This window comes from Citrus sinensis, chromosome 9 (assembly GCF_022201045.2).
Source record: "Citrus sinensis cultivar Valencia sweet orange chromosome 9, DVS_A1.0, whole genome shotgun sequence".
Lineage (NCBI taxonomy): Eukaryota > Viridiplantae > Streptophyta > Magnoliopsida > Sapindales > Rutaceae > Citrus > Citrus sinensis.
Window position 1 is genome coordinate 2724007 of NC_068564.1, and position 60948 is coordinate 2784954.

At 32.0% G+C, this 60948-nt stretch overlaps 7 protein-coding genes across 13 annotated transcripts; 2 read left to right on the top strand and 5 right to left on the bottom strand.

Annotated features, from left to right (window-relative positions):
- Positions 1 to 9490: 9490 nt before the first annotated feature.
- LOC102619944 (protein DETOXIFICATION 49) lies at positions 9491 to 11541 on the bottom strand. The gene has a single exon (XM_006490265.4). The coding sequence runs from the start codon at positions 11260 to 11262 to the stop codon at positions 9685 to 9687; it is 1578 nt and encodes a 525-aa protein (XP_006490328.1). The 5' UTR covers positions 11263 to 11541; the 3' UTR covers positions 9491 to 9684.
- A 7764-nt stretch (positions 11542 to 19305) lies between these two features.
- Positions 19306 to 23454, bottom strand: LOC102619264 (serine/arginine-rich splicing factor RS40). 6 transcript variants are annotated; one of them, XM_006490262.4, is made up of 6 exons: positions 23310 to 23454; positions 22547 to 22657; positions 20829 to 20941; positions 20484 to 20728; positions 19741 to 20370; positions 19306 to 19647 (listed from the first exon to the last, which is right to left on the bottom strand). In XM_006490262.4, the coding sequence occupies exons 2-6, from the start codon at positions 22653 to 22655 to the stop codon at positions 19623 to 19625; spliced, it is 1122 nt and encodes a 373-aa protein (XP_006490325.1). In that variant the 5' UTR covers positions 22656 to 22657; positions 23310 to 23454; the 3' UTR covers positions 19306 to 19622. The 6 variants fall into 6 exon arrangements, with proteins under 6 accessions (XP_006490325.1, XP_006490326.1, XP_052289380.1 ...); XM_006490263.4 differs by having other exon boundaries at positions 22547 to 22660; XM_052433420.1 differs by lacking the exon at positions 23310 to 23454 and adding an exon at positions 21181 to 21505 and having other exon boundaries at positions 22547 to 22660.
- A 2634-nt stretch (positions 23455 to 26088) lies between these two features.
- Positions 26089 to 26674, bottom strand: LOC102608193 (LOB domain-containing protein 23-like). Its single transcript, XM_006490406.2, has 2 exons — positions 26519 to 26674; positions 26089 to 26313 (listed from the first exon to the last, which is right to left on the bottom strand). Exons 1-2 carry the CDS (start codon positions 26672 to 26674, stop codon positions 26098 to 26100), a joined length of 372 nt encoding a protein of 123 aa, XP_006490469.1. The 3' UTR covers positions 26089 to 26097.
- Positions 26675 to 29701: 3027 nt separating this feature from the next.
- Positions 29702 to 34519, top strand: LOC102607904 (putative two-component response regulator ARR21). The gene is made up of 10 exons (XM_025092367.1): positions 29702 to 29705; positions 29927 to 30049; positions 31541 to 31693; positions 31820 to 32215; positions 32308 to 32384; positions 32632 to 33666; positions 33796 to 33963; positions 34086 to 34181; positions 34278 to 34358; positions 34469 to 34519. Exons 1-10 carry the CDS (start codon positions 29702 to 29704, stop codon positions 34517 to 34519), a joined length of 2184 nt encoding a protein of 727 aa, XP_024948135.1.
- Positions 34520 to 36704: 2185 nt separating this feature from the next.
- On the bottom strand, positions 36705 to 41268 carry LOC102607605 (uncharacterized). Its single transcript, XM_015533999.1, has 9 exons — positions 41151 to 41268; positions 39265 to 39417; positions 38783 to 39178; positions 38593 to 38669; positions 37557 to 38501; positions 37266 to 37430; positions 37034 to 37135; positions 36867 to 36944; positions 36705 to 36755 (listed from the first exon to the last, which is right to left on the bottom strand). The coding sequence occupies exons 1-9, from the start codon at positions 41266 to 41268 to the stop codon at positions 36705 to 36707; spliced, it is 2085 nt and encodes a 694-aa protein (XP_015389485.1).
- An 8211-nt stretch (positions 41269 to 49479) lies between these two features.
- Positions 49480 to 52178, bottom strand: LOC102618755 (uncharacterized). 2 transcript variants are annotated; one of them, XM_006490260.4, is made up of 7 exons: positions 51585 to 52178; positions 51342 to 51457; positions 51156 to 51244; positions 50986 to 51060; positions 50687 to 50794; positions 50187 to 50282; positions 49480 to 49948 (listed from the first exon to the last, which is right to left on the bottom strand). In XM_006490260.4, exons 1-7 carry the CDS (start codon positions 51965 to 51967, stop codon positions 49679 to 49681), a joined length of 1137 nt encoding a protein of 378 aa, XP_006490323.1. In that variant the 5' UTR covers positions 51968 to 52178; the 3' UTR covers positions 49480 to 49678. The 2 variants fall into 2 exon arrangements, with proteins under 2 accessions (XP_006490323.1, XP_006490324.1); XM_006490261.4 differs by having other exon boundaries at positions 51342 to 51468; positions 51585 to 51733.
- Positions 52179 to 59733: 7555 nt separating this feature from the next.
- On the top strand, positions 59734 to 60736 carry LOC102618475 (ethylene-responsive transcription factor ERF027). The gene has a single exon (XM_006490259.4). It carries the CDS (start codon positions 59842 to 59844, stop codon positions 60487 to 60489), a length of 648 nt encoding a protein of 215 aa, XP_006490322.1. The 5' UTR covers positions 59734 to 59841; the 3' UTR covers positions 60490 to 60736.
- The last annotated feature ends 212 nt before the right edge of the window (positions 60737 to 60948 follow it).

Sequence of the window (60948 nt, forward strand, 5' to 3'; positions counted from 1 at the left end):
GCCATTAAATAGTTGTTAGAGGTTAAATCGATGTTAACCATAAAGAATGTAACCAACGCAAGAAAAAATGATACCGAAAAGAGCTTGCTTCCTATTGCCTATGCTAAAGTAGCTATAACATCATAATATATGTAAAATTAGGGAGGTAAATGGCGGAACCATAATGAAGAAAATCTTAAATTCTCGTAGGTTGTAGCAAAAATATGTGTAATTTACAAGACCAAAAATATTTAGGTGCGGATGCTTAAATTTCAATCTCATGCGAATTCACATTAATGTCATATGGTGTTTATAGTTAATTGAACAAAATCATGTTAACACCATATGGTGTGAATGTAAATTTGCATGAAATCTGTATTTAGCTTATGTGCACCTGAGAAGTTATGTTTGTAGGACCAATAACAAATTATCTTTAGGGACCCAATATCAAAATACACATAGACATGAGTAAAATTTCATTTAAGGCCTTTATTTTTTCTATAATTTTTCTAAGGCCTTGTACCTAAGTGCCCTTGGAGGTACCTTTCAAGAAAACCAAAAACTTAGAAGTTTTGGATAATTTGTAATTACTTTTGTACAACAATTTAATAAAATTTTGTCATATGTATATATTTAATATATTTTTAAAATTACCAGGGAAATCAATTGTTAGTCGTAATAAAAAAACAAAATTACATGTTGACATATTATTATTGAACATGTATATCGAACAGAAATGTTTAAAGAAGTTTGACAGAAGAAACAAAGATTTCTAAATAATGATAAGCTTTTTTGAAAAGTCTAAATGAATAAAACTAGGGTTTTGAGCCCCTTTTATCACAAGGTAGAATATCGCAAATTTACTAAAATAGGCAAATCCGAAATCTAATATGATAATTAAATTCTCCTAATCAAAATAAGAAAAAAAATAGCACTCAAATCTGAGTTCTAGAAAAAAAAAGATAAAAATCCTAGAATAATTAGGAAAAATAGGAAAGAATCTTAAAACTGAAAAATGACCAGGAAATAAATGGATTTTTTGGTTTGAGCACGGCCCAAAATGGCTTAGACTTGTTATAGGCTTTGTTTGTCTTGTCGCAAGTTTCAAAACGGTATATTATACGCTGAAAATGGACACTTGTAGCCCAAGTTACAGCCTTCGGAAAATACACTACTCGTGACACACCATCCTACATCAATGTAGTTGTATTTACCTTCAATGTACTCTGGACTTTTTTTATTTCATTAATAAGATTATGTCCATCTTTGTTTGAGGAAGTAAAACTAAGGTTTGATATATGTGTCATGTGTACACATATTTTGAAAATTATGTTAGATATGTGAGTTAGTATTTCAAAATACCAATATCTAAGTTAGTATTTCAAAATACCAATATCTCACATTGCTAAGAAAAGAGAGCACACGTTAGTTAATGTACAGAAACCAAATATATTATGGGGACGAGTACATTAAGTGGAGGCGTACGCACACGAATCTAAGCCCAAATGAAAAGTCCATCCCGAAGACCTCTAAACTAATAAATCATTCGTTAGTGGGGGGACCTCCTCAATAGTGTCGTGTACGGGCACATGCGTAGCCTAATTTTATCAAATCTTTATTATAATTTGGATTAAAAAGAAAATAAGACTATAACTTATATCTGTAAAGGGAGATGCTTATACCACACAATTGATACTTGGAAATTACTTAAAGTTCTCCATAGTCTTCAATTTTTATTTTATTATTAAAGTCCATTGTGCTAGGAGTGCAGCCTCACAATAATAGTCACTATGTCTTGGAGATCATACTACTTTGTTTTCCCTTCTTATACTGGGTTATCAAATTTTGAGGCGCGAAATTTAGTCTTAAGGACAATGTTATCACACGCTTTGATTGTTTTGTTTTTTGCTACCATTCGCTGCTTGGTTTGCTGTTTCAATCTCCTCTTTGGTGGAATAATCATATTTCCAATTAGAAAAAAATTGATAGTGAAATAAGTACATTAAAAACTCAACTCAAAAATTCACAATTAACGTCCAATCTAAAAAATATGTTCCCGCAACACATGAAGAAACTCAGACCCTCGACCTTAAGAATGAGATAATGAGGAGTCCACCATTTAACTAAATACCTACTTTCCAAACACTATTAAGATTGTGTCTGAATTTCGTCCCTACTTCATAAATTTTCTTAGAAATCTTGAACACCTATGTTGTTACCATGAATGAAAAGTACTCGTAATTGCTGGACCTATGATAAATGGAAATTTAGAAGAACAAAATGAAATGGCATAATAGTCAAAGCTTGTAACATCAGTCCAGTGCTCACAATTAATCAGCTCTCAACTCTGCAAAGTGCATGCATGGTAAATTTATCTCAATATTTGGCTTCCTACTGGGTTTGTGAAATTGTTCTTTGACCTGGAAATTATTTATAAAGCCATTGACATTTAATTAACAATTGGGATTTATTTTTTAATTGTCCACATGGTTTAAATAAACTAATAAAGAGTAAACGCTTATTTTGCAAATTAATGTAATGCTTTTAAATGTTCCCTTTTTTAAAAAAATTTAGCTTCATGCGTTCTTTTGTTGTTTCTAAAACAATTGAATTTGTGCCTTTTGAATTAAATTAAGAGGTTAATTAAGTGCCCTAACTATCATGTCCTTTAGCCTTCTGCTTCTTCAATTTGAAGTATGGTGTGACCCTCAAATACCCACTTGCAGTGCAATGTAATTTGATATAAATGGGTGCTCCCCTGAGCAAATTTCTTGGATATTTTCAAGTTACATGCACACATTTCTCTTCTTCAACTTTATATGATTGCCGTTTTGTATTACATAATTTGTAAGCACGCATGATCCTTGCCGTGCCATAATTCTAAGTAAAGCTACGATGTTTGGAATGAAGAATGCCAAATTATGACATTACCAATTCGGGCAGCATGAATCAAGGAAACTATTTCTAAAGAACGTCAAGTATTTGCTAATTAAAATTAATTATCATCCAACCCCGTCCTGTTTCACTCTTAACCGGATAAGTTTTCCCCCTCATATGCATTTTTATTCCCATTTGTTGAATCATCAAAGATATTAATTAAGAGAGTTGACAACATATGCATACATTTATATTTGGAATGGCTTAGGACAGGTAGTCTTCATAAGTTTATTTTTTAATATATACACTTAAGAAGTAAATTAGCATTATTAAGGCATGTTACGTACTGTCATTGTACGCATTCATGTGCATAAGATCTTTATCACAGAGAGCCCAGCAGCTTCCATGCTTAATTAGCTTGATTATTGGAATATTAATTATAACAAATTATACATGTTGCATGCGTGGTGCTCACAATCATAATGGCTACTGGTTTATGTGTTGGCTTTTGATTTTCTGTCCACTGTTCGATCCCATGCATGGCTTGAATTTAAGGTTGACTTCTTTATTTTTTTTCAATTTCTTTTTCCCAAAGAACTTAATGTTCTTTCGATCCCTCCTTATAAAATTAAACATTATTAGAGAGCATGTGAATATCAAGGTCAGCTATTAGGTAAGCACATGAATAGATTATTTTTAATTTATTTTTATTCGTTTCCTATAGAAAAGTTTCGGCTAAAAAGCTACAGTATAATCAGCAGGTGCTATAGTATAATGTTCTTATTATGTACTCTTGTTTATGTAGATGTAATTGAATCAATTAATTAGCTGTACACAACTGAATCAAGAAATGTTCTCAATGCATTATACGCTATTTAGATCTCTCGAAAGTCATTGTTGCAGTAAAGGCTCCGCAGATCAAGCTTTAGACCAGGCTTAATTAGATTCTTGTTTAATTGCACAAATAAAATTCAATGCCATTGCAACTATTAATTACTCTTGAAGCCTAAGACTTTAATTGATTATTCACTTTTTGAAGCTAGCTCTGTAGAGCCACATGAAACATCTCTCTTGTTTTCTTATTTTGCATATTTATTAAGTTCACATTGTCTCTTCCCTTTTCACAATAGATATAAATTCTTGCAATGGTGCTTATATTTTAAGTGTATAGTCTCTATCTTTCACTTAAATTTTAATTTGTTGCGTGCCTCCAAAACAAATCCCTAGACCCTAGTTAGTGGAATGTAGTCAAAATTATTGGACAGGCTAGCTAGAGGCAATATACATTCGAAGACGAATCAAAAGTGAATCTCATCTTTTGAACAAGCAATAGTCAAAGGAAAAGAATTTTTATATACATGCATATATATGTTTATTTTATTTTATTTCTCTAAGTTTGGATGCTTGGCTGCTCTAAAGAGGTAGGGTAACGGCCAAAGGGTCAGACTGCGAAGAAAATAATTCGTAGAATGAGTATTATTCAATCAACAACAACCAACATTTTGAGTTTATGTGATTTTTTTTTTTCAAAAGAAAATTACTCATCTCTTCAAAGTTTCGAAAGGTTTCTCTTAATAAATTAATATCTATTCATCAAATTGTGCAATTTTATTGTGGAGAACCATTGCAAGTTTCTTTTATGTATTGCTTTCACAAATTTTGGTATGCATTGCTTTCACAATTTATATCTTATCATTGCATTATTCAAATGGTTATCCCATTCATTTTCATAACCCTTTGTAATTCAATTCTATGCTTGTGCAAATGGGGATCTATGAATCTTTCTTTTCTTTTCTTTATTTGCAAATGAGTTAAAATGTTGATTCCAAGACTAAAATAATTTAACGACTTATAGTATATGCTCTTTTAGTACGAGATATACTTGTTTATTTGTTCAAAGAAATTAATATATAATTTTTTTTAAAAAAAATTAAGAGTAATAATAAAGCTCTAAACTCTAGGTATAAAATATTTAATAAAATTTAATGTGGCATAATACTATTAGTTAAATAAAAACACCACGTGACTCATATGATTTATTTTGTTATTTTGTTATTTTTATCTAATCAACAATGCTATACCAAATTTTGTTTAAAAATGATTTGTACAAATAGTCTGTGGTTCTAACAGTAATGAATTAAAAAAAGAAAAAGAAAAAGAAAAATAATGATAGTTACACAAAATTTTGTACTCATTTTATTCTTACAAACAATGGTTTGATTATGATTTCTAAGGGTATCGTACCTCTTGTCTGGACACCATTAGATGATAAAATCTGACCATCTGATGGTTTCCTACAATCATAATCTACCAACTGATATAACAATATTATATCATTGCCACGTGTCCTACATTTGCAAAAAAAAAATTAAAAAAATAGAACAAGTGACAATAATAAAATATGTCACACTAATTTATACAACAATTTATTGAATATATATATCATCCTTCTCTAATGTGACGCTTTTTTTTTTTTTTTCATGTAGAGAAATTGTTAAACCGTAAAGTATAATAATACTTATCCGCATGAAAAAAAATGAGTTTTTGCATCTAATAATGATTATACATATTTATAGAGTGAGAGAATGCCATATAAGTTCTTATTCTATTTAGTAGCAACTAATTTATTAGAATGGGATTATTGGCACCCCTCTAAATATCTCTTAACACCCATTTTCTTAATTAATCTCATTAAAATATTTTAAAAAATTATATAATTCTTTAACACCTCCATCAATAACAAAAATACCCTTAATTAAAATGTATTGTGTAAACCCCATTCTCTAATTTTTATTATTAAACCTCATTTCAACAATGGAGTCTCTTCCATTTAAAAGGAAAAACAACGGGTTTTCATTCTCTCCATTGTAGCTATCAGTGGTAAAATTTTTACCCGAAAATTAGAGGAAAAAGTAACTTTTTTAATTTCTAAAATGTTAGATTTTATAAGAGAAAAAAAATTATTTGACTTTTGAGCGGAGGTTTAATTAGAAATTGTTCTATTATATAATTTTAATAAAGATTAAAATTATAAAATAATTAAAAAAATTTTAAAAGGTATTTAGAGGAGTGGCAATAATACTACTCAATTTATTATTGTCAATGCAGGCAAGGATCGGATGGTGTAGATCAATTGCAATTGAAAAATAATAATAAAGTCAAACATCTAGATGCATAAGCGCCAGCGAGCTTCCACCATCACAAAAAATTTGGTAGAAGCTGCTCTTCTTCATTAATGGGTCCATTGCTCTAATTTATTATTCTTATTCTTTTTTTTCCCCCCCCAATCTTCAAGTCTACGCTCATGGCCAAAAAATGTAAATAAAAAAATTAAAAGCCTGTAGTCGACTACACGGTGTTAGCACTTGTGTCCTTGTCATTACCTTTAGCTAAAGGCAAGTCTAGTAATTTAATATCACTAGTTAATAAAATATTTATCGAATTTTCAATTTTTATTTACTTAATAATAATAGTTATATACCCACTTGATATTTTTTCTAATAAGAAGGGATATTTTTACTTAATTTTTTTCTAATATTAATGATGGTAAATATTAAATTCAAAGTAGTATTTAATGATGTCAATTCATCCACCATTGAATTGTATAAGATCAATGACTCAAATTTTGTGTCAAAGTCAAAAATTGAAGTTGAAATATTCCTTCCTTTTTCTAATACCCTAGATAAATTTTCTAACAGCCTAAACAATTTTGTTTCAATGTTATAATTATTTTTTTCAATTAAGAAGTGTGAACCTTATCTTTGAAAAAACTCAAAATGTGCTAATTTGGATCTCACAATCCGTTAATTGATTAATATTGGATATTTTTACATCATTATAAATTAAATTTAAGGTATTTAATTAATGTTTGAAATAACAGCAATACTAAAATATTCTTTTTTTTTTTTTTAGATATTGGACTATACTTCGAATTAATATTGACAAATAACAGAAGTATTGAGATGCACAAGACAAATTAACTTTTTTTTTCTAGCTTTTTTTTTTTTAAATAATGGTTTCATATTAATGGTTTCATACTTCGTAATTTTGGTTTTTTTTTTTTTAAATATTCCCACTTTCAACTCATAATCTTCATTTTATTTTTATAATTTCTTTCCGAAAGTTGAAGAAAGCAGCTTTAGTTCCTCATACCATCCACAAGCACTAAAATATGTTGAACCTTTTAAAATGCAAAAGGACACGTACAATTTTATCTAATCTTATTTTCGCTTTCTATTCAAATTACATTCTTCTCTTTAAAGAAAAGTTAAAAAAGTTAAAAGAGAGAGTTTTTTTTTTTATTTTTTTCCCCCCAACCCACACATGTTATATATTTAAACTATATTTTAGTTTATCCTTAAAGTTACAAGAATTAATCATTTTTTTTTTCAATTAGAAGTAAAAATATAATAATCGTAATTTAATTTTTGGAAACATAAATATTGAAAATGTTGTTCTCATACTCTTTAACATTAGCAGCAGGTTTTTTTGAATTAATGAGTAAAAACAAATAACCATCTAATAATTAGATAGCAGGGAAGAAGTTCAAATCTTCTCGGTTGAATGTTAGTAAATTTGATCATTTTCATAATAGTTGAAAGTTCGATTGATTTAGGAGGTTATGATATATATTTTATTTTATTTTTTTGTAAATGAATAGTGACCGAAGACAAAATTAGTAAAAGAAAACAAATTTTGATAAACAAGAGTTGACTAGAAATGCTTAAGATATTTAAACAAAATCAGCGTTAGTCAACCCATATTCTCACAGCAAAGAAAATGAAGGTACAATGGCATAAATTTCTTAGAATTTTGAATCGAATTGATTCTCAAATGCCAAGAAGTGGAGACTTGATTGTGACTCCAAAGTTTTAATTGACTTCATTAGTTAAAAAGGATTTTGCAACTTGCACTTCCTCTTTTTGTGGTGACCAAATGAATCTTAATGTCAGCATATGTTCTTTTTGTTATGGGCACAATGATTCTCATTTCAGGTGTGTGCTTATTAGTTTCGCTTAATGCGTTTTACTGTATTAAAAACTTTAATTAATTAATTAGTCAATTAACAGTATTGAAGTTTAATCTTGTGCGGATATTGTATAAATGAATAGCATGAGAACACAAAGGGAGATCGAGACCAGCAGACCAAGTCATTTAGGCAGTCGGCAGTCGGCAACGGCGACGCGTCATTTTGATTACAGCTAAACAACCGACATACACCCAGAAATTATAAGATTAATCCATTTAATTATCATATTTTGATTATGTCTTATCTCATTTGTGGTTTAGCTTCGTGACAAAATTTGGGCCATTTCTAAATTAATATCTTTTTTTTTTATATTTTTACTATGTTACAAATTTTGAGGTTTCATCAAAACTATACCCTTCGTGTAGGATATGGGCACTCACTTTAAGTAGGGAAATTTAAAATTTTAAATAAATAATTGTAAATGAATCCTCAATCCTGCAAAGTTGTTTGTTTGCCTTTGACATATTATATAATATTAAGGGTTATGATCATATTTTATTTGTGATTTCCTCGTACAATTCTGAATCAGGAGATTGTCTGCTTATAGTACTTCGATAAACGGTCAAACTTTCTTATGTCGGCATTAAAAATCACTAAATGATTTAGAATAATTAAGTGTTTGAATTTCAAAATTACATAATTGAATTGAATGATTAATGATACATTTGTTTCCAAACAAACCATTCAATACGTTCAATTTGATTTTTCATAATCATGGTTATTGGCCCGATTCCACCTCATTGTATTGGCCACAATGTGATGTGAATTATTCTAAAGAAACTAAAATTCAATGTAACATTGTTGGAAAAAAAAAAAAAAAAAAAGTCTACTCCAACGTGGTGGCTTTCAGCTTAACATTCCATGTTCAAATCAATAATCATGTTCGAAATAGTTTAAATGAAACCAAAAAATAAATAAATAAATAAGAAGAAGAAGCAGCCTTCGAGTTTTTTAAATGGTTTTTTTTATTAATTATGTATAATAATTTATTTTTTTAATCTTTACATATAATAACGAATAAGTTCATATAATATTCATTTGGATCAGGTTACAATGCAATTGTGGTACCGTGCCACAGTGTCACCAGCCGTTGAATCCACTTAAATGAGTGGGATCCACTTGAATGAGTGAAAATCTAACGGTTGGGTGCAACTGTGGCACGGTACCACAGTTGCACCACAGTTGTATCCTATTCATTTTGATGGCGTCAGTTGACTTAACTTATAAAATCTCATGTGATACAATAAATTTGATGTAAAAACCTTTTCATATAAGTGAAGATGTGATTTAACTTTCAGTTAAGCTATGCCTAATGAAGAGAAGAAAAAGTGATGCCCATTTTGATACATTTGATATTTATATAGGCCAATCAATGCAAATAACGTTAAGACATAATTTTATTGAGCCTGTAACTTGAAGTTATTTGGTTACGTCCATTTTATTATGGAAACAGAGAAAAGTAGCAACATGTTCCAACTGGAGCTCAAAGGTATTGAGTGGAGATGACGTTTGTACAGAGTGTGGTTTGATTTGATTGTATTTGAAACTTAATCCTCACTCTTGTGTTTGACAATTAATGGCCAAAAATTAAAAAAAAGCACTGTGTTTTAGAATACGACCAACTGTTTAATTTTTCGTTTCAATTACTTGAATTCAATCTCCAGAGGATGCAAGACAAGAAAGAATGGTTCCCAATTCCCATTCGTTTTGCCCGGTTACAAGAAATGAAAAGAAAAAATTGCCAGCTATACAATTTTAAGCACAAAAAGTAAAAATAAAAAAGAAAAAGATTTAACTAATTAAACAGGACAATCATGATGAGACGATTTATTATCAAAATTATTGCCATCTAATAAATATAAAGAATCTTCCTTGATTTCAGCTTTGGATGGTAGCTTCTGTTGCTCAACATCTTTGCTGTCATCAACAACCACCCCATCTCCAGTCAGCTCTTTGGCTCTTTGTGCCTCAAATTCCCAATCGGTTTTACCCAAAACCACCAACATGGTCACTACGCATGAGCCTTGTGCCGCCAAAAGCCCTAGCCACAGCCCTTCAAAATCAAACCCCATGTAAAATGCTAACCACACTGCCACTGGAAACCCCACTATGTAAAAACATCCCAAGTTTATGTTTGCTCCCACTTTTGGCCTTGCTGTTCCTCTTAGCACCCCACATCCTGTTGTTTGTGGGCAGTTTCCAAGCTCACACAGCCCTATTATGGGCAGTACGATTGATGTTAATGCTATGATCTCTTTGTCTTGTGTAAACATGCTAGCCCATATCTTTCTTACACTCGCTGCAAAGAATAACGCTGAAAAGCCAAGCATGAAGCTGCAAGAAAGGCCAACAATAGCCGCTAGCTTTGCTTTCTTGGGCTGGTTTGCACCAAGCTCATTACCAACCCTTGTTGACACACTGAAGCTTAGAGATGATGGGAAGATGTAGATTAATGATGTGGTTTGTATTAAAATGCCCATCGAAGCAATTGTTGCTCTCGGATTTAACAAATACCCACAGAGCAAGATCATGATCTCATACCACCACCACTCAAGGCACACTGAAATGCAACTTGGGATGGCCAAATTTAACAAAGTTTTGCATTCTTTGAAGCAATCCATTGAGAAGCCGCCCCATGTTTTTTGGTAAACTTTTGAGATGATGATGTAAATGATTAAGGAGGCTACAAGATTGAAGTTAGTCCAAACCCCACTCAGGGCAACACCTTTTATGCCTAAATTGAGCTGTGTGACAAGAAAGTAATTGATGGGGATGTGTAAAAGAATTGAGAGCGTAGCACAAAAGGTTAAAGGTAAGGTTATGGCTTGAGACCTGAGGTAGATTCTTAAAGGGTGTAAAAGAGATTGAGCTAAGAGGTCAGGGAGGGAGTAAAAGAGATATGATTGTGCCACTGTGGCTATATCTTCATTTTGGCCACAGAAGAGTAAGATATTTTTCATGTTTAGCCAAAGGAGAGATATAGGAATTGAAGTGAACATGAGGAGGAGAATTGTTTTTTGTAAAGCGAGGCCGAGGAGGTTGTGTCTTTGGGCACCAAAAGCTTGGCCACAAATGGGTTCCATTCCCATCGCAAGGCCAGAGAGGATAGAGTAGCCGGTGATGTTGGCGAAGCCAACAGCAAGTGAGCCCCCAGCTAGGGCAAGCTCGCCGAGGCGGCCGAGGAAGAGCACGGAGATCATTGAGCGGGAGTAGAGTAAGAGGCCGGTTAGTATCATGGGGAGAGCTATTTTCGCTATGGAAATGGCCTCTCTGATTGCAAGTGATGAGTCTGTTGTTGGGCTTTTTGTGATCAATGGGGCATGCATGTTGGGATGGATTGAAGAGTTGCATTTAGGGGGAGAAGGAGGCTGACACATTATTGTTACTATTATTTTTCTTCCTTTTTTTGGGAACTTTGTTTTGGATGTCAAAACCTAAAAGCGCTTTTGGAGAAAGCAGGGAAGTGATTGTGGAGAAAGAGAGAGAGTTGAAGGGGGAATTCTGAGAGGAGCGGTGAAGGGGGTTTTATAGGGGTTTTGCGGACGGCATAAATTAAAAACTTTTGGAAGGACGCTAGTGTTGTTTTGTACCGGCCTGCAAAAAATCCACTTCGCGAACTAAGATTCGAAATTGCACGACTAATACGTCTTTCTTTTTTATTTCCTCCCCATCTTTTAACTTAAAATAGCTTAATTTACAATTCGCATGGAGTTCAACTCTTCGATACGAGATTTGGTGTTTTCTGAAATAAATAAATGAGTCAAAATGGGTTTGAAGCATTTTTCGATTGGGGCCAAAGAGAACTCAATGTCATGTCCTTGAAAAGCAATAACAAGGACAAATTCTGTTTTTGGACAATTCGTGGACGTAGTTCAATAAACCAAAAAAGCCCATTTGGCCACTAGGACCGATCAAAAGTGTCCTAGGAATTCTAGATTTTATGCATAATACAAATTAGTATGGTGCCATTTTTGTCAACCTAAAATTGTCCGCTGTGTGGCTGTACAACTAAGCAATTGCAACACTTAATTTATTATTATTATTATTTTCTTTTTTTTTTAACATCATGACACTTCTATATATATGTGTGTGTGTGTGTGTGTGTGTGTGTGTGTGATCCAAAGAAGACGTCTTTGGTCCTAGCACGGTTAAAAATTTCAGCGGCGAACAACCAAAAGGAGTTCTGTTCCAACACAAATTTCATGGTCAAATTTTGTAGACCTCAAAACAAATTGCTCAACTCACTCTTAGCTAACCATTCATCTTCCTTGGATTTGACCACTGCTTTATTACTCAAGTTTTTGAACTATGCTTGCAATATCAATAGTGCCCGTTTCATATGATTTATCTACAATTTATAAGTACTTATTTAATTTCATAAGTTTCTTTTTAAAATTTTTACTATTATTTAGGTTTTTTAGTAGAACTTTTAAAGATTAAATAATATATTTTGTCTAAATTAACAAACTTAAATTTTGGATTTTGGACGTAGAGTTGAATTTTTTTACAAAATATTAAGATATTAAAAATATCATTTGTTTATTGGATAATTTTATTTTATTTTCATAACATAACTTTAAAAAACTCATTTATTAAAGTAATTTTATAATTTTTAGTAAAAGCCCTCATTGAGAGCCAAACAATTAATAATTTTTTTAGTGAAAATTTATTAAAAAAATTCTATTTAAATAAACTTTATTTAAAAAAATTATACCAAACGAAATTTTAATGAAAAATAAGTCTCGTAATTATTAGGAGAAGGACAAAATTTAAGGATCAAAGGATGCGTTGGGGATGAATGAACCCATTTTAGAGGATAGGAATCAAACTATCAAAGCTCCTAATTTTCATTCAAAGTGCATTTGGCAGTCAGCTTTTGCTGGGGAGTTTTCATTCAAAGTCCCGCTTTTACACCGGCAATGGACCTACAAAAACAGCAACAAAGACAAAGGGATGGCAGTGATTGTCTCACAACAAAATTGTGAGTGGGTTAGTCTCGAGTCTCCCAGCATTTGCATGCCCTTTATGACAAGGACAAGCAAAGGCCAAAGAGCCCGCGGACTTTGGGACCCTGAGATTTTGACTCCAACAAGGAGGACTTACTTTTTGGGTCATAACAAGAACGTCTAGAAATTGACAAAATAATAATACAACAACATCTTTATTAGTTAAAAAAAAAAGTTAAAAGAAAAACCCCATTACACTTTAATTGACCCAAAAATTTGAGTTCCCATTTCTTGATATTGGAATTTTGTTTGCTTGTAAACTGGAATTTAAGCAGATGCCATGCCACGAGCAGATGTAGACCCACCATTTTTTGGAGGTGCTTTCGGTGGATTCTTTGGATACACGAGTGGGAGATTGAAACATACTCTGATTCATAATATTTTATGACTAAGAAATGAAGGAACACAACAATCACGAATTTGGGGAAAATGAAACCAGGGGACAATTAATCAACATGTCTGCGTCAATGCCCTAATGATTTAAAATACCACATGTCTTCACTATTTTTTTTTTTTTTTTCAAATGAATGGTGAATTTGTATGCTCTCAAATTTCAAAAATATATCTTAATTAATTGTGGAAACTACTTGGAAACGAACCAAACATTTTAGTTTTTGATGCCAACAATCACTCCAAAAAAAAACTTCACCCTTAATTATATGTATATTATTACAATTTATCTTCGTTTTCAATAAAATGCGAAGTGTAGACTAATTCATGCATTTGTATTATCTTAAAGTCCCAAACTCAATGATTTGCAAATCTCTGTATCATGACATGGGATCCATTGCCGACAGAATCTCAAGCCTGAGCAGAATTTGATCTCGTGCTTGAAAACATTATTTATTGCATGCTCTGACAAGGTATCAACTAAGACTGTAAGCTCGTCTAGATCATTCAAAAGGGAGGGGAGCTCGAAGAAGGTCAAAATTATGTCCAAAAAGTCAAATAGTTTTCACTTTTTTTAAAAAAAAAATGTTTTATGACCAGGGAGAGAAGGTATTTGCATTTTTTTTTTAAAATTGGATTGAATCTAATCAACCCTAAAAGCACAAACGCAAACGATTCATATTTTCTTGCTACATCTTATACTTTGTACGACCGTTGTCCCGAAGAAGCCAATAAAATGGTGGCTCGATTTTATTCTTGGTAAAACCTTACCGCTTGTTGCGGAAAGAAAATGATGATAGCAACATTCATGAACCCATTAATGAGAGTTCAAATGATCCCTTTTGTTTAAGGTCTAAAGATACAGGATGAGTTTATATTAGGATTTATCGTAGTTGGTTTTAATAATCCTTGACATTTTGAATTTGTTTCATACATGTTGAATCGATGGCTTGGATGAATAATTATATGTAATTGCAGTTGACTTAGGGCTAGAGTTATCGGATAAAGGATTTGAGTAAGTAATAATACTGTAATAGCAGTCTGAAATTTTCGACGACAGGGTTCAAACTTATTACCCATTTGGTGATAATGTTCATGGTATTATATTTGCCAAATTCCCTAGTTTAAATGACTTAAAATTCAATTTAAAGTCTCTTCTTATACTAATTTTAGGAAATTTTGGAGATTTTTAAGTTTTTCTAAGATATAATCGGGTTTGGAATCAGCTTCATCACCTTTTTGCCTTACAAACGGATTTAGATTACTTCAAGGTTTAGTATCTAAGCAGAGTTGGCAACCTTAGCTAGTTTATTATCCAGTCTTTTCTATCAATAAGATTATAGTTTAAAAGTTTGTTTCTTCCCATCCTTTCATATTTTCGGTCATCAATTACATTCCTTCTTTTCCTCTTTTTTGGGTAAAAGCATCTAATTATTCAAATCGTCTTAACATGATAAGACCTCCCAAGAATGGACAGCTCTCACAATTTAGGCTTTGCCCGCTAACAATGGAGATTATCCCGACAGAAAAGCCAAGAAATGCTGATGCCAAATCCTAATCCCTCCTTGTCACCGAAAGAGAAGAAAAAAAAAAAAAAGGGAAAAAGAGAAAGGTAGCCTACAAAGCTTTATTTTAGCAGTTATGTTATTATTAGTCCTGTTTAAACCGCTTCTTAACTATAACTTTGATTAATTTAAGTTTTGTCTGTTGAGATAAAGCTGTGGAAAAAGTTAATTTATTAAAGAGACGATAAGCTTAATGAAAAACATGTGTCATATCAGAATCCTTTTTACTTGATCTTCACATTCTGTATGGTAATATATTCCTTTAAAGATTTTATGGGATCCAAATTCTATGAGTCAAGATTTGCACACAGACTTTATTAATAATGTGATTTATGCATGCATATATTCTAGAAAAAGTAGTCGAATCCATGTTGTTTAACAAAACTAATCAAAACCTTCATGATGTTTTAAAATGCATTTGAATTCGTAAAATTGTCAACTTTTTTTTTTTAAATACGAATCTTACTATTTTACTCTTTGGTAGTCGTTTGATGTTCGGAATATAAATAACTTTAATTGTTTAACTAATTGAATAATATAATTTTTTATCCATAATTAATTAAAAAATTACGAGAAAATTGGGAGAGTTTCTAAAATACTACGACAGTTCTGTTATTTTTTTCTTACAATTTTTCATTTGATTTTTAAAATAATCATGATTAAAAGAATTACTCATTTAGCAAATTACTTAAATATATTCATATTCCTAACATTAAACAATCACCGTTGGTAAACTGATAAGATTTGCAAAAAAAATTGACATTTAGAAGAGGTTTAAATGCGTTTTAAAATTACTAAGGAGGTTTCGATTAGTTTCATCAAACATCACAGAGGTTATGCTTTTTTTTCCCCATATTAGGTCAAGCAATAACAATGAGGATGCTATCTAGCTAATCTCCTTAAAGTTTCAGTTAAAAATATAGCTTAGATTTTGAAAAATGTGAATATCGGTTACTACTAACTATGCTTATGTGTCTTTTAACTAAGCACTTGAAAGGGAAGCATCCCAAAAGTTCTTTGATTAAGATTTTGCTTTGTTCGTGTAATTGTCGTCTTAACTAAAACGCCATTCTCATTTGGTTGTTAGGGTAAGAATGCGACAGTACGCGTGTGAATTGACGGATGTATTTGGTGACCCACGCGTGCCTGTCGATGCACGTGTGTGACATGTGTGAAGTGAAGCCATGTCGATAGACGCACCGCAATTAAATAATAAATATATGCATGCGCACGTGTGAAATTGCCTGCCGACCGTAGGGAACATGTGGTCGTTTATGTTAACATCATTTGGGGGAGGAAAAAGAACATTAATTGTTTTAAATGAATTGTGTAATATGTTTATTGGCAAAATTAATAATTTTAAAATGATCCTTGGGAGAAATTTTATGGGTTCAAATAGTCTCATTCTTCTAAAAAAGTTATTTAATAATTATGTTTTATTATTTTTTAAAAAATTAATTTTTTAATCTATATATTAAATAATTGCTAAATCATTATTACAAATAAAAAGATTAGATTGGCATTGTACTCAAAAAGAACGACTAAAGGTATATTTGCTTAATTAGATTGAGGAGAACCACCAATTGGTGTTTTTCTTTTACTTACACATGGTATGTATGAAGTTGTTTATTCCTACCTAATCATTATTTAGCTCTTTTCAAGAACTCATATGTACCAAGAAGAAAAAAAAATTGATAATAATTAAATAAAGTAGAATACATTTCATAAATTTATCAATTTTTTTTATATAGAATGATGTTTTTTTTTTTAAGTTTTGAAATAAATTGCAAAAGAGAGGTTCTCGCATTATACATTTCATAAAATCCTCCCAGATGATTACTATGTTAGGATTTTTTTTTTTTATTTACAATGTGGGCTACTTTTTTTCCCGAATTGTTTACAATCTACATGATTATTTTATTATATGAAATCAAATAAGAATTTAACTATACATGTTTATGGTACAACCATATGTCCATCAAGACTAATTCGGAAAAAATACACTAGCACTAATATTGATGTGGAGATATATACACTAATATTTATATTTTTTACTTTTAATTTTTTTAAGATAACAAAAGCCTGCCGCTAAAACAAGGCCTTAGTGGCATGGAGGCGTTTGATAAAATGTGAGTAATTTTTTTAGGAATATTATCATTTTAACACTTAATATTTTTTGATATATCACTTTATCACTAAAATTTTTTGACAATTGTTTTTTTCTACTTAATGTTTTAGTTTTTGTCATTTTACTACCAAATCGTAAGTCTACTAAAAAATTACTAATGCCATAGGGGTATCTAAGAATTTCAGTCATATTCAACATTTTAAAAATTTCACAAGGTATAATATTTATAATTTCATTAATTATTTATATATATATATAATCAGTTGGTAAAGAGATTATTTCTTTGTATGATAATCAGGATTCAGGGCTGTTTTTAAAAAATTTTAAAAATGTTGGGAGCGGTAATTTTATAAACGTTGCTGTAACAGTTAATAGATTGAGTGAAATGATCACTATAGTGGCAATTGTGTGAAATTGAAAACGTTGCATTTTGGTAATAAAATTAATAAATTTTCTCAAAATTTTGCCCGGCTAAGCCTTCAAAAAGTTTACCGATTAGTTTGAACTCAAATATCTAATCATATAAACTGTTTGAAAATTATTCCATTAAATATTTAGAGATAACATTTAGATGCTGTGTATATATATATATATATATACCACGGCCGCGATAATCGGAGTGGATAAGATTTCCAGAATAGAAACTTTCTAAAAATTATAATATTAATTTTCTGAAGGAAATCAAAAGAATTTGCGAGGAAAGTAACGTTATGTAGCGCAAGTGCACGGAAGGGCAGTGCTTCCAAAACGACAAACGTGTCCCCAGACGCGCATATTAAGTGGGAAAAGCAGACTCAAAGATTTGGGTCAGTGGGGGACGGTGATACAAAATCGACACGTGTAGGGTTGGCCCTACTCTTTTTCAGATCGTACGGTGGAATCTAGCTGAAAAGAGGCCAGTTGTATCGGTGTTTCCATTTACGTGACAGCTTACAGCTTTGCCTTTGATTGACATACGTGGGGTGGAGGGCAGAGCACCTCGTGTCATTATCCGTATCCTGATATTCTCCCCCGATAAAGAACGATAATAATTAATTGGGTCCGCCTAAGTTACATTTAACGTAACTTACGGCTGACCCACAAATTATCATTTTACACCCTATACTCTATATTATTTATTATTTATTTATAAGTATTATAAAATTTTCTGTCTTGTAAAATTTCGTTGAACAAGGGATTCAACGAAATTTTATAAGACAAAACGTTTTATAATTCTTATGAATAAATTATAAATAATATAAAGCATAGGGGGCTAATTGATATTTCAATTTATAAATATTTTGGATTTAATTAGATAAAAAGATTTTATAGCCGCATGCCGTCCGTGACATTATTATATATTTATATTAATTGGATGATCAATTTTACTAAATTATCGTAGAAGCCCTTGACGGGTGAGCACGGCCGCAGCATCCGCAAGCGACTATTCGGATTAGGTTCGAGCAGCTAGAGGTAGCTGCCTGAAAAAGCAGATGCAATATGATTGAACGCACATTGTCTGGCTGTGCCACTTGTGGGTTGCTTTTGAACTGTCGGACAAAATTAGGCAGCCAGCAATTTGTGAAGCTTTTAAAGTTTTACAATGGATGGAATTTGAAACTTGTAAGGAACCAATCAAAAAGAAAATGGAAGTGCACCAGTAGCAACTTGCATTAATGCAAGATTCGTCATGCACGTCACACTAAAGCCATTGACAACTTGATGATCATTGTCAAAAGTCCAACACGATTTTCATAAGAAAAGAGAGACGTAACGTAACGATCATCTTCTGAATTTAACAATTCGAATGAAGCAATGTTTTGATTCAATCGTAGACAACAGCTCGAATGGAAAATCGGCCAAACCCTTAAGTTATTACAAGAACAAGAAAGGTGTGGCCGTTGTGTTTATTGCATTATTTAATAATAATCAGCGTCGTTACAGGATGTTTCAAACGGTTCCTTTCTTCCTAGAGTGCAATTCACTACGTAATAGGTCCATCCAATCAGAGGATGTTCAAGTTTGCCAGAGGCAGCAGCTCCAAGCTCCAAGCAGATAGATCATCGTAACAAAAGTTTTTCATATTTCATGCATCGATGACTTTGTACGCCTAAGTTTATTTACATTCCAATTCAAGAATGAAACCCAAATTTGCTGAAACACAAACCATTGAAAACGACATGATTTCACACACCCAGACCATTTCGAAGAATGAGCCTCAGCCGAAACCGGTGAGATGCTACGCATTCATCCACACAGCATAACTCTGTAAGATTTGATCCCCACAGAAGCATAAGATCATTTACGATAAAATGCATAAATGAAGTGAAATCAAGGTGATGCATAACAACATCATACAAATGGCTACTTAGTTCATTACCAACAATTAAAATCGTTCTTGAAGTTTTCAAGCAGAGACATGATAAAATGCATTAACAAAGTGAAATTAAGGTGATGCATAACAACATACTCCATACAAATGGCTACTTAGTTCATTACCAACAATTAAAATCGTTCTTGAAGTTTGAGCAGAGACAGCTCTAAACTAGAAACTGAACTAATTAGGACCTACATCACAAGTTCCAAAGCAGATATTACGATCTAATTGGGATGGTTGCTGTAAAATGGCCTGGTCAGTTCTGTGACCAGGGCTCCTCTGGGAACCATGTTCAGTCCTCGGCTGGAGGTGAACGACTGCAAAACAGAGAGCATGGAGAGAAATATGTCAATTAAAGATATGATGGCTAAAAAACAAGCAGAACATAAATCAAAGATGACCAAACAAACCTGCGGTATCTCTCATTGATAGGGCTGTCAGCTCCATCATAACCAGGGCTATCCCTAGGTTCAGGCATTGAATTTGGACTGGGAACACGACCATTGTCAGGGCTAGGCCTCTCTCTTCTATAGGGACTTCGGCTGCCTCCACGACCATTTTCAGGACTAGGCCTCTCTCTTTCATATGGACTGCGGCTGGGGCCACGACCATTGTTAGGACTAGGTTTCCCCTTACGATAAGGACTAGGACTGGATCCATGACCATTCTCAGGACTACCTCTGTCCCTCCGATAAGGACTACGGCTAGGGCCTCGACCATGACCAATAGCAGCTCTCTCTTTCTTGTAAGGACTGCGGCTGGAGTTACGACCGTAATCAGGGCTACCCCGATCCCTCCTATAGGGACTTGGGCTTCTAACACGACCATAATCAGGGCTACCCCTCTCTCTCCTGTAAGGACTTCGGCTAGAGCCACGGCCATAATCAGGACTACCTCTTTCCCTTCTATAGGGACTTGGAGATCTCCTCCTACCCCTATCTGGTGACCTATCACGATTTCTATCAGGACTGTGTCCATTTCTCCGGTCATCGTCATCACGAACTGCATATTCCACTGAAATAACTCGATCCGTCAACTTGCTGTACAAAAACAACAGTCCAGTATGATTATTTAAAAAACCAGGGACAGTTGAGAAAACTGTAATTCAGACCCAAAAAAAAAAAAAACATAAATAAGACTAATTAAAATCTACCTCATGTTTGTAGCATCCAATGCTCTGGTGGCATCCTCCTGCACTTCATATTGAACAAATGCAAAATTCCTTCTGATCCTAACACTTATTATTTTTCCATATGGCTCAAAGTGCCTTTCTAAGTCCCTGGTGCGCGTATGATATGGATCAAAATTAATGACAAACAAGGTCTTTGAAGGTCTTGTATTTGTTGAAGGTCTTCTTGCGCTTGAACCCCCCCCAGGCCTTCTGATTCCTCGTTCATGCTACAACACAGAAAAAAAGAGCTTAAATAAGATGATTAATCAACACTATAAATATAAGATTAAAGAAAAATATCAATATTAGAACTAGCAATGACATTACCTTTGTCCATTCAACACGAAGTCTGCGTCCCTTACGACCGAATTCAGTTCGATCGAGCCCTCGAATTGCATCCTCAGCATCTCTCTCATCATCCATATAGATAAATGCAAATCCTACATTACAAGCAAGAAAATAAACAAGGTTTAATAAACATTTTTTTTTGTCATTTTCTATGAATGTTAACAACGGGACAACAAAGTTGAGGATCCTCCCACCAAAGGAATCTTCACTATGAGATGGCATTTTCCTCTTCAGCAACATACAAACCACCTAAACTCCTACCTCAGAATAAAAAATTTGGCAACCTCCGTGAAATCTATAAACTAAGTGACCAGCAAAAGTAGTAACAGACCTTCTGAGATGTATTAAGTGATGTCAAGGAACAAGATTCCAAAAGTGGATGTCTCATGGGAGGTCAATGGATAGAGTGCCTTCCCCATCTATTCTGTTGCCTCTGCTGTGAGGTCGGCAATGTTTCTAGCTTGAAACATGTCTGAAATTGGAGGCTGGGCAAAAGTCATGAGGAATGAAAAGGCAATAAAAATGTGGGATGGTTGTGCCTTTCCGGATGAGAGTGACTCTTCTTGAGAACAAGAAGAGGATGCTCGTCACAGGCAGTTAATGAAATTCTGATGTGTGCATCCATTAGCCAGGAGTATGGATATCCCAAGAAAATCCTGCGTCAAAGAAAATGTTGAGTATGGGGGTTTATGTTTCAAAAAAGATACTTGCTTTTTTTCTCAAACATATCCTGAACCCCCACTGGATCTCAACAAGGGATAGTTGCTGTTTCCAAGTACACGCTCTGGATCACGTAAGGATATAGAGCTGAACGATTAAGACGATGAAACTGCCACCTTCATGGATGGGACATAGGACCCACCAGACTGCCATGTCACTGAAGGACGTCACTGCCTTTATACGAATTGTGTGGTGTAAAGGATCATCTATGTCCTTTCAAGATAATACGCTGACAGATTATAAGGATTGAGATCATTTATGTTTTTTCATGCGTGGAGTTCAATTACACATTATATGGATAAAGGTCATTTTAAATCCACAATGATGAACACATTCACCTACTACACCAACTTACAAAATAGTAGTTCCATTCAAAATATGACCATAGAACGTACAACATAGCAAGTACTCAAACAACATCTTTTGCACGTTTCTTCAATTGGGGGGGGGGGGAGTTCAAATACAGCAGAACCTCAATAAATTAACAGCATCAGGACCAACAAATTTTATTAATTAAGCAAATATTAATTAATCAAGTTATAATTTGGCATGTTGACCCAAGTGGAGATTCGCAAAACCTATTATTTAATAGAGGTTTTTAATTTATCAAGGTTCTACCATACAAGAGTTTGGTTTGATAAGCACTGCAACACAAAATCATTTATACAACATAAATTAAATTATTTAAGCTCATTTCATAAAAGACTGCAAACTTTCTGAAACTTTTTTGTCGTGATACTATACTATTAAAAGTTTTGATACTCAAAATCGGTGATGTTTTGAAGTTACAAAGTTCTTTAAAAGATTCATTTGCTTGCCTGCGATAATAAATCTTCCATGTCCCTAAAAACTCATTCAATCCTACAATTTCTGAGCAAACTTTACATTTCTTGTCCAGCTAACTTTCAACAAGAAAGCTGCAATAATAGCCTAACAAAACCATAATAGAACAATGTTAGGAGAACAGGCAAGCTTACCAGACTTCATATCCACTCTATCAACTTTTCCATATCTTCTGAAAAGCCGCTCCAGATCAGACTGACGAGCATCATACTCAAAGTTCCCACAGAAGATAGGCCTCATCATAGCTACTAACAAAATGAGACAAACTTTTTACTGCATTTCTTAAGTAAAAATGAAAAAAAAAAAAAAAACAAATACCACAAGAACAAAGCACTGGTTCTTAAGATATATTGACCAATTTACATCAATAGGAGACAAAATCATCATTTCCCCATTCAAAATTATACAAAATATTCACCCATTTCCTTTACATGCTCTTGTAATATACTTAAAATCGGTTATTTTCCATAAAGAAAACAAGCGTGAAATCATCTTCAGGCATAAGGCGAATAAATGTACAGTAAATTCTACATGCCATAAAACCAAAGATATGTTATAGCAATTTTTTATTCATCATACAAAATCAATTATATCACAAACAAAGATGTAAAAGACTAGCAAGATCCAGATCAATTGTACAAAAAGATTCAGATAAACACCAATCAAGATCTAGATCTACAGTAAAACAAATCATAAAACTCAGATCTGAGCATATCTTGACGCTTAGTACTAACAAACTGAAGACAAACCGTAACAACCAATTGAAATCCTTAAATCTACCTACTTTTCTTTCCTTTTCTCGCGTTTTCTCGGTAACCGAAACGCTAGAGAATACGAACGAAATTTAACAGTTAAACGGAAGGAAAGAAAAAAGTTAGTGAGCCGTTCGGAGTTTACCTTCGAAAGCGGCGATTGATAGCTGTGAATGTGATCTTCGAAAACCTAGAACGTAAAGTCTTCTAGGGAGATATTTTTTTTGAACCGGCCAAACAGAGTGTGAATAAACAATTAACAGATAATGACATTGATATACGGAGACCGATTTAGACATAGCCTTTTCTTTCTTGTTATTTACCAAAGTAGCCTTTTTGTTGAAAAGTTCGTAAATTCAAAATTGACCCCAAATTGATCGTATTATTTCACATTTACCCCTCGTATTATGACCCATCATATGTTAGTGCACCATCATATTGTAATTAAGTTTTATTTTTTTAATTTTACGTTTAACTTTTTTTAATGTTTCATTAGAGAGTACAATATAAATAGTGATAAATATAATAAAATATGTACGATAAATAAACTCAGCAGATTACTTGAACTCTTAACTTTATTTTTTTAATTTTTTATTTAGCTTCCTTAATATTTGAATCTGGATAGCCAACCAAGTAAAACTATTTAAATCAACTCAACCAATCCTTTGGGGGCAAAATATAATAATACTTATAATATAAAATTTAATGGTTAAATATTTGAGTTTATGTTCGGCAACTAAAATAAAAATATTTATATTCTGCACTCGGCTCACCGAAACTCATATCCATGTGAGTGAGTGAGAAAATAGTTTATGATATGACTAATGTGTGATTCTCGTCACGTGTTAGAAAATTAACATAATCTTAGAATTATTTATGTCGGTTTTTATATATCTAAATAATATAATTAATCATGTTTGACATACAAATATAATGGGTACAATAAGTCAATAGCTTAATTATCTTTTACAAGTGGTAATAGCAGATTATGATTCATCATCACAAATTGACAAAAGAGAAAAAGTCACCGACTAATAAACAGTACTTAATTACTGGGCATGAATGGGGCATTTAGTGAAAGGTGTCTTTATGAAGAAAAGGTATTTAATTTGGGTGCAAAATGAAATAAGGATTTGTGGAATCGCGATGTATAAAATAATAATTTAGGAGGCAGGGGTTTTTCTTAATAAGATAATAAATCAATAATAGAGAGAGAGAACGGGGCGGACAAATATAAATAAAAAAATAAAAATAAACGAAACTTCAAGGGCAAGTTGCTTGCCATGGGCCCAAGTGCTCCTACCAATCTGCGCTGTAGCAAAAAATATCTCAGCAGCGACGAGTTGGGAGACTTAAGAGTGAATTCGTACACTGGTCTGAATATTTCATCACATCTCATTTATCTTTTTATCATTTTCAGTGGCGAGGCTAGCAACAATTTTTTTGGGTGGGTTGGATTGTTTTAATTAATATTTTTTTTAATTGTTTGAGAGAATTTATTAATAAAAAATTAAAAAACGCACTTAATAAAAAATAGAATAAGTCATTTTTTTAGAATATTTATTTTGTACAAAGGAAATTATTGAAATTTGTAATTGCTATTTAATTTTAATTTTAAAAACTTAAACTTAGACAGGGAGTAAGATTGGTAAATTGTGGACCTGAGCAGGGACTTAAAAAACCCAGGGCCAAGCTCTTATTATTATTAAAAAGCCCAGGCCTTTTAAAAGCTTAGGCTGGACCTAGGCTTAAAGGGTATGGGCTTTTCATTATTTATCAAATACATTTTTTTAAAGTAAAAAAAATAAAATTAAAGAAAATTATCCAATACGAAATAGAATAATAATTTAATACATAAAATATTAATAACATAATATAATAAGTCACAAATTTTAATATATAAAAATATTAATTTAATATTTTGAGTTATTTTTCTTATTTTAATTTGATTTATTTTTTTATTTATAAATACAGATTTTGTAGGACCTTAACCCAGCCTAACATATGCGGGCTTTATAATTTTCAGCCATATTTAGACCCAACTTATGCGGGTTGGGCTTCAAACTTGCAAGCCAGGGCCAGGGATGGGTAGATAGTTCTATGATGACTCAGTCATGATATTTGAATCATAATGAGTTGAATATGTTTTCAAATTATAAATCTGTTGAAACTTCACCTATAAATTTTGTTATGGTGCAATCCGGATCTTAGGACCTATAAAAAAGAAAAAAAAATGAAAATTTCAAATGCTATACGTATAACAATTTGGATTTATCTTGAAATAATTGCAATTCTTTCTTCTTCTTTTTTCATCATAATACTTATAGAGACTTGAACTTCTTTACACATGTGTAAAGAGTGGGGAAAAAGAAGAAGAAGTGGTTTATCACTTGATTTATGATTCCAAACTTGGTATTTGATTTAAGTGCCATCACAAAAATTTTTAAAAACGAGTTATGTGTGATGGAAAAACTTCAGGTATATATGATAAATTATCGATGGTAAAATTTATTTGTTTTAAAGAAATTATCATGCTTACCAAATAATGTTGTAATTTCATTATCCACAAATGATAGTTTAGTTGATTAGCCTCTTGTCATAGAAGTAATATCAAATATCAACGGTTCAAATTCAAGCAGTACGTTAAACATATATAAGTTAGCATCATATGTATATATATATATATATATCAGTGACCAATATTGACGAAGGAATTAATGCTATTAATTAGAACCTCACAGACTAAAGGACTAATGACGTAAAATTCTGACTTGACAAGTGTGATTCAAACTTGCGACACCATGAAATAAACCTATAGCTCTAGTACATATATATATATCAAGATTGATTGTTGTCATATACAAGGATCGAAATGGCCATAATTGCCTTCTTGACGATGATCTGCATAAACACTGCTGCTGAAAACGAGTTGATTAAATATCTTGAACGTGATGACGAAGCTCTTGTGCATGAGAACCGAGAACAGCAATTTCAGCTCTGGCCTTTACCAGCTGGCTCTCCGCATTGTGTATCTGTTGTTGCAGAAGGCTGATCATTCTAACACATCCGTAAACTGGATCTTGAACTCGACACTCTGCCTCAATGCAAATGGCATCTGCTGCTTCCGCTCGTAGCTCCACTGGCAGGTCCTGTTTCATTAATAACGTAAGCATTTAAATAACTCAAAACAATTGGCGGGTTTGAACTCCAGGCCTCTTGTATTTTACCAACTAAACTAGTTCGCTTCCACAAAATATTTGGTATTTTTTAGATTATAAAACTTGAGCAAAGAAATAAAATTAACTAATGTACACAGCATACACAGGGTTTGTAAAATATATTGATAAATAATACCTGAAGCATATTTCCAACTTTGCTGGAGCCATAGATTTTGTGAACGCAAGCGAATCTATGAGGGTCATTGGCAGGGAAATAAGGAGCGAAAATGCAATCTGACGGGCATCTTCTTCTCAGATGTCTGCAAGCTGCACAGCGACTAGAAGTTGACATAATCGCTTGCAAATATCTTTACCAAGTTACGTAACCACAAAGATCCTCTCGAATGTTTCAGATATTTTTCTTCTTTCTTGAGGAAATCTAAATGGAGATTTTTTTTTAAAGGGTTTTAAGAGATTTTGTAATGTTATAGCTTGTTCATGGTATTTGTATAGCAAGTGTAATTAGCTCTTTGAGAGATTTTCCAACGGCTATTTTCCATTTTTGAGAATTTGGAATTTGAGAAAGGAAAGTTTGGGAAGATGAAAATTGACTCCTATATTATAGGAGGAATTAGAAGATTTGCAAATTGGGAAGAATAGATTTTATTTTTTCCCTTTTTGGGGCAAAAAAAAAAAAAAAAGGTCAACACGGTTGGGCCTTTTGGGCCTTCCATACAATGGCCTTACTCCACTTTAGACATCATGATCAGTAAAAATTCTTTGGTACGAACATTCGTAATTTAGGAAATCAGAACTTCACTTAATTATCTTTATTTAGTATTTAGTTGTTAAACATGACACACACAAAAAAAAAACGATTTTCATTGGTTTTACGTGGACACAATGTAATGCTGGATCGCATTGCATTGCATTGTTTTTTACAATAATGAAAATAAATATTGAATGCAGCTTATATGTTATTCAATAGTATATGTGATTTTTTAATCTAAAAAATATGTTATATACTTGATTTTTTTGGGTCCGGTTACGTTAAAATTACTTTAAGATAGAGTACCTTTTTATAATCACACGATTAAAGTTATAATGAGTTTTTATTGTTTATCATTTTGTGTGTGTGATTGTGATTCGTGTTCTACCTTAGAGCAGCTCTAAGGTAGATATAGCCGATTTTTTTTCATATAAATATGTATACATGATGATTTTATTAGGTCAGCATATGAAGTCAATGCTTATGCACTTCTGATAAAGTCTATCCCAAAATTTCAAGTCCAGTGTCTAATTAAAAATATATATTAGAAAATAAATTGGCCAAACTCTTGAGAGCAAAGACTAATTACTTAATCAATTTAATAGAAACGAGTTATTATTAGCTAATTAAAACTTCTCAACTATGAGTTAAAAGTAACTTCACTCGACTTATCTAAAGCAAACAGTCTAATTCTCAAGTGACTTGAAAAGAGGCAGCCTTTTATTTAGGGTAGACACTGGAATTTATGGCTAGGTAGAACATTTTAGAATAGCACTGTTTTGCAATAGCACTGCATAATTTTTATAAATAATTGATAATTATTATATCTTTAATTTCAGAACAGAACTGCATAGATAATAAACAGAGATGGCAATCAATTTGAGAATTTTAATTAATCTTTAGACTACTTTTAAAACCCAATTAAGGCTTTGTTATAACTTTTCAAATAAAATTTATTTAAGTTGAACTTTTATTAGTAGAACTTTTATAAATAGAACTTTCACTAAAAAAAATTTAGCTGTTTTGTTGTTAATAAGAACTTTTATTAAAAATTACACAAGTTTTTTAAAGTTATGCTATGAAATAAATAATATAAGATTGTCAAATAAATAAATGATATTTTAGATAATTAAATATTTTTAAAAAATTTTTCAATCTCTACTTCCAAAAGTTTAAAATTTAAATTTTTTATAGTAGAGACAAAATAACTTCTAAATTAAATAAATATTTATGACATTAGATAAATCATATTAAACATGTATTAAATGTATCTTCTGTGTCTAATAATTATATCTTAATTTCGAATTAAGAGGTATTTGTTGTTTTATGCAATATAACTTTAAGTAATGTTTGAAAACCATGGGCAGTACGCCAGTACCTGGTTTTGCATTGTAGTAACTGCGGTTTTATGATTTGGCATGGTGCAAGTTATTTTGAGTTAATTAATAATTATGTGATAAGTTCAAATTTATTACAATTTTTTTTATTCTTCTGAAAGAGAATAATTCATAAATTTCATTAATGGTGTTACTTCGTAAGATGCTTTTCTTCGAGGCAAAAAGCCGGCCCAATTGGCCCAACAAATGGAGCGCTGCGACGCGGGCACGTTGCTTCCACTGACCGGGACTCACGGGCTTTGTAAGAGACTCCCCGTTACTCTTCGGCAATGACTTAAAATAGGTTTAAGTTTTTATTTAATTTCTAAAGTTTTGAAAATCTAAGAAGAAAATGGAATTATTGGGAAGTATATATTTTAATGTAAGAATAATTATATATTTAAATCAATAACAATGAACTTGTAGGTACTAAATTCTTTATTTTTGCCCTATTATTGTGTAATAAGAATTTGTTGGAGAAATCTAAGTTATTATAAGTACTTTAGACGATTAGAAGTTAAGTGCCAATGATTCTTTTTTTTTTCCCCAAAAAAGTTTAACTCATTAGTGATGAAAAATTAGCGACAAGTGGCAATCTATCACCAACAAAAATGATTAATCGTTATTACTGTTAACCGTTAGTAGTTAACAATTAATGATAGTTGTCGTATTATTTTCCTAGAAAGTTGTGTCGTTTTCTTTTCAATAATTATATGGTCGTAATAATCAAACTATTAGATCGTTTTTCCACGTGTAAGCTGAATAATATCTACAGAATATCTGGAACATAATTATTTTCTTCTCAATCATTAAATAATGTTAAAAAACATAATTAAATATATTCAGGAAATCATTTTAAAAAAATAAAAAAATCAACTTCATTTAACTCTCATATTCTAAAACCATTTTAATAAACTAAAAAAGATTGAGTACTATAATTTCAAGATTTTTTTAATAATTTCAGCAATTAGATAATTGTCAATTTTCCACATTAAAAAAAGCAAATAAATCCCAAAATAGAAAACAAAAAAACTTAGAATAATCATTTACACAAAAGATTGCAAAATCTTCTTTAAAAAGAACTCTTTATAATCATCTGTCAATTGTGGTAATTTGCATTAATTATTAAATTTGCTCTAGATTTTCGACATTAATTACTTAAAATTTCAGGGGGTGTGAACCCTGGTGTAGATAATCTTATTGATATACTGGTTTTTTTTTTTTTAAAGAACAGATGGGTTGGAAGAAACTAAAAAAAGAAAAGAGAATTAATTAAAAAAACAAAAAGATAGAAAATTGTATACTATTGTCCGTCTTTTTAGCATTGTAAAGCAACATTGCGACATTTGTAACACCTTCTTTCAAGCCACCTTTGGCACTACCACCGTCTTCTTCTATAAATTTCCCCCTCTGCTGTTGCAAATTTCTCAGACCATTGAGTAGTGAGACTGTGAGAGAGTCAAAATGAGTCAAACTTTCTTGACAAAGCCATCTTTTGTGAGATTCAATATCTTGGTTGTGGATGATGATTCCACATCTCTTTCGATTGTTTCAGCTATACTTAAGTTTTGGGATTATGATGGTATATTTGATCAAAATCTCATTCTCTTGTATCATCATATATCATGTTTGCTAATCATCTATATTCACGCCGATTTCACAAAACATTTTGCCTGCACAAATCATCTATTGTGCTATATTTTGACGTTTTGGCTATCTTCTATCAGATTTATCAATAATGTTTTGACATTTTGGTTTCTCTTCTCTTAAAAATGCAATTTTTTTTCTCCTCCATCTAATTATTCTTCTGTTTCATTTGATAATTCTTTTGCATGCATGAAAGGTTTTAGAAGTTTTTTTTTTTTTTTGTTATTTCAAGCACTTCCCATCATGCTGTTGAAGCGGTGATGATTCGAGTGGTGCAAAAATCCATGATTTATCTTTCATTTTATGACCCATAAATCAAAATTTCAAAATCTTTTCTCGCTATTACCACCAACACTGTAGATTCAATTAATTTTCCGGTTATATTTCACCATGTCTTTTAAGATTTTTTATTCAACTAATTTCTTTAATTATAGTGTTCATTAGTCATAGTTTGTAGTTATAATTTGCCTACTTATAATTAGTGCTTCATGCATATATTTTTTAGGGGGGTCAATAATAGTCACTACATCTCCTAATTAGGTGTAACGCCTCTCTTTTTTTTTCCTCTCTCTCTTCAAACCATCAATGTAACTAAAAAATAATAATTTTACTCATTCTTCAAAGTAGATTTCACGCATTAATTTTTTATTTATATTATTTATAATTTTAAAAAAGGCGGGGTGAGCAAACTTGATATCGATTTCTAGTCTCCTACCGCCTCCAAAGATTTAAATTAGATAGCCAACCGAAAGAAATTTTTTGAAAACCACTAAATCAAACCTGGTTCTACAATATATTTCATATCTTAGCTTTATTAGTATTATGTTTCAAAAAATCTTCATATAAGGCAAGTGAATGATTTGTCAGGATATATATCTATATGGGTCGACTCTTTGGTAAATAAAATGAAAAATTCAAACACTGTTATTATTATTATTATTATATTTATTTACAGTCTCTGTTGTTTCAATCAATTGCTTCCTTAGTTACTTTCATGTTTCAAGGATATATCTTTACATGATAAATAATTTTTGCATGCATGCATGGCTTTCCAGCTTTGTACAAATTAAAAGATTTCTTTTGTAGTAGTGCATCAAAGATTTAACCTTTTTCCAGGGAAGATTTGGCTTCTGCAATTAGAGTTAGTTCATACTTAGCTTTATCTATTGAACAGATGATTTTTTTTTTTCATTTTTACTTCTTTTTATGTTTGTTCCATACGTTAAATCTAATTTTCTTCTTGGTCTTGGCATCTCGTCTTTTATTACATGATGAAAGCCAGCTAGCTACAAAATGAGCCTTCACTCTCTTCATTTGTTCTCTCTAGTAATAAAGATGCATGAATCAAAAATATTAGATATACTTTTGTCGGTTAGTTATTATTATTGCATGCTGATTTTTAATAGTCCTCTTTCTTGAATTTCAGTTGTGACTGTGACTCGCCCGGTTGAAGCATTAGCTACAGTCCGGATTCAAAGAGACATCGACCTCGTCGTCACTGATCTCCACATGCCGGAGATGAATGGGATTGAGCTTCAGAAAGAAATTAATGAAGAATTCACGCATTTGCCTGTCATGGGTAAGTTTAATTTCATCAATAATTAATTAGTATTAGGAAATTATTCTTTTTAATTATGTAAAACATATACTAATATCATTATTTTAAATTAAATTTACAATTTTGTCTAATCAATTTCAATTTCAGTAATGTCCTCTGATGACCGGGAGAGTGTCATAATGAAGGCCCTAGCAAGTGGAGTTGCGTTTTATATATTGAAACCTTTGAACCCGGATGATCTCAAAAATGTGTGGCAATATGCTATGACGTACAAGAAAGCAAAATCGATTTCCATAGATGAAATTGGGAGCTTTGAACTAGCTGGCTTCTCAGCTGGTAAATTCTCTCTTGACGACATTGTTTCTAGATCATCTGTGAATGAAAGAAACAAAAACAACAAGGATTCTAAAAGGAAGGCTTCAAAAAAGGACAAAGGTAAGCAAACAAAACAGAATGCGACAGCTCCAAAAAAGCCCAAGGTGGCTTGGACTGATTCACTTCACAATCGATTTTTGCAAGCAATTAGACATATTGGTCTCGAGAGTAAGTTTTTATCTAATTAAATCATTATTTTCATTTAATTACTGACTATAATATTAATTCATCTCTTTTTTTCTTAAATGAAATTCTCTTAGAGGCTGTTCCGAAGAAAATTCTGGAATTCATGAATGTTCCAGGGTTAACGAGGGAAAATGTGGCTAGCCATTTGCAGGTTTGTAATTAGTTTTAACTCTAAATTCCACTTTGCTATTTATTCTTATATAAGCATATGAGCCTAACTCATAGCTCAACTCAAAAACACGTTCAAGAGTAGAGGATTTTCCCAAACTTATATTTTTAGCCGAATAACTAATCTCATGTATGATTTTTCCTATCATATGGATACATAGAACTTGTACATGTTTATGAACCTCTCTTCATTTTTTGAACCTAATGGAAATTTGTATGTCTTCTTGTAGAAATATCGGATCTTCTTGAAACGGGTTGCGGAACAAGGAGCTAGCGCAATGGGAAAGACCTTGGCGCTCAGATCCAGTTTTGCATCCGGCCATGTCTCTATGATGTTACAAGAAGCACATGAGTTTTCACAAGTCAGAGACCAGCAGCAGCAAATGAGGACCTCAGCATTCCTACCTGGATACGCAAGTGGTGTCTCAGCTCTCAATGGTACCACATTTGGTTCCATTGGCTTCCCAAGCCTTGGAGCTTCAAGCAGCAGCTCTGTGCCTCAGCCTGGATTGATGGGAAATCAAGCTAATTTTCCTCAATCACTCTTTGGAAACACTAGAAATCCGCTTTATCAAGCAAACTCTGCTGGCAAGACATGTGGCTCATCAGGGTCAAATGCCACGGAAGCAAATCCGTTGTCGCGTGGAGGTCTGGCCGCTGGTCTTATGAATCAAATGTACCAGCAAAAATCACAATTAAGGCCGAATCCCTATGATAATTATAACATCGGAGCTTCCTCTTCCAAGGGTTTTGGCACATCGGGTTGGAGCTCCAGTAGCAACACCTCAGGACTTGATCAGAATATGGGAACTATCAAGAATAACACATATTCAAACTATGCTGGGATTCGACTTAATGATGATGGGGAGCTCATTCCAGCAGGTCAAACGAGCCTCATCAATGGCAATGGTCTGAATGGTGGCTATGGCTTCATCAGTGGGACTTCTGGAATTATGGCGAATGCGGCTTTTGGTCATTTGACACCAGGAGCGTCTTCTTCTTCTGCCCGCTTTGATAATGCAACTTACCAGATCCCTTCGGCATTTGCCGGTGTCAATGAACAGGAAAATACTTCCATGCTGTCGCAATTGTCATCACAACAACAATATGGTCCCGGGAACAATGCACAAAATGATTTCACTAATTTTGCTCCGATCAATAATGCTTCTGTTAACGGTAACACAGCTCAACCTGAACGACTTGGCGAAGGTATTGACCTCGTTGACCTTCTCTTTGACCCATCCGACTATCAATTCCTTTTCCAGGTATTAAAGACTTATTATTTGGAATGCTAAATATTTACTCTATTAATTAAGTGTAATTTTCTTGGGCACACTTATTAAGCAATAATGACTCATTTAATTTTGTGCCTTGACAAAAATCTCATTGACTAGCAACAAGGTGGGGAAGGTGCTGTGAATCCTAACCCAGGTAGTGGCTCTGGTTCACATCAAGCTGGGCTCAATCTTCCCATCAATCAATCCCAGAATCCTGATCTTTCTGAGGCATTTGCTGCTGGGGATAATTTTCTTAGTCCTTGGATTGAGCCAACTCTTGAACAGGCACGTCCAATTCTTAATTAATTACCCCTTAAATTTCGCACTTGATTTTGTTCTGCGTTAGAAGGATCCTAGTAATTTACTAATCACTTGTTCTCAATAATGCAAAATTATTGTATACACAGCTACTGGAGATTGAAGACGTTTCGGACCCAGAATTAAGCAGCATTGCGGATCCCCTGAATGTCTACTATCCAAGCTTTGACCAAAACGCCAGTCAGGCAAGATTTTTAGTTTCCTCTTTTCTAGTATTATACTGCTTTTAATAAACTCAGGCAGCATCACAAATTAATCCTAATGGTTTTATGTACGTGTAGCAGCAAGGCAGCCAAAACAATATCAATAAGTCTAAGCTAAATGGCCCGTATCCGCAAGAAAAATCTCCTTCAGGAGATCGGGCATGTCTATCGAGTGGCTCCATATAAAAAATTTCACGATGTCACGTAATATTAATTAAATTACATTGCCTTGATAATTTGGGTTTTAATTTTCTTAAATTTTATTGCAGGGGTGGGATGACGAGTTCATAAACTCCCTATTCCGTGAAAACCCAAACTGAGAGAATGGCACCCAGGAAGGATTTAAATCCGGTCGTGAAGAGGCTTATCCTATATACATTATGGGCGTTGACTGGATTTAGTTCTTATATATAGGTTTAATTAATAAATAGCGGTTTGGTTTCGAACTGGCTTTTACCTTTGGCTTGCTGTTTGTTTTGTTTGTTTGGTCTGTAATTACAGTTTATGTTTGAGCTTGGTAAGCTAACTGGACCGCGGACATGTATCCTACCTCAAGTGGGAAACTTTGAGCTTGTTATGCCTCTGGTTTTATAATATGGATCTTGCTTTCAGCTTAATTTTATGAGCCATGAATCTCTCGTTCATCTTAAATTTTTTTAGCAATTATATAGCAGCCAATGGGTGTCAACATCCTGTACTGCCTAGTGAAAAATGGTTAATGGGCTATACATATATACGGAGCGCAAAAATTCTATAAGTATTTTTGCACTTTGGAGTGCAAGCCTAGTTCTAAATAAGAAAATATATTATTAAAACTATACTTACAAACATTTGAATAAATTATTTTTGTATAAGTTGTAAAATTGATGTGGTATTTAATTATACTATCTTACATTAGTGTGTACAAAAATAGTTTATACAAAAATTTGTAAGTAAATTATTGCTCTGCTATATGTTGTATAAAAATGAATCATTAGAAATGATACCATAATCAAATCTACATCTCAGTATCGTCTAGTAAGCCTAGTATTTTGGATATAATTACCACATAATTAACGCATGGGGGCCTGTGACTCTCAGCGCCTAGTGCACAAAGTTGTCTATCCTCAAAAGGGTTAGTTGTGTGGGAGTGAGTTATTACAAATGATATCATAGTAGCTAATGAGAACAACTGTTCGACCGATGAGTATTCAATTTAGATTCAGATTTTTTAGTAATTTTACTCTCAACTTAGATTTAGATTTGTGGTGGTACATTTATTTTTATTTTATTTTGTATGTTTTCTTTTAATTTTAAATTCTGGTGGGAATTTTTATTATCTATTCACGCTTCTAGGTTTTAGATGTTAAAGATAAAGATAACATCTTTTGGAAGGTCAGTCTACACAATTTTTTTTTTTTTAATAAGCAATCTAAACAAATTTGTTACTATATAAATAAGGAAGATCTGGCAAGGGTAGGTGGAAGATGATATGAAGGAAGAACATAAAAGATATCTTCCATAATGCTGTATTTGGTATGTGCGCCTCATTATAAAGAAACCTCAAATGAACAAGATTCATGCCTGAATCTCAATAGATTTATTTGCCTTAACGATGAGACAAGTGGGGCAACTAAAATTTTTAGAAAACTTTTTTAAATTTTAACTAAAAATTTTTATTTGTCTCATATTATCATTATCAAAATCATTTTGAAGCATATGATAATTCTAAAATTATTTTAAAAAATAATTTTTTTAAGAAAATTAAATTATGACCCCAACTAAAATCCTCCAAAATATCCCTATCTAATTAATTAATTTTCATCCTTACCTTAATAAAATTAAATGACTAGCATTATTACCATCTCTATATAACTTGTGATAATATATAGTGGTAGACTATTATTATTTTTATCTTTTTATTCTCTTCAAATTAGCATTACTTATCTTCATAATTTTTTATAAATATTTTTCATATAAAAACATCATAAACCCTAATAAAATTGATCAACATATACTAATATAGATATTAAAGGATTATATTCAATTGAATATGGTTTATGTTATGACATCTATTATCTTATATATGTGTTATGTGAGATGTTTAATATTTGTTTAACATTTATAACTTGTAAGGGTACGAATGTAAAGATGCTAGTTTTCAATTTTTTTAGTTAAAAAAATAACTTTGTTTATCTTTAGAAATTCAAAAAAAAAATCATATTATTCAAATTCAAACACTTAACTCTATTCAAAATTCATATTAATTCAAGTCTATTTAGATTTTAGAGAAAAAAAAAACCACCTTAATTTTATTGTTGCTCTATTACACAGGAAATAAACAGTCTTACTACAGATTTAAAGTTCTGGATTTAGGCCTCCAATACAGGCCATCAGGTACAGTCATAGCATGCCCAACGGGCTACAATCAGATGGCAAACTTCATGATTAAAATTTAAAAAACTACAAGCTAAAGAAATTAAATTATAACAACTGCAAGCCGAAGCCCCAATCAACGTCTCTCACTCAGTACGGCTGATCACGGAACAGGGAGTCTATGAACTCGTCATCCCAATCCTGCAATGACAATCAGAATTTAGAACCACAATTGTCAGCAAAAATTAAAATTTAATTTCAGTGAACATGAAATTTTTTTAAATTTAGAATGAAGTCATCTGATAGACATGCCTGATATTGTGTAGGAGAATTTTCCCCCGGATGCGGGTCATTTAGGTCAGAGTTGGCGTTGTTTTCACTGGGTTGTAGCTACAGGTTCACACAAAGAAGTAGGGTTAATGTGGGATGCTACCTGATTTTACTAAAAGATATATAGTAAGAAAAAAACTAAAACTTGCCTGATTATTAGGATTTTGATCTAATCTTGGATAATAGTCAATCAATGGTTTCGCATTGCTGTTACCCAAATCCAGGTTCATTACTTCTTGAATGTCCTGAATCTGAGCACAATATTTTTGCATTGATAATAACAAGTTAATTATAAATAACTAGAATATATGTTTATATCTATATACATCTACCTATATTAATCTATATTAATTGGGGTAACTAATTAAGAATTGGACATGCCTGTTCAAGAGTTGGTTCGTTCCAAGGACCAGAAGCATTGTCAGCGAATGCGCTGGGAAGGACAGGATTCTGGGATTGGTTGATTGGACGATTGAGTTCAGGTTGATGTGAGCCAGAGCCACTACCAATGTTAGGATTCAGAGCACCCTCCCCGTCGCCTTGTGGCTAGTCAATGAGGTTTTTGTTTAGGCAGCACCAATATAATTGAAATTGAGTCACTACTGTTTAATAATTGCGCCCCGAAGATTACACTTTGAACACAGTAATTAAATGCCTAATATACTTTCATACCTGAAAAAGGAATTGAAAGTCGGATAGGTCAAAGAGAAGGTCACCAAAATCAGCACCTTCGCCTAATCGCCCAGGTTGAGCTGTGTCATCATTGACAGAAGCATTAGCATCGTTCATCAGACCAAAAGTAAAATCATTTTCCACATTTTTGCCGAGACAGTATTGTTGCTGTGATAATGACAATGGTGGCAGCACTGAAGTATGTTCTTGTTCATTGCCAACAGCAAACCCTGCGGGAGATGAAGAGTATCCCAGAGGCAAATGATGAAATGTCGCACCTTCATTGCCAGCACCAGCATCCCCCTTGACGTTAAGCCCCACTTCACCTGCTCCAACGAGCTGATCCCCATCATTTTTTAGTCGAATCCCAGCATAATTTAAATATGGGTTATTGTTGATAGTCCACATTTTCTCGAGTCCTGATGCGCCAAAGCCCTTGAGAGATGAAGCTCCTGTGTTATTATCATAGGGATCCGGCCTTAATTTAGATTTTTGGTGGAATATTTGATTTGAATTTGTGCCATTCATAAGACCACCGGATAAACCTCCGCAAGAGAACGAATTTGTTCCCATGTCAATTAATCCTGTGCCAAATGTGGTGCCAGGGTTTGCTTGATAAAGAGGATATGTAGTGTTGCCAAAAAATGGTTGATGAAAATTATCTTGAACTCCCAACAGTCCCACATGAGACAGAGAGTTGTGGCTTTGCAAGCCAATGGAACCAAAGCTGGTGTTTCCGTTGAGCTCTGAGATGCCACGTCCATATCTAGGTATGAATGGTGATGTTCTCATTTGCAGCTGCTTTTCTATTGCTTGTGCATAATCTTGTACTTCTTGTAACATCATTGAGGTACGGCCTGATGCCAAGCTGGATCTATGGTTGAAGTTCTTTAAAGCAGCATTAATACCGTCATCGGCAACTCGTTTCAAGAAGATCCGATACTTCTACGAAAACACATACAAACCTTCCGTTAGGTTCAGAAAATGACGACTACCATATAGCAAGGTGGAACTATTTGTAGTTTAACAAACAGACCTGCAAATGGCTAGCAACATTTTCTCTAGTTAAGCCTGGAACATTCATGAACTCAAGTATTTTCTTTGGAACAGCCTCTATTAGAATTTCATGAGACAAAATGGGAAAATAGAAAAATTATTAGTACAAACATTCTCATCTCATGTTCAGTAATTGGATATGGAAATTAATAATATTAGAAATTTCTTACTTTCCAGAGTGATATGTCTAATGGCTTGCAAGAAGCGATTGTGAAGTGAATTAGTCCAAACCACCTTGGCCTTTTTCGGAGCAGCGGCATTCTCTCCTTCTAGCTCATCCTTGCGTCTTTTTGAAGCCTTTCTTTTAGAATTTGTTTTGCTTTCCTTTTCTTCGATCATGGATGATCCAGAAACAATGTCATGAAGAAATGATATTTTCTCAGCCGAAGATCCATTTGCAAGGCTACTTTTTTCCTCAGTGAAAATCGATTTCCCTTTCTTTGATGTAACAGCATATTGCCACACATTTCTGAGAGCATCCGGGTTCACTGGCTTCACCATGTAAAACACAGCTCCACTTGCTAGGCTCTTCATTATGACACTCTCTCGGTCATCAGAGGACATTACTGCAATTGATTGATACTTGTATGTTAATTAAACAGAATATAATTGCAATATAATACTAGCTAATAGCCTATTAGATGAGACTCACCCATGACAGGTAAATGAATAAATTCTTCATTAATTTCTTTTTGCAGCTCAAGCCCATTCATCTCTGGCATGTGGAGATCAGTGATAACGAGGTCGATGTCTTGATGAATCCGAATCATAGCTAAAGCATCAACGGGGCGTTTGACAGTCACAACTGCAATTAAAAAAAAAAAAGAGAAACCATGAGATTTTGGGACATGATATGATGATATATATACAACATGAAATTCTTTCTATATGCGTTATTTATAAAAAGAAAAAAATAGAGGGTTGGGTAAATTATAAATTAATATTTTAATCCTCTATCAACTCAAGTGGTCAATTAAATAGAGTTGCTTCAAAATCACTTAGGTCCATGAGGGTGATAAAATTACTTGAATTAAAAAAATAGATTTGAGGTATCACGGTATCAGTATACTAATAAATAAATAGTTATAAACCCTAGAGAAATGAGGGAGATTTTTTATTTTTTATCTTTTTTGAAATTAATTAGTGAAATGTTTTACTAAATCAACATGCACTAATAAAAACTATACCGCGAAAAAAGATTATAATCAACTTACGAAGTATAAAACCCTAAGTGCAGGAGTTAGATCTTCACTCTAAAGTGGTAAATAAAAATAAACGAATGCACGTTGCACTAGAGAAATCTTTTGGGCAGAGCTGGAAGCCATGCATGATGCATGCAAAAGCTTAATAAAAAAAATCACTAAACTTGTAAAGATCCTTGAAAATGAGATTAAGAAACGAAGCAACTAATTTGAAGAAAATGAAAAACAAGAGTTGAAAAAAAAAGGAGATTGTAAGAAAATATTGTGCTTGAATTAATGCCTTATGTATCTATTTGAACTAATGCCTTCACTAATCTTATATGAAAGATTTTAAAAACATAAATACTAAGATCCGATTTGATATTGAGGTTGGATAATTTAAAAGATACAACGTGAGCGTGTTTGATAAAAACTAGCAACTGTGACTTGGAAGCAATGATAATTAAATCTCACACTTGTATGATAAAAAATCTAAAATATGTTTACTATTTTCATTAAAATTATTTTTTAAAAATTATATTTACTATATATTATCGACTTTTATTTTATATTTGAATTTTTTATCCACAACAGCTGTGGTTCAAAAGTTACAACACCTTAACACCAAACAAAACCAAGATGGAACAAAGATGAGATCTAGATAAAGAAAAGAGGAAAATGATAATTTTAAAAAAAATTAGAAAAGCATTCCACCTAGTTAGTTCGGCAGTATCGAGAGTACATGCATGAAGCCAGAGCACGTTGGAGAAATCTTTGAACAAAAAACCAAAAAGGCATGACGAAATACAATATGAAAAGCACACAAATAAATTAACTGGATCTATAGTTGTGATTGAATGGTAATCGCAAGAAATTAATTTTTTTTTATGAATTTTCGATTTAGGTGTCGTAAAAGGAAAAGAATTAAAAATTCTCGAGTGTTATAATTCATCAAATCCTCACTGCTATGGAGCCGATTGGAAATTAAAAAAAATATGATCTCAAAAATTTCATGCACGCATATGCAAAATTAAGCTAGTGAAATGAAACAAACAAAGATTCTCAAGTACATATGAGGCCAAAATATAATAATTTCAATAGGGAAAATTAGATGGGGAAAAAATGATTTTCAGAATTTTCAAAAAATTATTGATAAATCTATGGAGCACAACTAAGCGCCAAAAATAGTACTCTTTCTTCTTCTCATCGGCAACTAAAATTTGATAAAATTGAAGTAGAGTTGAAAAAAAAATAACAATAATAATTTTGTGCTTGCAAATGACCAAAATAGATGATTTTGCAAGCATGATGATTCTAATTAACAGAAACAAAAGCATGAGATTTTTATCAAATATACCATCATAATCCCAATGTTTAAGCACAGCTGAAACAATAGCAAGAGATGTTGAATCATCATCCACAACCAAGACATTAAATCTAAGAAAAGACGGTTTTGCCATAAAAGTTTCACTCATTTTGACTCTCTCACAATCTCACTACTCAATACAACCCTGAGAAATTTGTGGCCACAAAGAGCAAATTTATAGAAGAAGATGATGCTACGGCCAGAGCTGGCTTGAAAGGTAGTGCTGTAAATGTTACAAAGTTGCTTTACAAGGATAAAAAGACAGACAATAGCATACAACTTTTTTTAAAGTTATTTTTTATTGTATTTTTTAAAATTTCTTCAAAACCATCTCTCAACAAAATGCGGGCTGGATATAGATAATACTATCTACAATTCGCGTACACACTCATAAGATTTTAAGTAATTAATGTGGAAATCTAGAGAAAATAGAACAATCAATGCAAATTACCACAATTGACAGGTGCTTACAAAGAGTTCTTTTTAAAGAAGATTTTGCAATCTTTTTGTTTAAAATGACTCTTCCTAGTTCGCTATTTTCTATTTTTGGATTTATTTGATTTTTCACTTGGTAATTTCACAATTATCTACCTTGATGATGTTAAAATTTTTACACAAAAAATTCTAAACTTACAAGATTCGGTCTTCTTTAGTTTTTTTTTAAATGGGTTTAGAAGAGTATATGTTAGTTAAGTTTATTTCTTGAATATATTTAACTATATCTTTTACATTATTTATTGATTGAGAAGTAATTAAACATATTTCGGCAATTCATATTTATAAGCTTTTGAAATAGGCGAGCCTCGAATTAATTTAATAAGTGTATGACACTAAAAATTTGAAAATTCTTTTCTACATTTACAATACTAGCACCATCTACAGATCTACTTCTCTTTTATTGTATATTCGAACTTTACTATATTTTTTTTCTAACATTGAAAGTAATGATAATTCAAATTAACAATCTCTAGTCCAACATATCGATAAAATTGAATTTGGTTGAAGAAATGAGCATACAAAAATACAAAATTAGGTTTCATTTGATGAAAATATGATTTTGTCCATATAATGTTGGTGTGACATCATCATTAGACTAATGATAGTATCGAAAATGTAATAAACTGTTATTTTTAAAAAGTTAATATAGTTAAATGTCATCTTTCAATAATGCGTATACTGATTTGTTATTTCGCAATACTCAGTGTAGTGAAAGGATAATAACCTTTATAACAACTTAGATTTTAACAACATTATCTTACTATTACAATCCATAATAGGAAAAGTATGAAGAATTTAGTACTTAATAGCACATTATTGTTGATACTTTTAAATATATAATTATTCTAAAATTAAAATAAAAAGGAACTTCGCATAATCTCCATTCTTCTTAATTAAGTTTTTTTTTAAATACTTTTAGAATTTAGTTAAACACTTTAAATTTCATATTTTGCATATAATTATATATGTTATTTAGTCGACCTACTGTATCAAGAAAATTATTGCAAAACATGAGAGATTATGGAGTACTTATGTTATATTATATCCACTTAATAATTAAATATAACTATTAATGACATGATAATTTTTCAAAATAAACACATACATGTCATACGTACATTTAAGTGGTGTAATATAACGGAGACATTCTATAATCTCTTGTGCAAGAACCATGAAACCATGGTCAATGGAATACACTTGCCCATATACGAGCACTCCATATTTTGGGTCAATTGCGCGGGCTTTTTGCTCCAAAGAAAAGCATCTTACACCACTAGTTAAATTAAAATCACAATATTCTCTTTTACAAGTTTTTTTTAAAAATAAATTTAATTGTAATAGATTTGAACATCACATAATTATTAATTGGCTTCGTCAAAATAATGCGTATTATACCAAATCAGAAAACCATAGTATTCCATATTGAAACAAGGTACCAATTGCCTGTGGTTTTGTAAAATTACTAAAACTGCATTCCATAAAATAAGAAATGCCCGATTAAATACGCTTTGGATACGTGTTAAAAAAAATACTAATTTAAATACAATTGTCAGATATTATAGATACATTTATTTGAGTTTTAGATACGGTTTAAAGTTTATTTAGAATTTTTAAATAAAGTATCATTTTTTCGTTTTTATTGTGAGATTTTCTATATTATTATCTTTTCAAATACTATTTGACTGTATGTAAGACAACAAAACCATAATTTGACAAGTTATTTTCCTCTTTATTCCATTAGATAAATTATTAGTTCTCTTCAATGACTATGAATGTGATCGACTCTTTCTTAAACCAAATTATAAAATAAGAAGACAATAAATAAATGGGTCATTCTATAAATCAAACACGAGTTGTGTAAATAAAACATAAGATATGTAAGTTTAAAGTAAAATTTGTTAATCAATGTAAGACTTGTAAATAGTAGGATAAACAAGTAAATTAACATAGAAGTGGCAAATTATTAGTAAATAAAATAAAAACTTATAAATGTAACATGAAACTTGTAAATCAACATTAAACGTAAAATAAAACATAAATTGTGTAAACGAAACATAAGACTTATAAACGGAAAGTAAAGCAAGTAATCAAGAAAATAGTGGTAAAATAATGTATTATTGGCAAACAAAACAAAAATTTATAGATATAACATAAAATTTGTTAGTCAATATTAAGTGTAAAATAAAATATAAAGGATGTAAATGGAATGTAACATAAATAAATTAACATGTGAGTGGCAAATTGTTGTATCATGGTAAACAAAATAAAAACTTACAAATATAACATAAATTTGTAAATCAACAAGTGTAAAAAAAGAACATAAATTAAGTAAATTAAACATAAAACTTGTAAATGGAATGTGAAATAAGTAAATTAATATATGAATGGTAAATTGATGTATTAGTAAACAAGACAAAAACTAATAAATGTTATATAAACTTGTAAATAATATTGAGTGTAACATAAAACATTATGTAAATGAAACATAAGATTTGTAAATGAATGGTAAAATAAGTAAATTAACATAAAAGTGGTAAATTAATGTATTATTAGTAAATAAAACAAAAGCTTACAAATATAACAGAAAACTTATAAATCAACATTAAGTGTAAAATAAAACATAAATTATATAATGGAATATAAGACTCATAAATGAAACGTAAAATCAGTAAATTAACATAGAAATGATAGAACTAGTGTATTATTAGCAAGCAAAACAAAAACTTACAAATATAACATAAAACTTATAAGTCAACATTAAGAGCAAAATATAGTATAAATTCACTAAATAACATATAAAACTTGTAAATGGAAGGTAAAACAAGTAAACTAACTTAGGAGTGGTAAATTAATCTATTATTGGTAAACAAAATAAAAACTTACAGATGTAATATAAAACTTTTAAATGAACATTAAGTGTAAAATAAAACATAAATGGAGTGTAAAGTAATGATAGTTTTGGGTTATATAATACATGTGACGATTTATGTGAAATTTATTAAGGATAAAATTTATTCTTAAAATGGAGTTTTGAAAAACTATTATTTTCATGTTTCTCAAAGTTATTTATAAGATAAAGTGATTTTGCATCATTTTAAACCTACTTAATTGCAACCTAAATGACCTTTAAGTACAAATAAGAAGAAAGTTTGAAACTACATGAAATATGTATAAAACTAAAAACTAGATCTAATTTTATTGATATATAATATATGTCTAGTAATATACAAATATCTTTTGAAACTACATGAAGTATGTATAAAACTGAAAACTAGATCTAATTTTATTAATATACAATATATGTCTAGTAATATACAAATATCTTTTTACTTTACATTGGCTTGATCCACATCAAGAAAAATAATCTTGCTTAATTAACATGTGTAGTAAATGAATACTGTAATAGAAAATGAAAAAAAAAGTTTACAAATGTCCTAGGAAAAAAAATAGAATTTATGGTTAAACCAATTGAATAAAATTTATTCCTTATTTTCAATACAATTTTTTTTTTCAATCAATGAGTGAATTTTTCTTTACTTAATTAAATTAAATGAATAAAATATTTTGCATGATTAAAGTTTATTATTTACAAGTTTTATGTTATTTTTACACGTGTTTATTTTGTTTGTTATTTACTTAAACATCAATTTACTACTCTTGCATTAATTTACTTATTTTATCTTTTATTTATTAGTCTTTTATGTAATTTACAAAATTATTTTTATCATGCATTGATGCCGTACTTTTAATCACTGCATTATAAAATTTTATAAATATAAACAAAGGGTTTGCAAAGGAATTATATTTGATTTGATATTGGAATTGTCCTTAATACCAAAATACTCTCAAGTCTCGACTTATTTTAATAATAAATATTTTTTTAAAAATTAAAAAACTTTCTGGATGGAAATAAGCCGACCCACCCCACCAAAAGTTAAGTATAAAGAAGTATTTCCTTTGTATTAAGTAAAGATTTGGCCCATCAAAGGGCCAGATCAGCAGCCCTCTAAGATTAGCAATGTGTGCCAATCTATTCTCAACATAAATATTTGAGTGGTCTGATGATTTTGAGATATCAAAATTGGGTTGAGTATCAAATTTTACTAGCTTGTGATCTAATAGTTTCTACTTTTGAACCATTGTGACTATTGTAATGTTTGAAAAATTATAATGTGATTTGATTATAACTCTGTTATTTAGGCGTTTTGAATTTTTATATGCTATTGAATTTGAATGAATTGACTACAAGAAAGTTTGAGTTGACCATGTTATGGTTTTTCATATGTTAACTTCTTTTGTGAATCATTGGAATTAAATTTGTCTTCAACTTTTTAATCCACTATTACAGGGATCCTTATAAGCTAAAGAATTAGAGCAATTAGCATGACTGCACGAATTTGATAATCTACTGTTTCTGGAAAATTAAGGGGAAATAAATGTTTAACGCAATATGATGATGAATATTTTGTGTCAGTGAAAAGTTCTTTTAGAGAATAAAATTTGTTTAAACGATAAAACAAGAGAGGTGAAAGATAGAAAAAAAAAATCATTGGAAAGTGAGAAAAGGATTGTGGGTATTTAAAATCTTAAATATTAATTTCATTAAATCTAAATCATTGATTGAGGCTTGGCTATGTTGCAACTGTGGTACCGTACCACAGTTGCAACCAGCCATTGAATCCACTGTTACACTTCTCCATCTAAGTGGATCTAATGGCTGGTTGCAACGATTGTCCCTTTAAAAAAAAAAAACAAAAAAAGAGGCCCTTAAATAAAGAGTTAACAGTTAAGAGGGCACTAAACGGGAATAATTAGTGCCGCACATATCATGAATAAGATACTGATTAACACTAATAGGAGGATTAGTAAAATTGTAAAGGTTAAGAAGGAGGTCATAGGCATAATTCGCAAAGTATTCTACTGCAAAATTCACCTCTCCGTAAATATGGTTGACCTTAATGTGCCAATTCCTCTACATGAACTCCTCAATCACCCTCACAAGCCGCAAATACTCGTGAGTACGTCATTTTCAAATAATTACTAATCAGCTAGACAACACAAAAACTATCAAATTCAACAAGTAGCCAAGGAATATCACAATCCCAACACACAAACCATTGATTGTCTATTAATTTAATGGTATGTTTACTTACAGGATTCAGGAATGGGAATTCGGAATCGGAATCATTCCTGCGTTTACTTGCTAAAATAAGGAGCGGAATCAGATTTGTTTTCGTGGACCCCACAACAATTTGGGAATCAAATATGAGAGTCTTTCCTATTCCCTGCATTTCCCATTCTACCCACGTTAATTTTGTATTATTCCATAAATACCCTCACTTTAGATAAAAAAATATAAAAACCGAAAAATAAAAAAAATCCCTAAAACCTAAACTCTCTCGCTCGTACCTCCCAATCGAATGCCATCGGAGCTGCTTCCATCACCATCGCAGCCATCACCGTCTTTGTTGTCAAGGTTCGTCGACTGTGGACAGCTGCTCGTCGCTGGTTTCATCTCCATTGGGCCGCGTCAATTTCGTCACCGTCTCGATTTCGCCCCCATCTCATTTCGTCTCCGATTTCGTCTTTAATGGCGACGGTTCTGATCTGATGATGTTGCTGCTGCTGCTACTGCTAACGATGATGATTGTCGTTGCCGTTGTTGTTGATGACGATGAAAATTGAGATTTTGATTGTTGCTTTTTTTTTTTTTTGGGAAATGGATTATTTTTGTTGATGATGATTATTTGGGAAATGGATTAATTTGTTGATGATGATTATTATTATTTTTTTGGAAATGGATTATTTTGTTGATGATGATGAATCTGATTATGATTATTATTATTAATTTTATTAGTATTATTATTAATGATAAATTATAATTAATTAAAAAACTAATAATATATGAATATAATTAATTAATATATTAACAATAATTTTAATAATAATAATAGTTATTATTATAATTAACTAAGGGCATTTTAGTAACTTGAAACAATTCAACCTATTCCAATTCTGATTCTTGCAGCTCAAGAAAACAATTTATTTTGATTTCCATTCCCCATTCTCATTCCAACTTATTCTGATTCCAGTCCATTTCGATTACTGACAAGTAAATGCAGCATAAATGTTGTAAATTACTCTAAATTTAAACGTAATTTAAGTGGTTGTTGGTCCGCCCTCTTAAATCAAAAAAAAAAAAAAACTTGAGTGGTGCTATTGGCACCCCTCAAAAACCGACTCTAAATACTTTTGCTAAAACTACCCCATTAAATAATTTAAAAAATGTTCTCATTTCTAAATATATCTACTTTTATTTCATAAATACCCATACTTTACAGTGCACACCCGATCCTCACAACATTTTAGTATAAATCATCATGCATACCTCCACCAAATCAAAGCCTTCCACCCACTCTTGCTATTCTCAAATCTCACCCCAATTCTAAGTTTCTAAGAACAACTATGTTTTTGTTGTATGGTTGTTAATTACACTGGGTTATGTGTGTAAAATTTAACATTTTAATAGTCAGATTAACAAGGATAATAAACTAATCATACAACAATTCTATTTGCAATTAGGAAAAATAGGAAAAAGACAAAAATTAATCTACATAAAATTATCTTATTGATATACTGAAATTTACTTTTACAAGAACATAGAAAGAAATTTAAATATGATTTAAAGTTAAAGTATATATGTGCGAGCTTGTGTGTATATATATCACTATTGTAAACTCAAGAAAATATTAGGGATGACAATAGGGTGGGGTGGGTGTGGGGAGGCTTACCCCAATCCCCACATCATTCCCCAATAAATTTAGTGGGGGTGAGGATAGGAAATCCCCATGTGGGAAATGATTTCTTCATCCCTACTCCATTCTCCAATTATTTATTTTATCGTAAGTATAGATATATTATTTTAATAAATTAAAAATTAGAGATTTAAATAAAATCATCACTATATTATAAAGTACTTACATTATTTTAAAAAACTCAAAAAATTTAAAACAATATCTTGAAATGTTATCAAAATTGAAAAATGTTTGAAGAGGGTAGCATATTAAGAGAGGAAAGAAAAAATAATAATATTTTAGGGTGGAATAAGAATTATATTGCAGGGTTTTCTTTTAGTTATAACTTATCTATAGTTGGTAAAAATAAAAAGAAAATTTATTAATCAACATTGTAATTGATAAAATAAAAATTTAAATATATATATATATTACGGGGATTGAGGTAAGGGTAAGGTGGGGAGTACAAACCCAAACCCCACCCCATTAAGAATTTGAGGATTAATTTTTCCTTATTCCCTAAAAATTATTCAAAATTCATTACATTTGGGGTGGGGCTCTATGGGACCCCAAACTTGTGGAGAACTTTGCTATCTCTAGAAAGTATTAATAAAATAAAAATCTTGGTTCGGATTTTTCGATCAAGATTGTAAGAGAGTGTCATTCATTCATTATTTTGTTGGTTGGATTCTGAGAGTTCAGAACTCCTGCTCTTAACAAAACAGAAAACATACTTTTATTGACTTTATAGCATTTTTATGTAAATTTCACTGAGGACAAAACTGTAAATATGCTGAAGGGGTTTGATGGGGATTTTCGAGGAGCTCCATTCAAAAACAAGACAGAGAGAATGTATCTGTAATTGGGCTTCAAACACAGGCCATCCCCTATACTAAACCCAATCATCACCTATCCAATTTTGCACCGAAATAACGAAGCTTTTTTTTGGTGGGGGGGGTTTGTGTGCGAACAGACTTGGTCCCCCGACCCCCCCCCCCCCCCCCCCCCCAAAAAAAAAAATCCTGTACTGAGTGTGGGATTCAGAACAGATTTACAAATGTATTACTAGAAAAATTGTATTGGTTCTACACAAGAAATATGAGGATTACAATTTACTTCTACCATTTTTTTTTTCCTGAGCATAGACCAATCTGTTGTATTGACATGATATTTCTTGTGTAGAACTGAATTTTTTCCTGGCCAACTGAATTTTTAAATTCAGGTATTCTATGATAGTGTACCTTTAACTTGTTCATATAATGCCCATAACAGGATGCCAATGACGGTATCTCTAACCAAGCTCTTTAGAAGACTAGCAATCCAGCCATTTGAGCCATCCCCAGATGGTCTTTTGCCCGCAAGGTCTCTAAATCTCAAGTTTCCCTGATCTGATACTAATGCATAAATTACCCCATTCATATGCCCCTTTCCAATCACGCCCACCACTTTCTTTGAGTTGTTCACTGCCTTGCTCCGTTTTAGAGACCATGCAAGATACTGAAGAATAAAGCAAAATATGTCACATCATTAGAGGGCCAAATTTGGGTCTTCGTAGTTCATCTAACAAGAATACATGTAATTTTCCTACAAAATCACGATTCATGTGACAAAATCCAAGAATAACTTAAATTATAGCAAACCATAGAACCAAAATCATTAAAAAAAAATTCATCCACGTTAAAAGTCAACAACACTTCAGCTTGTTGATGCCTTTTTCTTGCTCAATGACAATTACCGTGTCTCGTTCATGTATAAGAGGCAGCAAAAGGGATGGACATGAAAAGCTTAGCTTCTTGTAAAGCTGAAAAGTACTATCATCAGGACTTGGTTCCTGCATATCAGATAGAAGAGATCTTTAGACTAACCAATATTACATGTAATCAAGCTTTGCACAATAGTCATAACTTCAAAGAAATGTAAATCTCAAATAACTAGGATTCAAATACTAATTTCTAATTCAAGATCCAGGGGCTCATCACTGCTTATCATCAACGCTTCCTGTATCTACATGGATTGTAGTGTAGATACTTTCAACAATCCATTTCTTCCGCTTTCAAGGTCCATCACTCTATAAGATGGTACTAGAAATTGCAGCTAACATTCTACTCACTGAATTCTACCAAGACAAAAGAAATAATTTTGACACATGTCAAAAATTGAACAATTGTGGTTGTGTAGGCACATGGTCAATTGACAGGAAAAGAAATGCAGGACATCTTTGAGTAAGAGAAAGACCTTGAGATTGTCTAAAGACATGTCCGAAGGCGATGTTATCCCCCGAATAACATTGATCAGTAAATTAAGTTTCTCGTTCCACTTTAGAGAATTCCATGCCCTTTCAAGCTGAATGATCAGAAAAAACAGCATAAAATACATTAGTTTCTTGTTATTTAACACATTAACCATGTGCAAATAATACAACCTCAGAAAAGAAAATTACTAAATATAGCAATTACAGCCATATTTTTCAAAAAGAACCTATTTGTCCAATCACCATATCAACGAGCCAAATACATAATTTAAACTGGGCATACAGTTATTTCGATTGGTCGATCCCCCAAGACAATTTGAGCACCAACTTCTTCTGCTACTTTTCGAGCAGCACGGAACTGCAAATCATGTAACAATTTCGTAAATTGAAGACACAAAATTCAAGTTTTTGGCATTGCATTGTAGCAAGCATATTCTTTCCAGTATCCATTACCTCGTCCCCAAAAGGCCGGTTGACATCAGAAGAAATTTTAGATGAGAAGAGGGCCAAAAGTAGGCGTAACGCTAGAGCTGTTTGCCCCCCTGCCATTCACACGAAACATTATGTAACTTGCCTCCACATTCATCTTCATATGACATGTGTTTGGTAAACAAATTGGAAAAGGAAATTAGTCCTCACCCAAGTCTATGCTCCGACCAACAGCACCAAAAAACCCAGTGCCACTCAAGGAAAACATATTTGACCTTAACTGTTGATCATTCTCCCCCCCATTAGAAGTGTACATAATCCCAGCTCTGAAAATGATCTGTCCAGTAATTGAAGTCAAATTGTGGAATGAACACAAACATACATAATTTTGAACTAATTACTAGCTAACCAAGAATGAATATTAGCAAAAACAAAAATGGAAATCAAGCTCGCCTGCTTCTGCAAAGCTCCACAACAACATTATCGGGCTTGATAGCCCGCACAACTCGCTCCACGTCAGCAGCTGAATCTTGGGAAAGATGAGTGGTCCCAATCAGCCAGATGTTCTCCGGTTCAACAAACTCCGACCTCCAAGCCGGCACGGGACCGAATTGGCGCTTTTGTATGAGAACCAAGGTGCCGTCATCAGCCAAGTTTAGCAACTCGGGGCAAGCTTTGGCAATTGTGGCTTGGGAATCTGACAGAATCTCTGTCCGGAAATCGAAGTCTTGCGGCGGAGGTTTGATTGAAACTTTGAATGGCTTTATGGGTTTAGTTGATAGGAGATTTGGGTTCGCCGAAAAGATGGGGAAAGTTGCTTTTTGAAAGGCCTCCATTGAAGTCAACCGAAGCAAATTCGATTCGTAAGTAGTAAGCCTTTTGAGAGACTCCGAGTTTGGATAAGGCAACCAAATTTTAACGGCAATAGTCTATGGAGCGAACAGACCGGTAAAGCGGCAAATCTAATGACTAATATTTGTTAATCATAAAGATTCCTTTGTGTGTATTTTTATCGTGACGCCGTGGTAAATTCAAACATAGCAACAAAGTTTAATATCCCAGGCTAGTACCCACGTTAGTAGTATGTGTAATTAATTAGAATTTCACTAGATTTCGGATTGTACAATAAGAACTAAAAAAAAATATATTAATTTTTAGGGTTGTTTTTGTTAATAGAAATATTCATATTTGAATCAACAAGTGATAATTTTTTTTTTTAAAGGGAGAGCGAGAAAAGGAAATTGTTGAGCGTGGGACAAAATTTCGTGTAAAGATATTGGACTCAGCAAAGAAGTAAGAAGACAGTTGGTAGCGATATCTAAACCGATGACTTAATGAATTAAAATTTGAATGGACATGTATTCATCCATTTAAGTGTAGTCGATTGAGTTAGAAGCAGCATCTCGGGAGCTGCAATCAATTGACCAATTTTGACCTTGAAGCCTCACTTTTGGAAGGAGTGCAATGATTGGATGACGACGACCACCTATATTTGTGAATTAAACTTTTGTTAAATTTATAATGTAATTTCAATAACGACACATGTCAATAAATCTTTAAAGATCTTAAAGAATTAGAAGAGAAAACGCGTAGGAGAGGATCTGGATCCCAGTTAGAGTTTGAAATATATGATTAAGAGATTATGGAAATTAATCTTCTTTTAAATATTTAGAAAAAAAATTGAGTGCACCTCCACCATGGCAACATTGGAGAATTGGAGAGTGACCAAGTGAAAAATGAGAAGATACGTTTTAAGTTGAGGTTGGGTGGGTCGGGGTGCATTTAAAGAATGCAAGTTAATCTGATGTGGCCATGTGGGGTTTACGGGTAGTAACTATCATGGGGAAAAAAAGGTGCTCGTCCCTACAGTCGGCCATGGATGGAGAAAGCCCACCGCACGGCTTGCTGGAGCCACCGTATCCAAAAGTAGCAAGCATTATACAATTATTTGTTTATTTATTTATTTTAAGGAAAATCCGAGAATTATTGACTGGTGATATGATATGTGGGGGGCGAACACGTGGGCCTCTGAGTTGATTGATTTGACAATTTTATTACATTTTCACTGATGACGATTTGACGAAATTATTGTATATATCACGTGAAAACCTTTAGAGAGCTTTGTGTTTTTTTGGTTGTATTTTCTCGACTGTTGTTTTTTTTGTAACAACTTGTTCAGTAAATTCCCCAAACATACGTACAAAAAAAATGAAGAACACATCTTAATTCCCAAATGCGAACTTCAAAATTTAGCAATAAATCGATGAAAGTGATTGGCATAATATGTGTATAAATGGAAGAGATTCTTACTCTCTATGTTCAAAAATAAAATAGCGTTTATATTTTAGATTGGAGTGAAAATCTTAAAAATTAAGAGTGAGGAGTGGGAGTGAAAATGAGAGTAGGTTGTTTATTTATACTGGAATAGAATTATGGAATTGAAACCAGAATTTAATTTATGTGTTTATATTGTCTTGGATTAGGAGTAAATGGTTTTAAATTATAATTTTATCCGTATTTAAAGAATTATAATTTTTAATTACAAAATTAATAAAAAATATATTTAAAAATAAAATATTTATTTATTATATTTTTAAATTAATAATAATTAATAATATTATTAATTATGTAAATCATGAATTTTTATTAATTTTAATTTGAATTATGTAAATAAAAAATTATTAATAATAGCAACACCAATGAAACATTATTATTGATAATATAGTACAAAAATTAATATTTTCTTAGAATAAAATATTTATTATTATTAATTAAATAAATATAATAATATTATTTTAAAATAAATATAATAATATTTTAAAATAAATATAATAATAATATATTTTCAAATAAAGATATAATATAGTAATATTATTAATTCTCTATGAGTGTAATAATATTATTTTAAAGTAATTTTAACTTAGAATCAATGTAAATTATTATTTTTAATTAAATATAATAATATTATATTTAAATATGTTTAATATTATTATTTTTAATAAATTTAATTTATAAAATAATATAATAATATTATTTAAATAAATATAATATTTGTATTTTATTAAATTTAATAGAATGAATATGTTTATTATTTTTTTAATCGATTTAATTTATAAAATAATATAATAATATTATTTAAATAAATATGATGTTATTTATTTTATTTTATTAAATATAATATCTTATTAAATATTTTTTTATTTTATTTTAAATATAAAGCTAAAAAGAGAAGAGGGGGGAGTGGATTCCCACTGCTAAGTTCCACCTAAGGGTGTCAAAAAAAGCCCACCCGGACCGGACCAGGCCTGGACTCAGGCAAAACACGAACTACATACACAAAAAAATCAGACCCGGGTTTGAAATTCTCAAACTCGGACATGCCCGGGTCTGGGCTCAACACCAAAAACTCAGAACCCGAACCCAATTTCTTAATAAATTAAACAAAGAAAATATAAATATATTATATATAATTATATAATTATGAATTTATTATATGTTGGATGTTATTTAGATTTATTGTGTGATTATTGTGTTGTTGAATTTATTTATTTTTATATAGATTGAATGAGTTTAGGTTAGAAATTGGATAAATTTAGGTATTAGAAAGTAGATTGAAATTTTTTTAATTTATTATTTGTGTAAAATTTGCATTGTTAGTATGTTATATATTTTTATTTGATTATTTTCTTTTTTAAAGCTTGAGATTGAATGAGTTCATTTGACTATTTTCTTTTTTTAAAATTTGCGTTGTTAGATAAATGAAAGAAAACAATTGAAGGAAAAAAAAATTAAAGTTATCACATGCGAGCTTAGAAACCCGGATAAAAAACATGTGCCCGGGGGTGCCAGGCTTGAGCCCGGCCCGCACCCGAAAAACTCGGGTTTTAACTCAGGTCCGGTCTTGCGTTTCACTCATCCAGTCCGGTTATGAGCAACACCAAAACCCAGACCGAACCCAGATTTTGCCAAGCCTAATTCCACCTCCCCCAGGAGTGGAAATCCCACTCCCCACTCCAAAATTAAGTAGGGCTCACGGAGTAAAATTCCCAAAAAATTATAAATAAATATTGGAATAAAAGAAATTCACACTCCTCACTCCCACTTGAAAAAGTAAACACTAAGTAAGTCCAGTTCATGTGGGTTTTATGTATCATTCAAATTGTTCATGTGGATTAGTAGATTTGTACGTGAAATTAAAGATTAAAATGAAAAAGTTAAACACCAAGCCAATGTGGGGTTAAATATTCTCAAAGATGCAGCCAAATACGGTCCGAAATATCTCCTTAATTTCCTCGAGGCTGTCAGTTTTGGGGACAATAAACTGCTTCTTGAATGTCTTTAAATTAAGATGGGCCAATATGTTTTCGTATAATGCAGAACCAAAATTAAATACGAGGGTTTTTATTTTTTATTTTTTACCTAAAAAATCATACTTTAATTTTATTTATTAGATTCATTTAATTTGTAGTTTTAAAGTTTAAAACTCATTTAATTTGTAGATTTAAAGTTTAAAACTAACTCATTTATCTATCATTGGATTGGATGGATCCAATGAATAAAAATTTTAACCGTGATTTAAAGCAAAAAATTTAAATCAAGAGAATTTTACTCATTAAACAATTTATCATTAACTATGAAGCTTCTTCTACTTCTTTTTTTCTTTTCTTTTCTTTTTATTTTAATTAAGAAGGCCAATATATTTTGAATATTTCATATTCAAATAAAGTAACCTATCATTCATTGCAATACTTTATTATTATGGCCGCCTCATACTACCTATCTTTTGGACAAATACAAATTAAAGATTTCTTTTTCAATAATGGGATGTCTTTTCAGTTCCAATGCGAAATAAGTATCCCAACTAAGATAACACCATTAATTTAATAGACTCATGTGCTAATCATTTTCTGAGTCTTATTATTTCTTATCCAAATAATAAAATTCTATCAACGTTTAGTTAAGATATAAACTATTTAAATATCACAACTAAGTAAATATAAAATTACTCATTTTATATTAAAACAAATTGAGACCATTTTTAAATAAATAAAGCCAAAAGAATTAATAGACTTCATACTTGTAAAGCAATAGAGTTATCTTGTGGCATTTGTCAAACATTGACTGAATTATTCAACTACCTAATTTTGGTTTGATAAATTTCAGTTAGTAGTTCAAATCAAATGTGCATGATTTCATTAAATAAATATAAGTACACTACAATATTTTCCTTTTTCCGAATTATAAAAAATTGATACTACAACCGAGTCTAGAGAAATAAATTAGTGTTTTCATCTACCTCAATCATGATAGACTAAAACAAAATGAAAAATACTCGCTGCTCTAGGGATAAAAAAGTCAATGACCGTAACCAATAGGAGAGATTGTCAATTTTCCTCCCTACTAAAATCAATACATACCACTTATCTCCTATAGTTTTCATAATAGTCAATAACCTCCTAATATATAATTTTACAGTAGTACTCTTGTTCTTAAATACACTTTTACTCACATTTATCATAATTTAAATAAATCATATTAATGAAAATTAAAATAAAAAATTTAAGTACTAGAAATAAGAAAATATATTTTTGGAGTGAATAAAAAATTAATGACATGATTTTTTTATATTTTTGGTTATTTTTAAATATTTTTATAATAAACATATATTTTATATTTCTAAATTAAATTATAAAGCTAATGACCCATTTACTCCTCTTTTCCTCTAAATTTTTGGTGTCAAGAGAGTTATTTACTATCATGAAAATTATAAAGGAGCAAGTGATATATATTAATTTCAGTAGGAGAGAAATCGACATCCTTCCTAACCAATACCATTGATGCTCTATCCATTTAAATTTCAAGTGTTCAACTTAACCAATAAAAATTAAGTGAAAATAACAATCTACCAATAAAAATAAATAAACCTATAATCAACATAAGCAGTAAGCATGACCTACATATCACGATCACCATCATCAATAATAAATCAGCAAAATCAAACGTGCTTTAAAATCTTCAAATATTCAAGCCAACAAAGTCGATCGATCGATCGATGGATCAATGGCCAAACCAGACGGGTTACAGCTAATCAGTTGAACTTTTCGCTCTCCCAGGCGAGTAATACGTGTTCCCACTGTAACTTCAGTTTGCGGTCGCATCAACCCAAATTCAAAAGAAAATTAATAGAAACATCCCTAACTTTTAACCAATTTACAGAAATTATCTAGCTTAAACTTTTCTTACTTTTGTTTTCTAAACAGTGCATTTTGAACAGTAATACTTCCAAACGTGAAGATGGTAAAATAATTGCACGGTCGACAACCATTAGTAGGGGTAGGCATCGGATCGGATTCGGATAGATCCGATCTGATCTGAATTAATTCGGATCAGATTCGGATTTGAAGGCAAATCCGATTGAATGAAATATGTGCGATCCGATCAGATTTGTTTCGGATCGGATCAGATTCGAATAAATCCGAATCATCCAATCGGATCTGCACTGTTTAAAAAAAAAAACACTAAACGCGAAAACAAGCAAACAACTAAACCTATGTCACAAGTTCGTCTGACTTAAGTCTGTCAGTCACAGGCTCACAGCCAACCACATAAACAATAAACGATAGAGCAAGCAGTCGAGCAAAAGCAAAACCAGCCTCATCTCGTTGTCATCTGTCTTGAACCCATTAACCCACCGGCGACAGTCCAACGACCACGCCACAGTCAGCACATCCTCGTCTGTCTTCAAACTCAGCCGCGGTCGACACCGATCGACTGGAATCTAGCCGAATCCGAGCCGAACCAAGACAAATCTGAACGTCAAACCCAGTTAATCGACAGCTGCAGGGAACTGTCATGGGTTGGGAATAGTGAACAAAACCCAGTTAGTCAGTTGCTTCGCGAGCAAAAGCAAAACCAACCTCATCCTGTCATCCGTCTTGAACCCATTAACCCATCGGCAACCCGCGAGTCCAACGACCACGCCACTGTCAGCACAGCCTCGTTCGTCTTCAAAACCAGCCGTGGCTGACACCAATTGACTGGAATCAAGTCGAATCCGAGCCAAACCAAGGCAAATCTGAACGCCAAACCACATGCAGCTAACAGCTAACACCATTGTCATTTCTCAATTTGTTTTCATTTTCTATTTCTTTTAATGGTTAGTAAGTTTTCATTAATCATAGATTTCATAAATTTTTGTGAGAATTGTCAAAAAGGTCCAAATCCAATTTCAATCCGAATTAATCCGAATCCAAAATATAATCTGAATCCGAAAATTAATCCGAAATCCAAACTCATCTGATCCAATCTGAATCCGAATTATCCGAAATCCGATCGGATTCATCCGAATCCGAAATTGCCCACCCCTAACCATTAGGGTTGCATTCTCTTTTCTTATTCCATTTTTTAAGAAAGCCAAACTGTTAATCGGTAACTAAATTAACTGGTTTGGTTTATTGCTTGTATTTTATTTTACAATAATAATATGCTTGCTTAATTGAGAATTTCATATACTATTTAATTGGCTCAAGTGATCGCTAATTATTATCACTTCTCATTGAAATGATAAAATTTTACAAGTAACATATCAGAAGGGATTCAAATTTAAGTATCCCAATTCATGAAGCATAGCATCACTCTTCATTTTATTTTATTTTTTATGAGTCTGAATAGATTTGTGATTGACATATAGGTCACTCTATGATACCGTTATAAAAATTACAACATCAATAGTGGTCTAAATATTAATCATTAGATTTAATCAACAGTTCATTAAAATAATAGTTAGTTGGGATAATATTTTAATTTCAATTATTAAAAATTTAAATTTACTAATTAACAAATCTGTTAAACATGGCTTTTAAAGATTAAATAATAACAAGAAACACGTATAACTATTAATACTTCTATTTTTCCTTTCAAAATATATATATTTTAATATTAACACAACTCAATCTTAGTTTTATTATCTCATTTTCAACAAAATTTTACCAGATTAATGAATATTGCAACAATTAATTCAAATCAATCTTTGCCAATGAGTAGTTTCCCAAAAAAAAAAGGACAATGAATAAAACTAAAAGTTCAAAATTATATTGTCCCAATTACAAATGAGAAAACCAGTTTGAATTAACATGAGTTGTTAGAGATTGAATAATCAATATTTGTTATTTACACATCTAAATTAATTTATATATTTGCATACTTAATTTTTAATTTTGTTGGTGATTTAGAAAATATTTATGGAATTGTTAAAAACAAAATTATATCCATGAACTTGAATATTATCTGTTAATTATTAAGTAATTAGTTATTTATCTACTAAATTAAATCAGTAGTGAAAATTAAAGAATTTAAATCCAAGGGTCCATAATGCCATAATGACTCTATTATCAATACTGTAAAAATTCATATAGCATCATAGGAAATCCTTGTAATAAATATATATAAATTATAAATTAACCTTAAATCTGGGCCAATTCTGTAAATTCTTAAAAAAAGGACAAAAACGGAAAGAAGACCACAGCCGCTTTAGCTGGGTAGGGGTCCGCGAATTCCCCACGCTTTTGCCCCATCATTTACTTCTCCTTAAAAACCTAACAATATTTTTCAATTGAATTTGTATTTTATGATCATCAAAAATTTTTATACAAATCAATCAGACACATGATTTTCAGTTATAACTATCACAGTACATGTGATAGTCATATATATGGCTGATCCTCATCAAAGAGACCAGCAGCCTCCAGTTACAGAGCCACCAAAACTGTCAAAACCTAGCATCCAGGTTCCTGAACTTGAACCAGCGCCAGCACCAGCAGCTTCTTCTTCTTCTCCTTCTTTATCATCACCATCAAAAGGTAGGCACCCGAGCTATCGAGGGATCCGAAGCAGAAGCGGCAAATGGGTGTCCGAAATACGGGAGCCACGTAAAACGACGCGCATTTGGCTCGGCACGTATCCCACGCCGGAAATGGCGGCAGCGGCCTATGACGTGGCGGCGCTGGCTTTGAAAGGCCCCGAAACTCCATTGAACTTTCCTAATATGATTATTTCGTACCCAATACCGGCTTCGACGTCGGCGAGCGACATACGCGCGGCTGCGGCACAGGCTGCTGCTGCAAGGGGTTCTGGGTCTGAACCGGGTCCGGTTCAGAAAGAGAGTAAAGAGAGTGAGGGTACGTCGAGTAGTACTTGCATGGGGCAAGAGTTCGTTGATGAATATGAGCTATTGAATATGCCAAATTTGCTAGTGGATATGGCAGAGGGAATGCTTGTGAGTCCACCGAGGATCGATACGCCGTCGTCTGATGATTCAGCAGGGAATTCTGCCGAAGAAAGTTTATGGAGCTACACTTAATAATTAATTAGTTAATTATTAAGTAATGAAGCTTGTGTAGTGTGTGGCTATTTATAGCTTGATTCTAATTTGCTGCTGCTATATATATTCGGTCGATCTCTGATTGTAATTCTTGTATATTTGGAAAATTAATGTACCGACTGCATGGTACAAGTACTTTCTTATCTTTGTTTTGTTGGTAAAGATAAAGAAAGGGGAGTTGTCTTTAATTACTTTCAGTAATAGAGTAATTGCCATATTTTGAGAATATCAATTGCTTGGGGCTCCTTTTCTTCCCCCCCCCCCCCCCCCTCCCCCTTTTTTTTCCCTGTGATTTGGCCATTTGGTAGTTGGTAAAAGGCAGTGGGATTGAATTCAGGAAGAGAGGCATACTGATCTCTACATGATGAGCTTAATTGTAGACCATTAAGCTTTATATATGAAGAAGGGAAATTGATTCACAAAATTGGATATGATTCA

Bases quoted from the DNA above. Each gene is read 5' to 3' on its own strand.
- LOC102618755 (XM_006490260.4), bottom strand. From the start codon at position 51,967: ATGGAGGCCTTTCAAAAAGCAACTTTCCCCATCTTTTCGGCGAACCCA. The intron at 51,061-51,155 runs GTAATGGATACT...CATGATTTGCAG, and splicing joins ACCGGCCTTTTGGGGACGAG to TTCCGTGCTGCTCGAAAAGT. The intron at 50,283-50,686 runs GTCTTTCTCTTA...TCTGATATGCAG, and splicing joins TGTCTTTAGACAATCTCAAG to GAACCAAGTCCTGATGATAG.
- LOC102618475 (XM_006490259.4), top strand. From the start codon at position 59,842: ATGGCTGATCCTCATCAAAGAGACCAGCAGCCTCCAGTTACAGAGCCA.
- LOC102607605 (XM_015533999.1), bottom strand. From the start codon at position 41,268: ATGAGTGAAACTTTTATGGCAAAACCGTCTTTTCTTAGATTTAATGTC. The intron at 37,136-37,265 runs GCATGTCCAATT...TATTGTGCTCAG, and splicing joins ACGAACCAACTCTTGAACAG to ATTCAGGACATTCAAGAAGT. The intron at 36,756-36,866 runs GCATGTCTATCA...TTGTCATTGCAG, and splicing joins ATTCTCCTACACAATATCAG to GATTGGGATGACGAGTTCAT.
- LOC102607904 (XM_025092367.1), top strand. The intron at 31,694-31,819 runs GTAAGTTTAATT...TTTCAATTTCAG, and splicing joins CACGCATTTGCCTGTCATGG to TAATGTCCTCTGATGACCGG. The intron at 32,385-32,631 runs GTTTGTAATTAG...GTCTTCTTGTAG, and splicing joins ATGTGGCTAGCCATTTGCAG to AAATATCGGATCTTCTTGAA.
- LOC102608193 (XM_006490406.2), bottom strand. From the start codon at position 26,674: ATGTCAACTTCTAGTCGCTGTGCAGCTTGCAGACATCTGAGAAGAAGA. The intron at 26,314-26,518 runs GTATTATTTATC...TTAATGAAACAG, and splicing joins AAGTTGGAAATATGCTTCAG to GACCTGCCAGTGGAGCTACG.
- LOC102619944 (XM_006490265.4), bottom strand. From the start codon at position 11,262: ATGTGTCAGCCTCCTTCTCCCCCTAAATGCAACTCTTCAATCCATCCC.
- LOC102619264 (XM_006490262.4), bottom strand. From the start codon at position 22,655: ATGATGAGGCCTATCTTCTGTGGGAACTTTGAGTATGATGCTCGTCAG. The intron at 20,729-20,828 runs GTAATGTCATTG...TCTGTGTTGTAG, and splicing joins TTCGTGTTGAATGGACAAAG to CATGAACGAGGAATCAGAAG. The intron at 19,648-19,740 runs GTTTGTTTGGTC...TCTGTTTTGCAG, and splicing joins ATCAATGAGAGATACCGCAG to TCGTTCACCTCCAGCCGAGG.